Source organism: Thamnophis elegans, chromosome 7 (genome assembly GCF_009769535.1).
Source record: "Thamnophis elegans isolate rThaEle1 chromosome 7, rThaEle1.pri, whole genome shotgun sequence".
NCBI classification, from domain to species: Eukaryota; Metazoa; Chordata; class Lepidosauria; order Squamata; family Colubridae; genus Thamnophis; species Thamnophis elegans.
Window position 1 is genome coordinate 69,302,962 of NC_045547.1, and position 72,089 is coordinate 69,375,050.

Consider the following 72,089-nt stretch of genomic DNA (forward strand, 5'->3'; position numbering starts at 1 on the left):
GCTTCATTACCCTGACAACAGCAGAAACTGGACAAATGTCATGGCTAGATGGTACCATCTAGTGGTCATAATTGCTTGAGAAAGAGGAACCAGTGCAATGAAAATGCTCCTAGCAAAATGAAAATGCCATGTCGATGAATAATATGAATTGAATCAGCCTGGGTAATGTTTATCTGTCTCTCTATTGAAAAATGGTTTTCTGATGCAGTGGGTTGCAACTATAGAGCCCTGGATTTCAGCACACTGGAGCAAATTTCAACATCTTTATAGGAAATTATTATTCCTGCTTTGCCCATGAACATATTTAACCATATTAAGGTTATGTTTGTTGTTGTTTTCACTTTCATCCACCTGTATAATTATGCAGTAAATCCATTTATATCACTGTATTTTGGTAACATGATTTAAACCATTTTGTTTTGTGAAAAAAAAATGTTAACTTTGGGTCGATCTGAGCTAGATTGACCTGGCAGGTCAATTTTCAAAATGTGGTTGATTTTTCCCTGGTATTGTTAAGTTACCCATTGACTATTCTGGTTTCTATAATTCTTTACTTTATTAATGAATTAACTGATTATACTGGTAAACCTGGATAGTGAATTAAAATTTAATTTGTTAGAAAACTTACCTTTAACTTAGCAAATATTGCTCAAATTCCATTGAATCTCAGAAACATCTTCAAACTCATAATGGTATAATATGGAGAGTAGATAGAAAAGCTTCATAGCTTGGACATTAGTATTAGTATGTGTATATTTCTCTACATTCACACATATATTCAAAATTGTTATGCTTTGGTAAAAACCAGGTCATCAAACGCAATTAGAAATAACAAAACATTAACAACAATGACCAAATGAACAATAACAACAAAAATTGGGCTATACAAAGATGCACCCTTCAGCTCTATAACAATAGTCAGATCTAATTTAGTTTGAAATCTATCATGTGCCAACTGTTATGTTGCTGCCTGTCAAATTATATTTCTGACAGCTTCCACCTTTAAAAATGTACTAAAGCTCACTAGATAAAGGTTCTCCTCACACATATGTGCTAGTTGTTCCCGACTCTAGAGGGCGGTGTTCATCTCTGTTTCAAAGCTGAAGAGCCAGCACTGTCCAAAGATGTCTCCATGGTCATGTGGCCGGCATGACTACATGCCAAAGGCGCACAGAATGCTGTTACCGTCCCATCAAAGGTGGTCCCTATTTTTCTACTTGCATTTTTTACATGCTTTCAGATTGCTAGGTTGGCAAAAGCTGGGACAAGTAAGGGAAGCTCACTCCATTATGTGGCGCTAGGGATTCAAACTGCCAAACTGCCAACCTTTCTAATGGACAATCTCAGCATCTTAGCCGCTGAGCCACTGCATCCACATAAAGCTCACTAAGAACTATATGATAGCAATAACTGGCCAGCAAAGGTTTATTATCAGAAGCAGTGGTTGTTAACCAATCTTGAACAAGAGAGTGTTTTGGCAATAAGTGATGGTTCTTAAAAACTAAAAGATATATATTGATTGTGTATCACATATTCATGACATAATACTAATACCCCACTGTTGTGGAGGAAAGGCTTGTAGTGTTCTGATGAGGCTGGAAACTATGCTGTGGTGATGTATTTTTCCAGAAAGGTCATCCATGCCAAACAGCTCTTAGCAGACTAAGCATATCCATTAACCAGTTTAATATAGTGAGAAAACAGAAAAAGAATCCTATATTGGATTGGTCAACACCCAGGACCTCATCAGATGTTGCAGTTCCTGGATATCTGTAAGAGGTTCCCAATGAGACTTGAGATCTATGACCTAGCTCTGTGGGGTTACTGGAAGAAGAACAGCTACAGACAAGACAAATCTATAGTGTGATAAATCTAAGGTGACCAGATTTTCAGATTGGTAAAGAGGGACACCTTTGACCAGGGGGGGGGGGGGGCTTGATTAAAATTTTATACAGAGTAACAAAAATTTTAATACAACGCAAAAATAGTATTGTAATATCTTTTTTATTTCAACATAACTACAATTTACAAATATAAATTGTAACTGTTGCCAAACATCAAAATTTTAATCACATGACCATGAGGATGCTGCAACGGTTGCTAAGTGTGAAAATGGTTGCTAAGTGTGAAAAATGGTCATCAGTCACTTTTTTCAATGCCATTGTAACTTTGGTCACTATGCCACCTTTCTTGCCATAGTTCTTAAGTGAATAACTGCAGCTGATAAGTTCGTAACATAAGTGAATCTGGTTTCCCCATTTGACTTTGTCAAAAGGTCACAAAAGGCAATTAAAATGACCCCAGGACACTGAAACCATCATAAATACGAATCTGTTGCCAAACAACAAAATTTTGATCACGTGACCATGAGGATGCTGCAACGGTCGCTAAATGTGAAAATGGTCCCTAAGTGTGAAAAATGGTCATCAGTCACTTTTTTCAATACCATTGTAACTTTGGTCACTATACCACCTTTCTTGCCACAGTTCTTAAGTGAATAACTGCACCTGGTATTTTGTATTTTGGATAGAATCTTTTTTTAAATAGTCTAAGACAATTTAAAAAAAGAATCCACACAGAATAAATTGAAGTAAAACATTTCAAACTATTCCACACAGAATAAATTGAAGTAAAACTATTTTTAAAAATTCTATGGACAATATATTTCAAAGTATTGTGCATAGAATTTTTAAAAATGGTTTCACTTCAATTTATTTTGTATAGAATCTTTTTTAAATAGTCTAAGACAATTTAAAAAAAGAATCCACACAGAATAAAACTATTTTAAAAAATCCTATGCACAATAAATAAAATATTATTTTAAAATACATTAAAAAAATAAAAGAAAAAAACCCAGCTCACTTATCAGCAGGCACAAGTGAGCACTCCAAGTCAATCCAGAATGATGTAGATGTTAATACAAAGAACTGAGCAAATTAAAATGGTGAAATTAGTCAGGGAAATATTTTTCAAAGAAACTTTGCCACCATTTTTTCCACACAAGCCAACCTCCAACCTCCGTGCCCCTCCCCTCCAGAAAATCCAGGAAGGAACACTCTCAACTTCTCTAGCCAAGTATTTCCTGCAGCTCTATGGTACTGGGTCATCTTTTCTTATAAAATGAGGTAAAAGGGGTGTGGGGGGGTCCGTTTTCTTGCTTTAACGTTTTAATATCTTCAATGAAAGTACTGAGACAGAGAGAGGGTTTAGACAGAGTGTCTTTTGCCTTGCCCTGGTTAGGATTTCTTAAGCAAATCCACTGGGCTTTCAACATGATGCCTGAAAATCGGGACTTTTTTAAAACGCCCCGGGACATGGGACAAATTGTTATAAATCGTGATTGTCCCACCAAAATCGGGACATCTTAGATAAATCACACCATTATGGCCTGCTATTATGAATTGGAACAAAAAAAGTAGAGGTATTTATAACAAATATTTGAACATTGGAAAGGAATTTGTCCAGACTCAAATATCACTGAATGATAGTAACAGATTAACAGAGTTGGAAGGTACCTTGCAGGTCATCTAATCCAACCCCCAGCCCAAGCAGTAGCCCATACATCTGCGATGTTTGAGGCAGAATAAAACAGATTCCTTACCAAAAATAAAATATTCAGGGACGCAAAAACCTGAAGAGATTCAGAAAAAAATGTGAAAATGGAACACCCAGAAACAAGAGTAGAATAGTAGAAGTAACTGAAATAACAACAATTGCAGATAGGAAAAAAACCTGATATGAACTATAGAAATGACAGCTTTAAAAAATCAATAACAACAGAATCAATACAGGCCGGCACTGAAGCAAACTATGAACTGGTCTTTTGACAAAAGTAATTAAAAGAGAACATTATGTCATACACAGAATTACCAGCAGAAAGGAAGACTGCTAGCATCAAAGTAGTGCCTGAAAAAAGACACAGGACTTATAATGAAGGATGTGAATAAGTTGTTTGCAAAGATTAGAATAAAATCTATTGAATAGACCAATCAGCTTTCAGGGGTAATTACAGAGGAACTAGATATTGACATTAGAAAACCAAAAATAAAATCATATTCAATCCCAAAGTAGAAGGTTAGACTGGAGACCAAGATAAAAGCATTTAAGACCAACCACTTTTATTATTATTTTTTTAAAAAAGAGCAAAGCGAGAAGAATGTAAGGATCAAGACAAACCTAATAAAAATATATTGGCTTAGCACCAGAAAAATTGAATAAGTTTTGGGAATCATAATGCAGCAAATAACAACAAAAGCATGGAAAATTGAATGCTATAGAGCACAAATTGTCCAATTTAAGCAAAATCAGCTATTTCAATCAGACTAGAGGTGATTTTACCAAAGCATTTAGGGCAATAATTTCTGAAAATGGAATATGGCATAAACTGCCTATAGTGGTTCCAGCGGTTACCGGCACACTAGGTGTCATACCAATGTATGTTGAACAGCACTTAGAAAATCTGTACATTGACAAAATTTCCATTTGTCAGTTACCCATATGCCCATATATTACAACATCCTAGTTCTTGTGTAGAACGTGATGCATATGAAGTCCAATACTAGATAAAGAACCGGCAGCTGTGATTTCACATTTTTATGCATTTAATAATAACAACATGACAAAGTAGCAACGATTATGCATTGGAATATCTGCAAGAAATACCACTTGCCTGCAAGGAAGAACTGGTGAGACCAGAAAATAGACTAAGTAGTAGAAAACAAATAAGCTAAAATACTCTGGGACTTTAGAATTCAACAGACAAACATCTGCCACACAACATCTCAAACTTAACAATTGTCGGTAAGGGAGACAAAAGTCTGGATAACGGACACTCTTAATAGCCCCCACCCTCCTCAATAGCCCACAGCAGATGTCAGCACTTAAGAGATTAAAAAGATAGCTAGGTCTATTCATAGGCAAATGCCCTCATCCAAGATCCAACAAAGGTAGGATTAGCCTTCTACCCATCTAGCAACAGAGCTCACCACATGGCACCTGGAAAGATTGCATCACCCTGGGACACTGACAGCCTACAAAGTTAGGTAAGACCCCTGTCCCCTGGGAGTCTGACCACCAATCAGAGTGCATTTCTTATACAGGAACAGGAAACTCTAAGGTGGGGCACAACAGAGAGTATAAAATCTAGGCACTCTCAGCATCACTTTCCTTTCCCCCCCCCCTCTTCTTCACCCAACATCTTCAAAGCATGTGATCCCCTTTTCCCCAGGACTTCAAACCATGTGGTCCTGTCCACCATTAAAACCAACTTTCCAACAGCCACCATGTTCCCAGTGTCTTTCTCCCCACTCAGAACTGAGCCCAGATAGACATTTCTTCCAACAGAACCATTACTAAGTACACAGTCATAATGTACCACCAATCCACAATAATCTGCCTCTCTCATGTCTTTGGGAGAAATTGGGGAGATGGATAAAAAGGCCAAATCTAGTCTAAATATATTGGTGACTGTGAAACCAACCATAGTAATTCCACTATTTTAAAATAGTGAATTATGAGACTTGGTTCTCCTCTTTCTCCTCTCAATACAGTAAATTTGTAAGATGGAACACACTTCTTGAGCAATCATTGCTAAAAGCATTATCTACCATGGCTGCTGAGGCAACAGAAAGATTTTGCAAGACATTCATATTCCCCCTCAAATTACACTAAACTCTATTGTCACCTCTTGGACAGTTATCAAAAAACATAAGGGACTGCACCAGGCCGTTTTTAAAATTTTTCAAGATGTTTGCTTTTAATAAAATGGCACCAGATCAGAAATGCATGATCCAAGAAGCCAAATACAGATTCTTTCTCAACACATTGAAAATCTCAGCCATGCAGCGTGAACACATTAAGCTCCCACCGAGCTTCCATATACAGAGTGATAATGTGATGGAGGTCTATTATTTTGTTTCCGAAGTCTTTAATGCAAAAGCTTTACTGCTTCCCAAACTTTTTCTTCATTACCCAAAACCTCTTCTCAGAAAGTTATAATACAATACAATACAATACAATACAATACAATACAATACAATACAATACAATACAATACAATACAATACAATAGCAGAGTTGGAAGGGACCTTGGAGGTCATCTAGCCCAACCTCCTGACTAGGCAGGAAACCCTATACCAGCAATGGTGAACCTTTTTTGGCTCGCGTGCCATAAGTAGGGGGAGCGCAGGGGGGTCGTGTGTGGGCGTGCCGCACCCATAATGCAATGCGCAATCCCCCCAGTGCACATGCACGCACTACAGGCGCTCCCCCCATTTTTTGCATGCTTTTTTCGCCCTCCCCAGGCTCCAGAGGCTTTATAGGAGCCTGTGGAGGGCGAAATCAGCCTCCCCCACCCCCTGTAAGTCCTCCGGAGGCTTCAGGGACCTTCAGGAGGCTTCCGGTTTGCTCAGAGGGTCGTTTTGAGTGTTACGAAAGCTTCAGGGACCTTCAGGAGGCTTCCCTGAAGCCTCCGGAGCAGTCAAAGCGACCCTCCGAGCAAAGCGGAAGTCACTTCTGGTTTGGTCGGAGGGTCATTTTAAGTGCTCCGAAGGCTTCAGGGAAGCCTCCTGAAGGTCCACAACTTCAGGAAGTTGTTCCACTGATTAATTGTCCTCACTGTCAGGAAATTTCTCCTCTGTTCTAAGTTGCTTCTCCCCTTGATTAGTTTCCACTCATTGCTTCTTGTCCTACTCTCAGGTGCTTTGGAGAATAGTTTGACTCCCTCTTTTTTGTAGCAACCCCTGAGATATTGGAACACTGCTATCGTGCCTCCCCTAGTCCTTCTTTTCATTAAAGTAGATATACCCAGTTCCTGCAACCGTTCTTCATATGTTTTAGCCTCCAATCCCCTAATCATCTTTGTTGCTCTTCTCTGCACTCTTTCTAGAGTCTCCACATCTTTTGTACATCATGACGATCAAAACTGAATGCAGTATTCCAAGTGTGGCCTTACCAAAGTATAATAAAGTGGTATTAACACTTCACATGATCTTGATTCAATCCCTCTGTTTATGTAGCCTAGAACTGTGTTGGCTTTTTTGGCAGCTGCTGCACACTGCTGGCTCATATTTAAATGTCTATCCACTAGGACTCCAATATCTCTCTCTCAGTTACTACTATTGAGCAAGGTACCACCTATACTGTACCTGTACATTTCGTTTTTCTTGCCTAAATGTAGAACCTTACTCTTTTCACCACTGAATGTCATTTTATTAGAAAGTGCCCAATGTTCAAGTTTGTCAAGATCCTTCTGTATCTTAAGCCTGTCTTCTGGAGTGTTGGCTATTCCTGTCAGCTTGGTGTCATCTGCAAATTTGATGAGTTCCCCATTTATTCCCTCATCCAAATCATAGATGAAGATGTTGAAGAGTACTGGGCCTAAAACAGAGTTTTGGGGTACTCCACTATATACTTCCCTCCATGTAGATGCAGTTCCATTGAGGACTATACGTTGAGTCCGGTTGGTCAGCTAGTTACAAATCCATCTGGTGGTGATGCTGTCTAACCCACATTCTTCTACTTTATCTAGTAGTAGGTTATGGTCTACCTTATCAAATGCCTTACTGAAGTCCAAGTAAACTATATCGACGGCATTCCTCTGGTCCACTAATTTTGTCACTGTCAAAGAATGCACTAAGATTAGTCCTTATTTCAATTTCCCCTGTTCCGATTGGGTAATAAGTTTGTGTGTCTTCATCTAGAGAAAACCACTTTTACCCAATTTAGGATAATTTATCCAGGTTTTTGAAATAACCATTTTAAAGAAATGTTTTTGTTGTGTAATGAGATGTTACTGGGGGAGAATCGAAGCCTCATAGCAAGGTTCTCGTTGCCACAGGTCCAGGTATTTCTATTTTTTATTTTCCCTATAAACAAAACACTAAGTGAATATTAAAAGTATATAATTTACATCTTAGCTGATGTTTACCAGGAATCCCTGCAAATGGTTTCAACGACAGGCTTTCATAGGTTAGCTATCTAATATTTTCCCTTAAAACAAGATGGGTGACTTTTCAGATATAAGGATTACAATGAAGTTCCGCATGATGTACTTTCAGAAAGTTTCCCAAGCCTTTTCAGCTAGAAGGTATAACACAGAACACATTCATAGAATTTCATTCATATGTTATTCATGCAAAAACACAGGATGAAACGTGATACCTGTTTATATTAAACAAGTCTTATCCATCATTGTTCAACATCCTATTCTACCTACCGGTATATGACCATGTTTTCCTCTATATTGAATGTTTTAGCCTTACAGTCAGAAGATTCTTCGTTACTTTTCAATTTAAAAATTGCCTTTGCTTTCCAGGTCTTGTACTGGCCTCCAGGACTCATCCTGCTTTTAGGACACTCAAAACTTGTGCCTTCATTTAAAAAAAAATAGCCACCTAAAATTGTTCATCCAGAATGGCTGTGTTAATATACAGCATACGAGCCCAAATGTTAATGCTCTACTTTAAAGCAAAGTGAATTACTAGAAACTGGGTTTCTATAAAGGAAACAGTGTCATAAATATTAATTTCTCCCTTTTTATTTTTCTGCCATGCCCTTTTTGGTGTAATCAAACATCAAGTGAGGCTGCTGCTTTCTTGATTGTAAATATCTAGCGTCTAGCAGATGAATGTTGGCTGCCAAGGAATGTTTTTAAAACAGTGGGAATCGTATTCATACATTAGCTAGCATTTCACATAAATAGAACTTTGCAGGTCACAACCAGCACTTGCTTATTCCTTGGAAGTCCTCTAAAATACAGATTGAATAGGAGATACACTTGAGAAAAAGAAGAGCAGATTTGTTTCGAATGATGAATGACTCTGCTGACATGTTCCTCCATCATTGTTTCCTTAAACATTTGCCCATCTGTGCTGGCACATTTTGTTCTGCAGAAGGTAGTTTTTCAAAGTTTATTGAGAAGGCATTTCTCTGTTCCTACTTTTGTTTCCTTAGAAGTAACATTGGAGATGATACGGTTGATAATAAGCTTGCAGTATCATTTATATAGCAACTCTCAAACTTACTTCATAAATTAAACACATAAGAATATCTGTTTTAGTTTAGGTTTTTTTTTTTAATTTGTCTTGTATGCCGCCCACTCCCGAAGGACTCCAGGCAGCTCACAATAGTCAAGGGAAGGGGGAAGACTAGACAAAGACAACACTTTAAAAACAAAACCGCAACATTCACAATTTCCGTGGGGCTGGATGTTTCACAGCCCCCCCCCCCCGGCCTGCTGGAGCAGCCAGGACTTGGTGGCTTTGCGGAAAGCCGGGAGGGTCGTAAGGGTCCGGATCTCGACAGGGAGATCATTCCAGAGGGCTGGAGCTGCAACAGAGAAGGCTCTCCCCCGGGGGGGTCGCCAGCCGACATTGGCTGGCGGATGGAATCCGGAGGAGACCTAACCTGTGAGTTCTGATTGGTCTATGGGAGGTAATCGGCAGGAGGCGGTCTCTCAGGTACCCAGGTCCGATGCCATGTAGGGCTTTATAGGTAGCGACCAGCACCTTGAAGCGGATTCGGAGACTAATGGGTAGCCAGTGCAGCTCACGGAGGATAGGTGTAACGTGGGTGTACCTGGGTGCACCCACAATCGCTCGCGCGGCTGCGTTCTGGACTAACTGAAGTCTTCGAATACTCTTCAAGGGCAGCCCCATGTAGAGCGCATTACAATAATCCAGTCTTGAGGTCACAAGGGCGTGAGTGACTGTCTGAAGGGCCTCCCGGTCCAGGTAGGGTCGCAATTGGTGCACCAGGCGAACCTGGGCAAAGGTCCCACTGGTCACAGCCGACAAATGGTGTTCTAAAGTCAGCTGGGGATCCAGGAGGACTCCCAAATTGCGAACCCTCTCTGCTTGCATAAGCAATAGAATGTAAACGCTTCACATGATGATTACCATGTGAGCAGCCAATAGTTGTTTAATATCTAAATAGTTTTAGCTATTTTAAGTCAAATGTAGCTTGAGGGTTAAGCTATTAGGCACTTGTGAAAAATTACAAGAACAGATGCATTATAATTCATCATGGAAGATGGTTTTCATAAAGAGTCAAGCAGAACTAAATTTATATAAGAATCTAGTACCAGAATAAATAAATACCTGTAAATAAATAAATACATAAATAAACAAATATCAGTAAATAAATAAATAAATAAATAAATACCATAAATAAATAAGAGCACCCCATATATACACTTTAATGAAATCATTAATTCCTAAGGATAGAATCTATTAATTAAAAGGGTAGAAAACTATAAACAAATGTACTATGGAAAAACTAAAAAAAAAACAAAAAACACATGGGTTATTAAATGGGTATGTAACTTTGTGACTGCTTCATTTTGTGACTGAATTGCTGGTCTCAAACCAGTATTAACTCTACTGTCAGTGCAAGGATATGCAGAATCCGATCACATTAGGATACAGAGTCAATTTCACATTTAAAAATGGGACAAAATGAGAAATAATCATACCAATATCTTTTCTTCCTACTTTAGCATAGGTTTTTCTAAATTAGTCCATTCTATTCTATTCTATTCTATAGTTAATTCTTAAAATACATTGTACAATTAATGTTGCTTCCGTATAAAATTGAGTGACATTGTATAATTGTATGGCTTCTCTCGTTGGAAGCTTCTGGAAGATATCAGAAAAGCATACATAATTTTTAATGTTGCGGCCAAGTGCCATCTGTTTGTTTTTGAAGACCGTTAACATTTCTCCTGCAATCTACTTTCTTAAATTTTTCTGCAGACCCTCAGTTTCAGAAGGCTATGGCTGCTGGCTCCTTCTTCTATATTTTTGGTTTGCAGGTAAGACAGACTTTCCCAGGAAAGTGAATAACTTTCAAATAAAAGACTCAGAGTATATGGTTCAGATGATTTGCATTGGTGAAAATGTTGGCATGTAGTTTCACTGATAATATAACCTCCATTAATTGTTTCAGCTATTCTTTTCTGAATCGTGATTGGTCTACAGTTGCTTTAATCGAGAAATTTAACCATGGCTCTCCTAAAACAAAAACATTTAGCAAATACATATCCATGTATTAAATTCCTGCTTGCTGCCAACGTTATTTATTAAGTCAAAATCTTTCCTTACTGAGCAGGACAATAGGGACAATGGACAGCCAAATAACCATTTGCTGGTTGAAAATAGAAAGTGTATCATAACTTAAGATATCACAGCATTGGGATGCAATGCAGTTTCAGCTTTCTACTTAATTTTACATTAATGTTTAAAAAATGATTTAAAAGTTACATTAGTTAAAACAATAAAAATTAATTTAGAATTAATTCTAAACAGTTTTTTTTAAAAAAAAAAACAACAACTCTGTATGCTTTGATGAAGTTCTCAATCATCCAGCTAATGTTTCTGGAAGTTGAGTCATGCATCTGGATCTATTTTCTTGTTGGTTTGAAATGTTTTGCTGCTTATTCAAGTAGCTGCTTCAGTCTGAACAAGTTGGTTAAAGGGAATCTAAGTAGCCGGAGGGTCGTTGGAATGTACCAACTCCTAAAATTCTTAGGGATCATTAAGTGTAATCTCTCATGGTGAACCTGTGAAGTGGCCTTAATCTTCCTGGGGACTGATGAGAGAGGAGCATAAAAAATGGGTGTCAGGGTTCCAAGTAAGACCCAAAACGAAAGAAAACTCTGAGTTTCCTCAAAGTTCCATTTTATTAGCGGCGTCATATTGGCACATCTGGGAAAACCTGAATCTGAAAGCTTCCGTGTTTTCCTCACACAAACAAAAGTTCGAGTCCCTGCCCAGCACCCACATGTCTGTCACATGGTCCAATCAAGCACTCTCCAACTGGAGATGTCTCCCAGTCATGCCACTCCAGGGGCAGGGCAGAATGTCCTTGACTCGCAGAGAAAGAAATGCTATTTTGACCAAATCTACCTCACTCTATACAATTCCCCCTCCCAGTTTCCCACAGCAATAAATGTGGCTTGAAGGCCCAATGCAAAAGATGACTTCCAGGCCTGACAATGGGGGCTATTCAAACTGCTCAAGCTATGACTCAAATTCCAGACAACTCTATGTTGTTGTTAAAACACTGTTTCATGTGGGAAAGCTGGATGTCAAGGGGATAATTTTCATGCTTAATCCCTGGGGCACTAATCCAAGTTGGTCCATCTAAAGCTATGAACATGATCTCATTTTTTTCTTCTTCTTTTACCTAACTGAATTTGTAGATGGATCTTTCTTTGATGGAAATGATGTGAAAGAATAGTCTACAAAATCTGACTAAGTGAGAATCACAGTCAAGTGAAACAGAGGTGGGTTTAGCAATAGCAATAGCAGTTAGACTTATATACCGCTTCATAGGGCTTTCAGCCCTCTCTAAGCGGTTTACAGAGTCAGCATATTGCCCCCACAATCTTGGTCCTCATTTCACCCACCTCGGAAGGATGGAAGGCTGAGTCAACCCTGAGCCGGTGAGATTTGAACCGCCGAACTGTAGAACTAGCAGTCAGCTGAAGTGGCTCCAGTACTGCACCCTAACCACTGTGCCACCTCGGCTCCTCTGCACCACCTCGGTTTCTGCTGGTTCACCCTGGATTGGGCGAACCGGTAGTGGCAGCGGTGGGAGCCTCCGCCCACCCACCCAGGCACTTCTGTGCATGTGCAGAAGTGTCACACAAGCGCGCACGTGAGCAAACCGGTAGTAAAATAAAGTGAAACGCACCACTGAAGTGATATGATAGCTCTGTTGTACAGCAGCTGATCTGCTTCCATGAAGCCACTGTCTTACTTCAGCTAATGATACAGTATATAGTTGTGTTTGTGTGTGTGTGCGTACATTTCGGTGTTTTTGGGTTGTCTCCAGGTGACTACCTGAACTAGTCGCTATGATTTTCTTGGCAAGATTTTTCAGAAGAGGTTTGCTAGTGCTTCTTCCTAGGGCCAAGAGAAAGTAACTGGCCCAAAGTCAATCAGCTGCCTTTGTGCCTATGATGGAACTAGAACTCATAATCTCCTGGTTTTTAGCCTGATGCTATAACCACTACACCTCTCATTGTTCAATTAACTACAATAAACTTCATACAGTAATAAACTGAAATGTATAAAAACCACGTAATATTAATAACAGAAGCAGCAAAGCCAAATCAGTTGTAAAATTGTGTATTTTAACTTGAGAACTGATTGAGCCAATGAAAATAGTTTCCAGGAAACCAGGAAAAAGTACTTGAAATTCTATTGTTTAAATAGATTGCAATCAATCAAATGACTAATTTACCTCTTCAAAATGCCAGTTACAAATGACAAAAAATTGCCTAATATTGTGCAATTTATCTTCTCATTGAGAGCAGAAACATTTTTGAAAAACCAAATTCTGATGAAGGTAAAGTGTTTTCAGTACAATATAATTAGTACTCCAATCTAGAGTAGCTTTTGTTTAAAATAACTGTAAACTTGTCTTTCAAGGACACATCAAATCACACTTTTCCAAACTTTCTGATCAACTGAATTAATCATACTAAGAAAATGTTTCCTGATTAATAATGTGCATTCTTAAATATTGCCATAGATGGAATTAATATTGAGAATTAAGAAAACAAACCCACAGTCATTCTGGTCAGTTTGCATGTATTTATAATTGAATTGAACTGAACTGAACTGAATATTTTATTTGGCCAAGTAAAATTAAACACCCAAGGAATTTGTCTCTGGTGCAGAAGCTATCAGTCTACATGCAAAACAACAGAATAATAGCAATAGCAGTTAGACTTATATACCGCTTCATAGGGCTTTCAGCCCTCTCTAAGCGGTTTACAGAGTCAGCATATCGCCCCCACAGTCTGGGTCCTCATTTTACCCACCTCGGAAGGATGGAAGGCTGAGTCAACCTTGAGCCGGTGAGATTTGAACCGCCGAACTGCAGATAACAGTCAGCAGAAGTGGCTGCAGTACAGCACTCTAACCACTGTGCCACCTAGGCTCAGAATAATGATAATCATCATAATAATACTAGTAAGAGATAGGAGTAATGAATATAATAAGAAGGATTAATAATATTATAGCCATACATGAATAAATACACAGACAGCACTGTGAGAATTAGGTGTTCAGCAGAGTGATGGTCACTAGGAGAAAAAACTGCTCGTGTCTAGTTATTTAGGCATGCAATGCCCTAAAGCGACATCCTGAGGGGAGGAATTATAACAGTTTATGTCCAGGATGTGTAGGGTTTACAGAGATCTTATCAGCCCTCCTTTTGACTCACACAATATGCAGGACTTCTTTGTGTTGGAATGTATTTTGTATTGTAACAACTACAAAATTAATTCAGCCAATAGATGGCAATGTTTAGTATGCATCTATGGGTGTGTAATGTCCTGCAGTTATCTACGCATTAATAATGATCTAGTAATATTTCCTTATACATTTTAGGGACCTTTCCTTTCATAATTGGTATTTTCTTTCATACTTTTGGATTTCTAATTTCTGTTTCAGTTAGTTGGCAATTGCTAAAACCAATCCCACATGAAAAAGTATTCAAAACCTTCTTGATTTTAATTGTCAATTTATTTATTCCTGCACATTGTAATATTTATTCATTTACATATCTCTGTTTTTCCACTGTTGTGCAAACACAATTCCAGCAGCTGCTAACATGTGTAAAATTAAATATATATTATAATCCCTTTCAAATAGCCAACAAAATATTTCTGGTTTTAATTCCATATCTTGCTTTACGATTGCTTCTAACCACTAACTTCTGAATAGCTACTTGGACCGACCTAAGTACTAATTCATAATTTCATGTCCGGTCACATGGGCGGCAAGCCACTCCCATCCGGTCACATGGGTGGCAAGCCACTCTCACAAAGGAGGCCACACCCACAGAGTAGGTTCCAACAATTTTTGAAACCCACCACTGGTTATAATCTATGGTTCCTTTACTTCTGAGCAGAGTTTCTTGTGATAGTCAAAACCATTAAGCAGCAAGCTACCAATCTGTATGGCTATATAATACTTCTCTGCTACCATTTCTATATAATAAAACAGAATTTCTAACAGGTTAACGGGCCTAGGATCAACCATGGTAAACCAAAGATAAAACCAGTATAAATCCAGATTAGAGCAGAAATGCAAAGTTCAGCACAGAACAGAGCAAACCAATCAGCCAGCTACAGCCAACAAGTGAAGAGCCGAGGTGGCACAGTGGTTAGGGTGCAGTACTGCAGGCCACTTCAGCTGACTGTTATCTGCAGTTCAGCAGTTCTAATCTCACCGGCTCAAGGTTGACTCAGCCTTCCATCCTTCCAAGGTGGGTGAAATGAGGACCCAGACTGTGGGGGTGATATGCTGACTCTGTAAACCGCTTAGAGAGGGCTGAAAGCCCTATGAAGCGGTATATGTCTAACTGCTATTGCTATTGCTAAGTGGAAGATGCAGCAACAGAATAAAAGAAAATGGCTGAAAAAAGAAAAAAGCTGAAAGAAAGATTTCAGCTTCAAACACCACAACTACCAGTCTTGGAAATGCAAGATAAAAATGCTGCGGATAAGAGAAAGTAGGCGGAAATGTATAAATGAAACTAGGCTAGAACACCCTTCAGATGAGTAGATAGATAGAAATCAGAAAGCTCAGAGCACAATCTCTCTTAGCACAGGAGATGATCAAATCATACATATATGTAAATGTGACATCGCTAAAGAAATGTGGGAAGGATTACAAAAGGTGCATGAAAGAGATAATCTAAGCAATTAACTATATGTAATTAGCCAGGCTATGCAGGGATTATATAAGGCAAACCTTGGAAATGGTTGAACACCTGAGAGGCATAGGAGAAGAAATAAAAGATTTTCATGTTGCAGCATTACTATTTACCAGAAAATTATGAAATGCTTATCACAGTACTTGATGCATGTCCAGATGAGAAGTTAACATAGGAATATATTAAGGGAAAGCTTATAGATGAATATAAGCATAAAACAGAAAGCATTAACAGTGACAGTGCTTCTATCGGCCAATCTGTTTTAAAAATGAAAAATAAGAATAAAAACAGTTACATGAAGCAAGAAACATGAATGCTTTGGTGTGCAAGAAAAGGGGTCATTTAAAAGCAGATTGCAGAATCTGGAAAACTAGAATGCAAAACTAAATTAGTAATAAACATTAATAATTAATAGTAAACGTATTTTTGAATATTGCTAAAATATATTCAAGCATGTGTCATTGCTTCATTATTATTGTTCAGCATCACTGGGTTGACCAATAATGTGAAGTTATCAAAATCTCTCTTGGCTTAGATTTTCTTTTTCTTCCAGCCAACTCTACACATTAATCAGGCTATGATGCTATGTGTCCAATTACTTTTTATTATTATTATTATTCAGTGCTAACATCAGTAAGAACCAAGCAATCTGAGACAAAGCATAGGAATATTACTAGGGACCAAGTAAGATTAAAAGATTTATAAGTAAGGACAATTCATACATCATCTGTGCAATTAAAAACAACAAAAACACAATCCACAAAGTTTAGGGCAATACTTCCTACCTGTGTAAATATCTGCCTTTTACACTTTAACTTTAACTTTAATAAAATTTGTATGCCGCCCACTCCCATTGGGACTCTGGGCAGCTCACAGCAAAATAAAAGCATTTAAAAAATTTAAGAAAAGATACAATATTTAAAATTAATACATCATCCATTCAATCAAGTGGGGCTGGATATTAATCAACAGCCCCAGTCCTGCCGGAAAAGCCAGGTCTTGGGTCGCTTTACGGAAGGCCGGGAGAGTGGTGAGGGTCCGGATCTCCACGGGTAGATCGTTCCACAAGGCAGCTACAGAGAAGGCCCTCCCTCGGGGAATCGCCAGCCGGCATTGTCCGGTCAACGGCACCCAGAGGAGGCCCAACCTGTGCGATCTTATTGGTCATTGGGAGGTGAATGGCAGGAGGTGATCTCTCAGGTAGCCAGGTCCAATACCATGTAGGGCTTTAAAAGTAATGACTAGCACCTTGAAGCGGGTCCGGAGACCAATGGGGAGCCAGTGCAGCTCGCGGAGGCTAGGTGTAACATGGGTGTATCTAGGTACACCCATTATCGCTCGCGCGGCTGCATTCTGGACCAACTGTAGTCTTCGAACACTCTTCAGGGGCAGCCCCATGTAGAGCGCATTACAGTAATCCAGTTTTGAAGTGACGAGCGCATGAGTGACCATTTGAAGTGCCTCCCAATATGATTTTCAACTATGCTGCTTAGCAAGCTGTAATTTCTTAGCATTCTGCTTTGAGCAGTAGGCTAAATTTCAGAATTAAGAGTAAAATCATGCTAAATTGAGTGTTTGATGTAGATGAAATAGAATTAATGTTCAGGTTGCTGCCATGATTCACTTTTGATTTTTCTGTATAACTGGCAATATAAGACAAAAAATTTTTTTCCCTTAATAGCTAGTCAAATACAAACAGCTTATATGTTTTAACTTTTAAAGGACTGTTCTACAGAATGAATGTACATCTTTCTTGGCATTTACAGAAATGTTATGCTCCAAAGTTAGTAAAAAAATACAGGCAAACTAATCTCTCGTATATGTCAACATATCTGAATTAGAGATGAAAGAAGTAGTTGCACTCCTTTTGAGTATATTAAATGCAGTATTAGGAATCTTCACTGGGCTGTGATAAGTTTTCTAATTAATCAGGATATATACACATTTACATATATACATGTTTACCCACGTACAGAGAGACACATACTTTAAAATTCCCTCAAGTCTTCCAATTAAGGAAGGAAGCATCCTTTTGGTTACTTTACTAAAGGCATATATTGAACTATTAAATACACACCATGAAGGAAATCCCACATTTTCAAACCTATAAGGTAAGACAGGCAAGCTGACTCTCCTCCTTGTATATTTCAGAATGCATTATACATTGCCACCACTCATTTATGGTGCAGTGGAAAATACAATGCACTTATAGGTTTTGTTTTTTTTTCCAAAATACATTCTGTGTGATTCCAAAATAGTTTAATGGGGTTTTATGAGAAACTAAGGGCAAAAGAAAAATATTTAGCATTAGGTTTGAGAAAACTCAAGTGTAGGCAGTTTTGTATGAGTCTTAAGGCAGAGTTAACAGGTTCCATGGCCAGAAAAATTTGAAAACCTATGGAACTCTTCCTTGGATTTGAATCGGTTCAAATTGACCTTTAGTCTTGGAAGTTCTCTGGATTACTTTATACAATACTAACCAGTCTCACACCAATGCAACCAGAGGTGGTATTCAGCAGGTTCTGACCAGTACTGGATAACCAATAGCGGAAATTTTGAGTAGTTTGGAGAACCAGTAAATACCACCTCTGACTGGCCCTGCTCCCATCTATTGTCTGCCTCCCAAGTTCCAGCTGATCAGGAGGAAAGGGGGATTCTGCAGTAACCTTCCCCCGGAGTGGGCTGAGAATGGAGATTTTACAGTATCCTTCCCCTGCCATGCCCACCAAGCCAACCTACCAAGCTGAAATATAAAACAGCTAAACAGAATTTGCATGAACTTGATCTAACAGAAGGATATGCCCCTTTTCCCTAAGTTTTTCTTTATTCCCATTTAAAATCCAAATACCCACCATTTTGCGCTCCAGGATTGCAATAAGGATATTTCAACTTTTTTCAAGACTTTCTTTTTTCAACGCCCTATCGTATTTTCTTTCTTTTTTTCCCTGGAATATAAAGAGGGAAGTGAAAGTAGATGAAAAGAAGTAACACTGCCACTTAGAGGCTTGGAGGCTTGGAAATATTGTTTTTTGTTTTCTTTGTTTGAGCATTTGATAATTGTGTGCAAAGTAAGACATTTCAAGGACTCTGAGCTTGTTTATTGAAAATGATGGTGGGATGAGCACTGATCGTTTATACAGGTGCTGCTTTGGGTACTATCAGTAGCTGGACTGGAGTGAAAAGCTTGGAGTTGGAAGAATGTCATGAACTTGGAAAGAGAACTGTTAACTTTGTTTGGGAAAGAGCCTTGGATTCTTTATAGTGGCAATGTTCATGACCCGTCAAAACCGCGGTCCACAAAAGCGCGATCGACGAAAGCGTGCATTTGATGTCATCACAGCGCGACGAAAAAAATTAAAAATTGAAATAAAAATAAAATTAAAGCAAGCCGATTCACATAAAGGTAAGGGTTAGGGTTAGGGTTAGGGTTAGGGTTAGGGTTAGGGTTAGGGTTAGGGTTAGGGTTAGAGTGTTAGGGTTACGTTTAGCGTTAGGTTAAGGGTTAGCGTTAGGTTTAGCGTTAGGTTAAGGGTTAGGTTTAGGGTTAGATTTAGGCTTAGGTTAAGGGTTAGGTTTAGGGTTAGGGTTAGGGTTAGGTTTGGGGGGGTTAGGGTAAGGTTTTCGCTTTATTTTTACATTTTTTGATCACAGCGCGATGTTTTCATCGTGCTGTGATGACGTCAAATGCGTGCTTTCATCGACTGCAATTTTGTCGTCCGCGGTTTTGTGGTGGAACCGGCAGTGTTTATTATCTGAAGGAAAAGATCAATACAGATGATGTTGCAACAGGAAAAAGAAAAGGAAGTAACATTGCAGATGATTATGCAAGAAATTCAAAAAATACAAGTAAGAACAGACAACATTGAAAAGGGATTAGAAAATATTACGAGGATGAAACATGAGGACAGATTTCAAAAAAATTGAAGGAAAAGATTAACTAAGAGATAAGAAAAGGAAAAGGAAATTTTCATCCTGTCTTTTTTTTGGGGGGGGGGGGTGCACAACAGAGACAAACTGCAGCAAGCTGATTAACAACAGCATATGTGCCTTTTGCCAGCATGTATCAAGTGACAAAATCAGTGAGCGCTTTCTTTCCAAATAGCCCCATGAGCATATAAATGCATAGTTTCTGTGTAGACATTAACCATCTTCCCTTTTGCTGACTGGAGGGCTCTTCCTCTGTCTGGGTGTGGGATTCTAACTACCGATCCCTCCTCGTACAATTCTTCCAGCAGTTTCCTTGGCCTCCCACTCTTCCTGTCTAAGGACCTCAGTGAGAAGAATTGCATTTCTTCTTGCCCTTTGCAGTTCCTTCTTCTCTGAGATTTGAGCCCAATTAATGTACGCTTTGTACGCTAATTGCACAAGTTCAGAGATGCCTTTCCTGGGGACCACCTTGTCTTCTGTAATTTTTGCCCTAATGTCATCTGCAGACTGACCAATGGAGGTCATACTGACCATTCTCTTATTTTATTCAACCTCTGGATCTAATTTGGTATATTGTCTAAAGGTTTGATAAATGCATTCTAGGAATTCCCTAAGTTCTTAACTTTTGCTTAAGACTTAACAAAACCAAGGTAAAAGCAAGTTTTGCAGCCGAATGGACTGAGGTTCCCAATCTGGTTCCACCAGTAAACATGTCTAGTCCAAATCTGTTGCATGATCCTTCTGCAAAGTCTTATCCATGGTTCCCTTCACCAGCCTTCTTTCCTCTGCAGTTAATAAAATTTCCATCAGGCTTTGTATGTCTGCCCAAGTAGGCTGGTGAGTTCAGAAAATGGATGCAAAAAGGACATGCATCTGATCTGGATTTTCTCTATAATTAGGAGTTTGATTTTTTCAATTATATAAATCAGCCATTGAGAATGGAGCATACTCCCACACCTTACATAGCTCCCCCTCAGCTTCCTGGCAATACAATTTCCCTTAGGGGCAATTGGAGTTCTGTCTCAACTACTCCCTTGGACTGGGTTTGTGGTCCAGTTGATCTGTCCTTTCGGGAACCTTTTTGGTTTCCTTTCTTCTGGCCCCACATAATGGGACCATTGTTCTTTCTAACCAATATCTGATTCCACCTTTTGTCTCCCTGGGTCTCCTACCCCTTCAGTGTCAACCACTTCATGTCAAGGATACACAGATGGAGGGCACTGATGTCAGAGACTCTCTCTATCTCTTTTTAAACACTTAAACACATCAACAAAGACAAACATTCAAGTTAAAACAACACAGGAACTAAACGTTCCATTGAGACTCTCCTTTTCTTTTTCTTTCTTTTTCTCTTTTTTCCCTTTTTCTTTTTTTCCTCCTGGAGGCTTGTTACCCATCCTGGTAACTGACTATATCTCGGGGTTTTCCTAAGAGTGTTGTATTCTGTCCACCCAGGACTACATACCTCAAACTCTTTTTTTCCTGTCCTCCTTAAGCACTAGATTATTAATACCTGTCTCTGCTCTGGGATGTTTAGTGTTTTCTCTTTTCTAGTTTGGATCTCCCAGCAAATGCTGGCATATTTTTAAAGATCCAAACTTTTCTATATCTATCTTTAAATATCCCAGCAAGTGCTGGCATATTTTTAAAGATCAAGATGTATAGAGACGTTTGTTGACACATTGTTTGCATTTGACCAGGTTTCTAGCTTGGATCTCCCATTCAGACAGGCTTTACCTTTTTATTACCTGCTCTTAAGTATTTGGTAATATGGTCTTTAATTGTTTGTGCAATGGGGCGAGGATAACTTCTCTGCTGGAGACAAATAGGCACTGCCAGAGGCTTTACTTGAATGACTAATAGTGTATGGTGACCTGAATGTCCTGGAGGATTATCTTCAGCCCATAATTGCTGCACTTCAAACCCCTGCCAGGTATAGAGGACTCAAACCTCTTGAGCCACCATTTTCACAGTATTTCTTTAAGTCTTCTGGATTGGCCTTATGATCTCCATAATTTCCACTAAAACCTTTCTTAAAATTTCTCAATATGCACTGAAGAGGCATCCGAGGAACACTTCCTCCACCACACATGTTCTAAGACAATGCCACTGACCTGCGGTGCCGGAGATTCCAACGGTCACCAACAAGAACTGCAATGGCTTAACCATCCACACAACTCTTGGGTCACATTAGGATGTACCGATACTGGACATAGGGGGGTGATCAGGCCCCCTCTTCCACTCTCAAATGAGCGGGGCTACAATTCTCATAATACCACAATACTTGCCTGCAGTTATCTTCTTTTCAGCCGGCGTTGTTCAGTGACTTATTTTGATTCTGTTCGAGTTCTTGAATCGGTCAGTTTGTCCACCGAGTACCCCAGGGGGCCATCTGCCTCCTTCCAGTGAAACTCTCTGTGGCGCCTGAAGGTTGGGCAAGACAGCCTCGATTGGGCACCGGTCGGTCTGTACCATCCTCAGCGAAATATTGCTCCAAGTCCCATCTGGAATGCCATAACTATGGCTGAAAAAGACAAGAGTGGAATATTGGAAGGGGACATCGACAGACTAGAATTTTACCTCAGATTCCAGATTATAGAAGAAGAAAAGGGAGAAAATTTGGCAGAAGTAATGATAGAAATTCTGGCAGAAGCATTGGTGATAACCAAAGGGAAGATGATGGAAGGAAAAGATGAGGGGTTTTGAGCCTTTACAAGATATGCAGGGAAATACAGGTTGCCAAGAGATGTCCATACAAGACTTAGCAAAAAGCAGTTAGAATACAACTACCACTAATGGCAAGAGATAAAAGATTGTACTACTGTTGGATGGATGCAGGATGATGTAATGAAATGTTATAATAAAAAATAATTTGAATTTATTTACATTTATAATATTTTGCATAAAATGAATAATAGTTATAGTCAAATGATTAACAGTGATAATAATGTATACATATATACTAGGTTGATAATATGAGATTTTATATAATTTGTAAGTGGATTATGGAGAGGATGTACAAAAGTTATGTAACCAAAGATAAACAATCTTATAAAATATGGAATTTATCTTATCAATGGCTAGACAAAAATATGGAAGTGAAACATGCTAGAGAATTATATAAAGATGTATTACTACTGTTTCTACTGTTACTATAAGAGCCAAGGTGGCGCAGTGGTTAAATGCAGCACTGCAGGCTACTGCTAGATCAGCAGTTCAGCGGTTCAAATCTCACCGGCTCAGGGTTGACTCAGCCTTCCATCCTTCCGAGGTGGGTAAAATGAGGACCCAGATTGTTGGGGGCAATATGCTGACTCTCTGTAAACCGCTTAGAGAGGCCTGAAAGGCCTATGAAGCGGTATATAAGTCTACTGCTATTGCTATTGCTATTGCTATTGCTATTGCTACTGGATGGATTTAGGATGATGTAAAGAAATGCCATAATATAAATTTATTCAAAATTTAGAATATCTTACATAAAATGAAGTAATAATAGTTATAGTCAAATAAATGTTTAACAATGATAATAATTGTATATTAGATTGATAATATGAGATTCTATATAAATTGTAAGTGAAGACTATGGTGAGGATGCACAAAAGTTTTGTAACCAATCGACAGAAAGATGGTTTTATGTTTTATATTTGCCTGTACTTGTTTGTTTAAAAATAATAATTATATATATGTGTATGTGTGTGTGTGTGTATACACATACATAGATACATACATACATACACATACATATGCGCATATGCGCATATGCAGGTTTCGGTGTATTCGGGTCTTTTCCCATGTAAAATTGAGAGTATCTTGGGGATGTTTCGACGAGGTCCCAGCTGGAGCATCACAGGAGGTAAGGACGCATGTGCGTGTGTGCTGCACGTGTTTATGTGGTGACCGTACCAGTTGCAAAGGGAACCCAACACTGACCCAGTCCAACATTTCTGCATGCCACCAGTGTCAGGCCATTGCCTTTGGGGAGTTTTCCCCTTAAAATCACAAAAACAGCCTATTTTCCATCTTATTGGAAAGAAGGACTAATTGTTGGGTGTAGAAATGTGGAAGTTAATGTGGAAGTTCCACTAGGCTTGCTGCTTTAGCAAGCTTCATTCAGTGCTACAGTCTTCTCCCCACTATTAGCATGTCTCTTGGAAGCACAATGTCTGTAAGTGTCCCTACATCCGTGTCCCTTGGATGAGCTGGTGCCATTTTTTTCTGCTTAGGTGAAGACACCCTTCTTGTTCATCTACCACAGCATTAATTGCTTAACCTCACAAATCATTTTCTCTACAGCACTCTTTGGCCTACTTATGTTTTTTCAGAACCTTAGGCAAACTGCCATCTAAGTTTACCAATGTGAATTTAAGATCTCTGGCAAAGAATTGGGAGATTTCCCAAAAGGCTTCCAGGGAAGAAGAGAAAGGGATTCAGAAAAGGTTTGACCTCTCTGTCTTTGGGCCAAAGAGAGCATTTGGGCAAAAAGAGAAGTTCCCTCTGTGAAGGGACATTCCTTCCCAACATTTTCCCTTTCATTTCCACCATCCCAGGGCAAAGAGTTTTCTCACCACAAAGCTTTTGGAGCCCAATATCAATTATTTTCTTCTCATTTGTTGTTGATATTACTTATATCCTGCACTAATTGTGTTGCTCCCTCTGAGGAACTTTGAACATCAACTTATAGAGATCTTGTACAGCCAGTCCCCCTCCTCTCACCTTCCCTCCTCCAATAGAAAAAAAAACCATTAAGAAAGTTCCTAGAACAGAGAGGAACAAGAGTAAAGCAAGGACTCAGACATTGAATGGTTCCAAATAATTGACACTGAGATTACCCTAACAACGTCCCTGTGGTGCAGAAGACACCAAAGAGGAAAAAGTGTGGTTCCACATTGGATTGATCTGTACACTTTAACCTTCTTTTCCTTTTGGATGATTCACAGTCTTCCACTCTGAAGAATAAACAAACGGCCCTTATTTATTCTTTAACTTTTCTTCAAAGTTCAAGAAAATATAGCTAATTCAAGAAACAAGTTAAAGGGAGTGTGTGATCCCAGTTGATTAAATTAGGAAGAGAAGGATGGAGCACATCTTCCCCCTGCTTCCCCTTCCCAAGAAGAGGCGAAATCAACCCCTCTGATAGGTTGTCTACTAAAAGAGGGACAGTACCCCGGATTCTAGCAGACCTTTTGAAGATCTACTTACATCGTGGAGCACATCTTCCCTCTGATAATTGACCACTGATAGATAGTAACAATTCAGCTAGGATGGATGAAATCACAAAGCCATTAGAATTCCCAAGGAGTTGACAGGTCTCACTTGGACTCCTATCAAAGATCACCTGCTCTATCTTTTCTACAGACACCTATGCCAACCAAATGTCTCTAGGGGCCTACTAGCAAATCACTAAAGCTGCCTATTTCTCATCTTTTTAGAAGACTTAGCTCTTCAGATGTAAACTGTGTCTTTATATAGAAGCTCCAAATGATTTTCAACATCAAGGTGCATTCTCCAACATGCTAAAACCTAAACTCAGATTGGTAAAAAAGACCCCACTTTTATAGACTATATTCTGCCCACTTTAAAAAAAAACAACATTTGGTGGTGTTAGAATTAGTGTCAGGGTAACGACAATTTAATAGCTGACCAGCTGCTGTAAGGTTGTAAACCGAGATGATGTCATGAGGAAGAGTCAGCAGGGTTACTGCCATTTGAAGAAGCTGTATATATAAGGGGGGGCATATGAGGGCATATCTCTCTCCTCGTGGTCTATCTCCATTGTGGTTCCCCATGTAGAGTTGAAGATTGATTGCTTGCCTGGTATTTGCCTAACCTATGTATGTATGTATATACAAGTCTTGTATATAAACCATTGTTTGAAAGACAAAACCTCTGTGTACTGTATTTTGCTCCTGGGTTGTCTCAAAATAGTAGTTGCGCTGTGTGCACTCTGACAATGAGGAATTAATTCATGTGATTACATGAATTAATCTTGAGGTACTATAAGGCTGGCTCTTAGGGACGTTCTCAATTGGGATGTGAGGGTGTGCCTTGCATTTTGGGGAACAGAGGTTCTTTGGTGGTTTTTATGTTTTTTTTTAACTTGTGTTACTGTTTTCACTATTGTCTGTGAGTTGTCCACTGCCTTAATGTCAATGAAGAGGAAACAGCCACAGTTAAAGTCGTTAAACTAATCACTGCAGTTGCAAAGTGAATCATGTAGTTCTATACAAGCAGGAACGGCTACCTTATTTACAGTGAATTGTACAGCAAGGCACATTTAAACATTTGGGATATGGTTTTTAAGGAGACAAAGTTAGTAAATCAATCAAAAGCAAAAAAAAATATGAAATGACTTGCAGTTAGCAGTAACCTCCAATGTGTAATTCAAAGGACAGTACAGATATTTAACTAATGAATAGTGGTTGGGAAAATAAATACAAGGGAAAAGAAGAATATATTATCAAATGTGTTTTTTTTCTCTATAGCTCTATGTCTACATTTATATTTTTTATGTTTTTTCCTTTTGTTTTACTAGCAGTTGTTTATCTTCTGCTTTGTTTCTTGTATCTTTATTCTAATGAGAGCTATGTTTAAATAATAAATGCAGTAAGGAAGAAGTCTAAAACAGTTCTTGATTGAGAGATAAAACAGTGCATGCAGAACAATTTATTTGTGTTTTTTTTTTACAACAGATATGTAATTTCTATGTATCATTTTCATTTGCCGAGATCCTCTTTGATTTTAACTGCAAATTCTTCTCAAACTTCTTTAATGCATAAGACACATTAACTAGCACTTCAAACATCAGAAGCTGCTTGTAATCCAAGTACTTAAACAAATTAATGAGCTGCAGCTACAATGAATGATTAGGTCATTTAGGATATAGTGTACATTAATGCATTTGACAAAGGCAAAGATGGGAGATCATTAAACTAGGTCTTTATGGCCCTGAGGGCGAACAGCAGTGGATCTAATCAAGATGGAAAAACACAAATGTTCTGACAATAAATGATTAAATATGACTTAACCATGACAAAAATCTAATACTTGGCAATAGTTTCATCCCTATAATATCAAGCCATGGTAAATTTAGTAGGAAGACTATTGTGGGATCACTACCAGAGTATATCCCCCTTCCTCCAAATATTCACATATAATTGCTTAGTTCCTTAAGCCTCCAAGTCAAAGTAATTATTATTTATGAGACTAAAGTAGGAGGTTTCTCAGATATATTGTTAATTTTGTGAAATATATCTCTGTTAATGATTGTAGGGAGCAATATGCTGATTCTGTCAACTGCTGTAAAGCACTGTGAAGCGGTATATAAGTCTTAAGTGCTATTGCTATTATATTGAAGAAGATAGACTAAGAATCCAGTAACAGCTTAAAAACTAATCGTTTTATACTGGCACCGGCTTCTCTGAATTATATCCCCTTCCTTTGGTATATGTGGTATGCAAACTCTACTGGTTATAATACAGATATTTTTAGCTACACAGTTTTTTGGAGTGGGGGACACAACAAATCTAAAGAATAACAATAATAACAACATTGAGTCCTAGTAATGAATATTTTGATGAACTATAACTCATATCTTTATCTTGAATAACTCTTTCAAGTATGTTTGTTCAAGTTTCTTTGAACAAAATAAGTCTCCCTCAAGTTCAGTGTTAGGGAAAACTCAAACTAAAACTCAATGTTTTAAGATCAGTGCTCTTTCTAATACCAGTTTCTTCTTCTTCATTTCCTTTGATATATAGGCTAGTCAGTATGTCCTGTCTGCATAAAGAAATGTTATTCAAACTTGGCAACTTTAAGATGCATAGACTATCTCCAGAATTCCCTGGACAGCATGTTTTATTCTGGACCAGCTGTAGCTTCTTCGTGGTCTTCAAGAACAGACAACTGTTATTGTGAAACATTTCACAACATCAGTAAATGTGAGGAGGGTCAATTGTTTGTGAAGTTGTTATTGGTCATAGCTACTACCTACTCTTTGACCAGGAGCCGAGAGTCTAAGACAACCCCCCCCATTACACAATAGTCCCAAGCAGGGGAATGCAAGACCAATCATATCAAAGATGAAGTGTTGAAAACAACCAAACACTCACTATTATTCAGTTTTAGTAGAGTTGAGCTTAAGACTATATTTTTCCCAGCTAGACTTTTACAGCCTAAAAGTACAGGGTAAAGACTTTGACATAATCAATTGGTCAGCTTGGGATCAAGAGATACAACTGAGTACCCAACCCAGATTAATGGATGACCAGACATTGAATGGGAGAGGAGATAAATTGTTTCTCATCAGTCCAGTTGCAGATCGGTAGACTTCTGCTATCTATAATACAGCAGGCTTGAATGCAGGAGTAAGTATAGTGTTGTACCCAAAGAGATGTCAATTAACCTGAAAAACCCTGTCTCTTTCCAATTGTACTCTCTAATACCCTATTAATGTTTTATTATATATTAGTAGGTGTGTGTGTGTATGTTATTCTTGTAGGTTATTTTACTTCGCTAATCTTTCTCATAGTAAGGAATTCATCCATATTGAGATGATTACTGAAGTTCAAATGCAACTTGGCTAGGACATCCTGTCCATAAAACTGCATAATAAAAACATCAGAGGAGAAAGCAGGATGAGAAAGCTTTATTCCAATTCAGTCATGAAAATGTTGGTTCATATGCGGTCATATAAATACCAATGGCAGCACCACTGACTCATATGATCTTCCTAAACTCAATTGCGTATGCTATAATGCCACCACGAGGGACGTGGTGGCTCAGTGGCTAAAATGCTGAGCTTGTTGATCAGAAAGGTCAGCAGTTTGGAGGTTTGAATCCCTATTGCCATGTAATAGAGTGAGCTCCCATTACTTGTCCCAGCTTCTGCCAACCTAGCAGTCCAATACCATGTAAAAATGCAAGTAGAAGAATAGGAACCACCTTTGGTGGGAAGGTAACAGCGCTCTGTGCACCTTTGGCATTTAGTCATGCCAACCACATGACCACGGAGACGTCTTCGAAAAGCAGTGGCTCTTCAGCTTTGAAACGGAGATGAGGACCACCCCCTAGAGTTAGGAATGAGTAGCACATATGTGTGAGCGGAACCTTTACCTTTTTACCTATGATACCATCAAAGATAATATTTCTGATATTTTGTGATCTCCTTTTATCCCAATATCCATGGCATGTTTTCTTGGAGACTCAAATACTGTTGACCATTCAAAAAAATCTCCTGCATTTTGTATAGGACACAATTTTGGCAGCATATGTTCAGGTTCTGACAGTAGACTTTATGTCCCCAATCACTCCAACTCTATTTGTAGCAATAAAATATAGCTATAGGGAATCTAGAATTTTCACCACAATATAAATCTTATAGACCTAGTAATATCAAACCATTCCGCTTGTATTTGCTATCCTGAATTCACAAGTCTGAAACACCAGGGGTGTCTGGAGCAACAATCTCTGGTTTCAAAGGAGCATGCTCAGTCAAGTGAAATCCAGCCCCTTTTTACAAATATGCAATGCATATTTAAAAAAGAGTAGGATAGGCAGCAGGATAGAGGGATGCAGTGGCTCAGTGGCTAAGATGCTAAGCTTGTCGATCAAAAGTTCAGCGGCTTGAATCCCTAGCACTGTGTAACAGAGTGAGCTCCCGTTACTTGTCCCAGCTTCTGCCAACCTAGCAGTTCAAAAGCATGTAAAAATGCAAGTAGAAAATTAGGGACCATCTTTGGTGGGAAGGTAAAAGCGTTCCATGTGCCTTCAGCATTTAGTCATGCCGGCCACATGACCACAGAGACTTCTTTGGACAATGCTGGCTCTTCGGCTTTGAAACTGAGATGAACACTGCCCTCTAGAGTCAGGAATGACTAGCACGTTTGTGTGAGGGGAACCTTTATCTATACCTTTTATGCTCAGTCAAGTGAAATGTAGCCCCTTTTTACAAATATGCAATGCATATTTTAAAAAGAGTAGGGTAGACAGACAGATAGACAGTCAGTGATATAGGAATATTATATTTCCCTTTGTAAGATCTTACATGGTGATCAAGATAGTTACCATCCTTAGGGAACAAAAGGTAGAACCTAAACAGCTTTGTTGTTTATTCATATCACTTGAATACAAATTAGAGTGTCAAAAAACTCTTGACATATTTACATCTAGAGCCTGAACAATTTTTAGGTCAATGACCATCTTGATGAAAGTGCTTTATTATCATCCTTACAGCTGCCAATCATCTAGGTCAACTCAGAAAGAGTTAATTGGTGCTCTAGACAGTATTCCATCTCAATTAATTTTAAAAAAGCTCTATAATTTTATCCAATTTGCTCTGCTGAATATTAAATTATCAGGAAAGCAGCAAGCCTCTCATCTTTATCATATACATCGGATGCAAGAGTTATCGAACATGAAATCCGTGATATCCTTCTCTTCTGTGGCACCTTCCGGATATGTTGGATTACAGTTCCCAGAGGACATTTCTCACTTGTCAGATGTTAGTACGTTCATGTTTAAATCAGTGCATAATGTAAGTGAAAAACTCATTAGCGTTGCTGATAGCTACAAACCTGACTCACGTCACTAAAGCCTGTATTCAAATATCTCTTTGATATAAAACACATTGGAAAAATCTTCTCCATTTCCCATCCCTATGCCATACTTGCTAGGAGAATCCAACAAGATAAAAAAATGCTACTCATTGCTTCTTATATGGGCATGTATAAAATTGTGGAAACCTAAGGAAAGTGGTTGGAATGTGTTGTCCAGGATATTCCAAAACTTACTATATTCGAAATGGTTATTTTCTCTTGTAAAGGTAAAGGTTCCCCTCGCATATACTGTATGTGCTAGTCGTTCCCGACTATAGGGGCGGTTCATCTTAATTTCAAAGCTGAAGAGCCAGAGCTGTCCAAAGGCGTCTCCGTGGTCATGTGGCTGGCATGACTAAATGCCGAAGGTGCATGGAACGCTCTTACCTTCCCATCAAAGTGGTCCCTATTTTTCTTCTTCAATTTTTATGTGTTTTCGAACTGCTAGGTTGGCAGAAACTGGGACAAATAACGGGAGCTCACTCTGTTACATAGCACTAGGGATTCAAACTGCTGAACTGCCGACCTTTCTGATTGACAAGCTCAGCGTCTTAGCTACTGAGCTACCATGTCCCTTGTTTTCTCTTCTGCATGTCATGTAAAATAGCCTGAGTGATAAATTGCAGGAAGATGAGGAGTCTTCCTCCGGGCCAATCCTGATTTATTTTTATTTATTTCTACTAAAACAGATGTGTACTACCAATGCCCCCAGGGTTCCATGTGGCCTTTCAAAGCCTTGGCCATCAGATGCATCAGTGTGAGAAAAGTGGGGGGAGATGGAGAATTAATTAATTGCATGGGAATTAATCATAACAACTTGCTGAACTCAATGCAAAATGACCATCAGATATGCATCTGGGTGTGAGAAAAGGGAGGAGGATTAATTAATTGCATGGGAATTAATCATAACAACTTAATGAACTGCACTGAATTGAACTGAATCCAAATGGAATCCAATCCAAAACTACTTTGAGAAATATTGTCCACTTGTGCCACTCAAAAGTTAGCTGTGGTCATTGGTTCAAAAGATGATTGCATGTTCCTTGTCTGAAAAGTCTTAGATTGACTCCAATTTCCCTTTTCTATTGTATGGAGAAAAATTGTGGAGACCATTTTACTACACTGTCCAAGGGTCTGGAGAAAATTTCCAACAACTGTATGAGAACAGATTTCACTTTCCTTTCTTCTTCCCATAAATGAGGCCATGCTAATTTTGTATGCTGAATTAAGCATAATTTTGTGGGGAGCGGTATTTGTGTTGGGAAATATATTTAAGAACATGAGGATAATTCTATTTCTTAAAAAGGGTGTGTGTGGCAAGGAGCATTTACAGCAGTGCAAATGAGGAGAACAAATCCATATATTACAAGGTGGTGCATTAAAAAGAGAAGAATGAATTTGCAGGTTATTATGAATATAAGTAGGAAAATCCTCCAAAGTGGACAGTAAAGATTTCTAGCCATGTACATATTCTACTCGAAAAAGAGATGTCTAAATTATCCATTGTCTAAGACCCAAATGACTGATCAACCCTAACTGCTCTTTAGAAGGCCAGATCCTGAAGATGAAAATCAAATACTTTGGCCACCTAATGAGAAGGAAGAACTCACTTGAGGAGAGCCTAATGCTGAGAAAGATTGAGGGCAAAAGAAGAAAGGGACAACAGAGAATGAGGTGGCTGGAGGGACTCACTGAAGCAGTAGGCGTGAGCTTGAATGGACTCCAGAGATGATGGAGGAAAAGAAGGCCTGGAGGAACATTGTCCATAGGGTTGCGATGGGTCGAATACAACTTCGCAACTAACAACAAAATAGCAATAGCAATAGCAGTAGACTTATATACCGCTTCATAGGGCTTTCAGCCCTCTCTAAGCGGTTTACAGAGAGTCAGCATATTGCCCCCAACAATCTGGGTCCTCATTTTACCCACCTCGGAAGGATGGAAGGCTGAGTCAACCCTGAGCCGGTGGGATTTGAACCGCTGAACTGCAGTAGCCTGCAGTGCTGCATTTAACCACTGCGCCACCCAAATGCATGTTAATGTGAGAAATTTAGCCAAATTTTTATTATTGTTATTGTTGTATTTCTTGATTTACTTGGAAACCTAACAGTTTAACATTCCCAACAAGTTAAAAAAATAATTTGAATAATGTATGCGGCATTTGGAATAGAGAATTCTAGTTTTCTATATCATAAAAGTAATAATTTTATATCTTGATGGAATGTTTGTTTACTATAGTAAAGCAAGTTCCTGGAAGAAATATAAAATTTAAGGAGATTTATATGCTATTAAGTTGAGAAAAGTTTGGGTGTATATTGTTTAAATATCTGCAAAAAAAAATTATAATGAACTCCTGGAAGTCCACCTGCCTAGAGATATACAGGTTTGCTCATCAGAATTTATCACCTTCAGCCTTTGTATTGGCTTTTTGTCACAGAAAAAAAATGGATTGGACAATATTATCCCAAATATGCTTTTTCAAGAGGCAACTGGACTTTCTGGGTTTTTTTAAAAAGACATTTCACTTCTCATCCAAGAAACTTCTTCAGCGCTACTTGTATGAGGGGCAAAACATCTTCAAAGAAAAACCAGAAAGTTCAGTTGCCTCTTGAAAAAGCACCTTGAGATAACCATGATCTGGATGACTGAGAATCCCATAGACCTTGCACAATATTATTAAATGCAATGCAGGCTTAAATTTTGAAACACCGAATTGCAGATTTTTAATAAAGATTTAATATTTACATATTATAAAGTGCAGTTCTGAAATCTGTCCTTTTTCTGTCCTTTCATGTTTTTTTATTACTCAGTTTTATTAGGTTATCTATGCTTTGCTTTATCTGATTTGTGTTTAAATGTTTTGGGTTTCTTATTATTAATTGTGAGAAAAGTAACAAAATTAATTTGAAAAGATAGGCTAAACATAAACTTTTTCAACCTAAGTGTATAAAACAGCAGATAATGCATATGTATCCAAGTCCAAACTCAACAGAGTAAAATGTTTGCCAATGCTTTTAGATTCTTTCTCTGGATAGCCAATATACAGATAGGCACTGATAAATTTTTAAAAAAGCAAGAAAGTCAGGGGTGGGTTTCAACCAGTTCGCGGCGGTCCCTGCGAACCGTTTGGTTGGTGAACCCGGAAATAAGTAACTTCTGGGAACGGCGAAGGGCCCACCAGCCCGCCCGCGCTCCTTACCGGTCTTTGAAGGCTTCTGTGCTTCCACGAAGGTGCATGGCACATACAGCGCCTGCGCGATTCTCTGTGAGCAGCTGGATGGCAGACACAGCACCTGCGTGATTCTCCACGAGCAGCTGGAGCATCACGCAGGCGCTAAGACGCATGTGTGAACTGCGCGCGTGCACGAGGACACCACCAGCCCCGTTCCAACCGAACCGGTTGGAACGGGATAAGCAACCCACCACTGAAGCAAGTATAATATCAACAGTTGTAAGGATATTAACTTTTTGTAGTGTTTTAACACTGAATAGGGATGCATATTGATTTCATGGAATGAACTGGACTTGTAACTTGTGGTCAAGGAGCAGGTAGCAATCATAGCTCAGGGGTTGGGGCCTTTGTTGAATTTTGAGTTGTGCCCCAGTTACACACCTTCCTGCATCAGGAGGCCCTTCTCTAAATTACTCTTGTCCAATTCATCTTTCATGTAGACTACAGAAATGTACACTTCATGGGGCTACCCTTGAAGAGGATCTGGAAACTGCACCTGCTGCAGAATGAGGCCATGAAAGCAGTTCTGGATACCCCCAAGGTAGTGGTGGGATTCAAAAAATTTTACTACCGGTTTTGTGGGTGAAGCTTGGTGGGCGTGGTGTGACTTGGTGGGCGTGGCTTGGTGAGCATGGCAGGGGAAGGATACTGTAAAATCTCCATTCCCTTCCCATTCCAGGGGAAGGTTACTGCAAAATCTCCATTCCCTTGGGAGGCAGAGAATAGATGGGGGCGGGCAGTCAGAGGTGGTATTTACTGGTTCTCTGTGTAATGTCCTCAACCTGCGACAGGTCTTAAGTCCTTGACTTATGACCGGCCGCAAGTCCTCAACATACAACTGACAGCCCGGCAACCAAAGGATCGCGCCTATTGGCTGTGATGCGCCGGGCTGGAAGCGGGCTTTTTACACTGCTGCCATTGGCTGCTCTGCTTGACAGCTCCTGTATAAATAGCTGTCAAGCACCGCAGAGTGCTGAATTGTACATAGTTCTCTTTGAGTACTGTTCTGTTGAAATAAAAGCTGTTCAATTCACTTCAGTAGTGTTACATCCTCCCGCCACAGCCGGCAGCCACAGCTAGAGCCTGAAGCTGTTGATTGGCTCTGATGCGGCTGCTGGCCAGCGGGAGAAATACGCACCACTGATTGGTTACCTGCCTGACAGCTGTCAAGTATAAATAGCTGTCAGGTGGGGCCGGTTCCCCGTTCGTGTTCTGTTCAAATGCTGTTGTTCCTTCAATAAAGTTCTGTTGCAGTTACCTCAGGCTTCGAGTATTTAAAAAGTAGTCTGTCATCTCTTCATTCGATCTAGACTTCTACATACCAAACTACTCAAAATTTCTGCTACTGGTTCTCCAGAACTGGTCAAAACCTGCTGAATACCACCTCTGCCCCAAGGACTGCATATGTAACACCTCTGCTATATGAACTGCATTGGATGCCAGTTTGTTTCCAAATCCAATTCAGGCTGTTGGTTATCACGCTCCAAGCCCTCCATAGAAGGGGACCAAGTTATCTGAGAAACTGTCTTGTTTCAATTATATCAGCCCATCCCAGCTGGTCTGTATGAGATTGCATGTTATGTTAAAGAATTCCAACTGACAGCATCCAGGAAGAGAGCTTTCTCTGCCATTGTCCTTGCCCTATGGAACATTTTATCTCCAGAGATGAGGTTGATCCTCAATAGCCTGGCCTTCTGGAAGACCATTAAAACCTGGTTCTGCCACCTTGTGTGGGTATCAAAGAGCTATAAGCACTTATGGGGGTAGCCTGAAAGAGCTCCCCCAATCATTTATCATTTTTCTTTGCTTTTAATCTCTTTGTAGGGTTGTCGATCAGAAAGGTCAGCAGTTCAGAGGTTTGAATCCTTAGCGCTGGATAAGGGAGTGAGCTCCTGTTACTTGTCCCTAGCATTCTGAAAGCATGTAAAAATGCAAATAGAAAAATAGGAACCACTTTTGGTGGGAAGGTAACAGCTGTGCACCTTCGGTGTTTAGTTATGCCAGCCACATGACCATGGAGACATCTTCGAACAGCGCTGGCTCTTTGGCTTTGAAACAGAGATCAGCACCACCCCCTAGAGTCAGGAATGACTAGCACATATGTTTGAGGGGAACCTTTACCTTTACCAAATCTGTTTGTCGGTAAGCTTTAGTTCTCTTTTAATTGTATCTTTTGTATGATTTTATGATCCCCGAGGTTTCTTCCAACTCTGTTATCGTGTTAATTCTACTATCTGTAAACTGCCCAGAATCACTCAGTAAATATGATATAAATAAATAAACGAACAAATAAATAAAATCAGAGGCATTTAATTAGGCTTATACAGTTATAACAAAATCAGGTAAAATTCATACATAATGTGCTTATTACTGTCCAATCTCTTTTGGAGCCAATCTTAAATATCTTAACAGCATTGATAACAAATAGATCACAGCAAGTGTTACCATGCATTATTGAAAAATGATCACCATTTATAAAAACTAGGCAAGCAGCAGACAATATTAGGTTAGTTGTACATTTAACAGACTTAATTGAAATTGAAGATTTGTTATCTTAGCTTTAGACACCACAAAAATACTTTTGACAAAATAGAGTACATGCTTGTCGTGACCCGACAAATGCGCGAACGACAAAAGCGTGTCGACAAAACCGCGGCGCTAAAACTGCAATGTCAAAAGCGCGCCGACAACAGCGCGCCGACAAAAGCGCGCCGACAGAAGCGTGATTTAAGTTAAGGTAAGGTTTAGGGTTAGGGTTAGGGTTAGGGTTAGGGTTAGGGTTAGGTTTAGGGTTAGGTTTAGGGTTAGGGTTACAGTGCGCTTCTGTCGGTGTGCTGTTGTCGGCGCGCTTCAGCGCTCATTCGTTGGCGCGGTTTTGTCAGCGCGGTTTTGTCACCGCGGTTTAGTCAGGCGTGCTTTTGTCATTCGCGCATTTGTGGTGGAACCCATGCTTGTATTAAATATCTTTAGATTTCCTTTGAAATTCACAAAACAGATCAAGGTATAATAAGTCACCTACAACTAAAGGAAAGATTAATAGTATATTTTCTGCTACAGGAGTTAGACAAGGATGTCCACTGTTCCTTTCTTCTTTGATATTTGTGCAGAATGCTTGGCTTATACTATTAGATAACTAAAGGAGTGGCACATACTTCAGTTGAATATTAAAGTACACGTTAAAGAGTGCAGATGTAATTTTCTTTCATCCAAAGGCATTCAATTATTCCCTTAAAACGCAAGAGTTTGTATCTAAATCACTGGCATTTGGGGAACAAATCTATATCAATGTCCATTTGCAAACATGAAAAGATATTTTGGACATGATGTCTATAGGACAGAAGCTTAAAACAGACAGGGGCATATTTTGCAGCAGTTTCCCTGAACAAATTCAAAAGCAACCATGTTGTCAATGCTGCTATGTAATGGATAATGACAGGCTTGTCACACAGCACATGAAAAACTGCACATAAACAGATTAGATGTGAAGACCTACTAAAATTGCAATATTGATGAACAGCACATGTTCTCAAAACTGCTACACTTGTTGGTTTAGCTAGTAGTTGAACCCAAGACCAAATCCTACAAAAAAGTTTTGTTAAGAAAAAAAAAAGCTAAGGGATGTTTTCTACATATGAATGAAATGTTGAATATTTTCTTTGATTATGCTTTATAGTGGTACCTCCTGCCAAGCAGATACCTCAAAGTGGCATACAAGTAGATAATATTGTATGCTGACATAAGGGAAATACTCAAACTCTAAATTGATCAATTGCATCGTCAAACTCTTTAACTACTCTGTCCTACTGGCTAACAAAATATTAAAAGACTGGTTGAGTTGCTTTTACTTTTTGGGTTTTCCAATGATTGCCTTTTGTGCAGAAGGAATTCTGCTTTGCATAAGTGATTACAAGTATTAAAAAAAAGATTGTATTTCATCCTTAAATAACACACAGCCTAACACGATTATGCTAGACATTTTAAGAGCACTGATCGTGTCGTAGGAAATATTTATGCATATGCTTAAATTGTCAATAAAATCTGTGAAATATGAAAGCACTTATCATTGCCTCAATTTGAGTGCCAAGCACTCTTTAGAAAATGTACAGACCATTTAATCAGCAAAGCTATAAGCTATATTCCAAATGCTATTTAGAATAATGCATAAATATTACCTAATCAACAATTAATTACAGCCAAAGTAAAACAAGTAATTAAAAGTATATAATTAAAAACAAAGTCACTGAACTCTGAGATGCTAACATATAAAGTAGCTCTTCTCTAGCAAAATTGGTCTTTCCCCCCCCCCACCCCGATACCTCCACAAAAGAGGTGTTGTACACATTTTCTTCCCAAGAATACAGAACCCAAGAGAATCAGTCAGCAGAGGCGTCTATTTGTTCAAGAATCGAAATCAACTCTTACAAATGAAAGCTGGAAAGACAACGATCTTATCAAATGTTAATTATTTTGCATTACTCTTTACTCTTTGTTCTGTGCCATCTCATTAAGAATGCAGTTCACCCCAATCACTTTACTGAGCATGCTCATTATCTGGTCATGTGAGCTTCAGGCAAACCGAACATCCTGGGCCCAACGTTTGGGAAGCCAGGTTCTGGCTGTCAAAAGCCAGGACAAAGGGTGAGTGATGGAGGAGTAACACCTCCTTAAAAAACCTTGGCCCAGCTGGCTCAGCTGGTAGCACCTCGTAAGGGCCCCTTTCCAGGGTTACAGGAAAAGACGGTCAACAGTTTTGAAGGTGGAAGAGGGCTCTATGCTCCAATGGCAGATAAAGCAGTAGAACCATCTTGTAGGAGAAGGGAAACTCTGATTACAAACCTCCACTGCCTTGTGGCTATATCCATTACTGGAAAAGGATTCAGGAGTCAACCTTGAGGCAAAATCCAGAGCTGGAGTCCCAGAAGCAGTTCGTGACTGTGTACAACCATGTTCTGGTAACTCCTGTGACACAGCTGGGACCAATCATATCGGCTCTGCCATTCCATTGGACTATTTCAGCATGAAGAGGAGGGATCTGCTGCTTGGGTAACAGTCTATCCTCCATATTAATCTACCCAGGCCTCATGCTGGAGAGGACAATCCAGCTTTGACCTCTTTCCAGAGCATGATATCATAGTCTTATAAGACTGAAGGATGCCAATGCAGGTGTGTGTGTGTGTGTGTGTGTGTGTGTGTGTGTGTGTATGTATGTATGTATGTATGTATGTATGTATGTATAAAACATTTGGGATTCAGTGGCAGAGGTGAGTTGATCAGTTCAGAACAGAACAGAATAACAGAGTTGGAAGGGATCTTTGAGGTCTTCCAGTCCAAGCAAGAGAATTTATACCATTTAAGTTGTACCTATGTTGCCCATGCAATACAGTAAGTTTGTTTTAATAATCAGGACAAAAGTTTTACACAAATGGGAAACAGGGCTGCTGCCTCTAACCTTTGGCATTGTGTGGTAAATGATATCATATGGATGGATGGATGGATGGATGGATGGATGGATGGATGGATGGATGGATGGATGGTGCTATCTACAGCTTGCCACAACAGATGTCAAGATATATCAGCTTTCTTCTCTGTAATGGATCATTGAGGTTAAGAAGCTCCAAGTGGAAGTGAGTTGTGTGTTCTTGTTCATATAGGGAAAACCCTATCTTGTCAGTGAGCCATGAAGTGTAAAATACAAACTAATTGAAATATGATATGAAAGGAGATTTTTGACTATCAGTTGTTGATAGGAAAGAGCATAACTTTTTACATAGTTCCCAACTTCCAAATATATACAACAGGTAGCTAAATACAATGAAAATCATATCTTTGCATCCCAGGATTAACAACATAAAAGTTCAGGATTCTACATATATACTTTTTCCTACTCCAGTTGTAACTGCATCTGACATCACACCACTACTCTTTCTCATCCACTAATTTCTGTATGAAGTGAAGCGTCTTTTCTCTGACAAATAGATTTCAGCCAAGAATGTCTTCTGAAAGTGACACAGATCTTTGTAGCAGAAATAATTTGACTCCAAATTGTCAAAAAGACAGGAGAGGCAGGATTTAGATTTCAATTGATTGAAAATGAGTTCCGTATTAACTTACTATCCTACTGTCCCACATTCAGATGGTCTTATTGTACTATTTGATCTTGCAGGTGTCTATCAAGCATAACAATAGACCTATGATGAACTGGGAATATTTCTGTATGCTTTGTAGACAGTTATTGATTTGACTCTGCTTGACGGGAAGGCTAAAATGGCCAGAGATATTTCATATTCCTTAGCACCAAATATTCAATTTTCTTTTTCTTTTCCAGTGAGGAATGCCATGATGGGATAAGTAGCATGCTCAATGGTCTAACATCTTTCTCAATATACTCCTTATAGATAGGGGGTATGAATATTTTAAACAGGTCAATGGGAGCTTTTAGATGTCTAGAAATACAACCAAATTCAGCTGAAATGATGATGGCATGTGAAGTGGAAAAAAAAGTATCTCAGCTAAACGTATCATTTATCGCTCTTGTTCATTTTAGCAATACAAACATGGATTTTTCCGTTATTATAATGTTTTAGTTCTTTCTAAGAGCTAAAGTGTGCTAATCCTGCTAAAGTGCATAAATTGAAAATCAAGCACTGCCTTCTTCCTATTCATTTTCACAGTGGCATATGGGTGTATGGAGAGCTGGATCAACAGACAGCCTAAGTAGAAGATTTAGCAGGTCAAAATTGGCACTTTTCTCGCAACACCTGCAGAATGGAAATGAATAATTCTAACTTTTAGCCTATATTACTTTTCTCCATTTCTGTCAAAATGACATACGTTATATGGTACCCTCCATTTTATCTTCATAACAACCTTGTGAAACATGGGCGATGGTGACTGGCCCGCGTTCACCCACTGAGATTTGTGTTTGAATGGGAACTGGAAACTGGATCACGAGCAGAAACTGGAACTTCTTGATCTGACGTGCTCAATGCTCCCCCACTTTGATTCACTTAACACAATGTCATACTTTCTGGTATAATGTGTGTAAAGCCCCCTGGATACTTGCAATGTATGATTTCAATGCTATTTCTGAAAATTGTAGCTGTTTTGTTTATTTTGTAGTGTGAAGACCAGGCAAGATCATTTATTGAAAGGTTCTAATCTTCCATAATTTAAAAACAGGCAATGATATATTTTATTTATTTATTTATTTATTTATTTATTTATTTATTTATTTATTTAGTTATTTAGTTAGTTAGTTAGTTAGTTAGTTAGTTAGTTAGTTAGTTAGTTAGTTAGTTAGTTACCATATTTTTTGGAGTATAAGACACACCTTTTTCCCTCAAAAAAGAGGCTGAAAATCTGGGTGCTTTTATACACTGAATACAGCATTTTTTGCCTCCCGAACCGCCCCTCACCAAAATGGCTGTGCAGAGCCTCTAGGAAGCGTTTAGAGAGCTCCTGGGAGCTGGGGAGGACAGAAATGAGCAATTTGTTGCTCAATTTCTCCCTCCCCAGCCCCCAGAAGCACTCTATAAGCTTCCTAAAGGCTATCCATGCTCTTTTTTAAAAAATAAAAACAGGCCCGTTTTTGCAAAAAAAAAAAAAAAAAAAAAAAAAAGGGCCGCTTTTTGCTCATTTTTGCAAGCTCCCTAAAGGCTATTCATGCCTTTTTGGGAGGGAAAACGGGCCTGTTTTTATGAAAAATGGGCCATTTTTGGGAGGTTTGCAGAGTTGAAAAACTTTTTTTAATTTATTTTCCTCTTCAAAACCTTCCTGCGTCTTATACTCCGGTGTGTCTTATACAGAGGTGGGTTCCTACTAGTTTGCACCTATTCGGTAGAACCGGTTCATCAAATCTACCAAACCGGTTAGAAGAGGTTCCACCAGTGGACCCGGAAAGCAGGCCACACCTACAGAAGAGGTTCCAACATTTTTTGAAACCCACCACTGGTCCTTGGATATGATTATTCTACACTATCATGCTCATATTTATAAAACTCAGTGCCTCTGTGAAAGGTAAGGATGACTACTATGTTTGTGGTGTAATCAGAACATTGCGTGTGTTGAAGTTGTTTTAACGCAAACCAAAGATGCCTTTTAAAAAACAAGTTTACCTCATATTCTTATGCATGCCAGTGAGGTAATTTAAGGTGGTTCTGACAAGTGTCGTCGGCATCTTCACATCCGGTCACATGGGTGGCAAGCCACTCCCACAAAGGAGGCCACACCCACAGAGTAGGTTCAAACAATTTTTGAAACCCACCACTGGTCTTATACTCTGAAAAATATGGTAGTTAGTTTGTCATTCATGTACAAGATAACAGGAATAAGAATAAACATGAATAAGAACATAGGACATGGGGCAAGTTAATGGGGACAGTAGGAAATGGACGTTAGGCACACTGGCAGGCTTATGCATGCCCCTACTGACCAATAGATGCATTATTTAAACCTGCATCTCAAGGCCAATATGGCTAGATTCCTAGAATTTACTATAAGAGAAAAAAAGTTGAAGGGCCCATTAAATACAACCCCTTGCTCAGTATAGGGAATATAGCCGCCCCATCAGATAGCGCTTCGGACCACCAGAATTAGTGAAAAATCACCCACCACCTCTGCAGGTAACTGATTTCACTTAATGTTATGATCCCCCCCCCCCCCTATATTTACTCAGATTTTGCCTTTTGTGTAAAAAGAGTCCATTCTTCTTTGTCATATACTCTGGAATTATTTAGGGCATTCATATGATAGAACCAAAATAGATTCTAAGGTGGTTCACAAACTATAAAAGCAATTATTCCTTGAAACAGCACTATACATTACAATGAGTGAAAGGGATAGTCTGACAAATTCAGTTTCTAGGCAAAAAAAAAAATTTAAATCATGGTACATGCCTAAAAGTTAACAGAATAGATTCCAGGAAAATTATAAGGAAAGAAGTGTCATTAAATACATATTATCTTTATTCATCTGAAGGACCCACATGGAAGTGACAATCTATTCATTAAATCCTGTAATTTATTAAATTTATGGAATAACTTTTTTTTTCCCAGACAGGAATGGTTGGCATATTTGATCCTTGACTCTCTTGCATTCACTTGGCTCATGGCTGGCAAAATTCATATATATATAGGTCTCACTCGCCATCTTCAGGCTGGGTTTTGGGCTTAAAGCGTGGTCGGAGCTGCCGTCTTTCTATAAATCTTGGTGAGGGGTGTGTGGACGTCCAGAAAGGGAAGTTAGTTGTTTGCTTCTATTTCCATAGTGAATTGTATTTTGGGGTGTAGGCTGTTGAGATGTGTAAGGAAGTTATCCAGTTTTTCTTTCCCGTGTGGCCAAATCACACGGGAAATCATTTTGAAACTAATGCCTTAGATAAATCTGAACACAAACACAAACTCTGGCTTAGATATGTTGATGAGACTTTCGTGATTTGGCCACACGGGAAAGAAAAACTGGACAACTTCATCACACATCTCAACAGCCTACACCCCAAAATACAATTCACCATGGAAATAGAAGCAAACAACCAATTACCCTTTCTGGACGTCCTAATCTACAAAAAACCCAATGGCTCCCTAGGACACACCATCTACTGGAAAAAAAAACACACACACCAATCGCTACTTAAACACACAATCCCATCACCACCCTGCACAGATCAACTCTGTAGCCAAGACCCTCATCTCCAGAACTAAATGCCTAGCCGACTGGCCCCGCCTCCCTCTATTCTCTGCCTCCCGAGTCCCAGCTGATCGTGAGGATATGGGGATTTTGCAGTATCCTTCCCCTGGAGTGGGGAGGGAATGGGGATTTTACAGTATTCTTCCCCTGCCACACCTACCAAACATGCCACGCCCACCAAGCCACGCCCACAGAACCAGTAGTAAAAAAAAAATGAATCCCACCACTGCCACAGATGCCTCTAAAATCCATCAAACAAACAGCCCAGTGGGTTAGAAAAATAAAGGGATGGAAGGAAGAATATTGCTGATTTTAGAGCCATGTCTAAAGTGCTCCTGAGAAGAGAGTTAGTGTCACAGGCAACTAAGGGAAGGAGGTCAAAAACCTCAAGATGATGGCAGTTAAAATCCAGCCTCTTTTATGTACATCATAAACATTGTTATTGATTTAAAATTCATGTGCCACTGTATCACGCAAGATGTCTTAAGATTCCTGTCCTCACTGTAAAACAATTTAACAAAGTGAAGAAATATTAACAAGAGTTCATAATGAAGAATATTATGTTTGGGGGAAAAAATCTAAGCACATAAGGGATTTTTCCAGATTTCTAGGGAAGACCATTTGTGCATTGTACATTCACCATGCAACATACTGTTGTTCGTGATATGAGCAGATGTTCAGCCTACTCACACAAGGATTGACGAAGAGATGGAAAATTGACGAAGCCATATCTAGTTTCTCTATAGATTTCTTTACCATTAGTACTAAGGTCTTGTTGGAAGAAACGTCCATCTGGGTTTCCCCACCTAACCCCACTGAACCCAGATGGACATTTCTTCCAACAACACCTTAGTGGGGGAAAAGACACTGGAAACATGGAGGCTGTTTGGAAAGATGGTTTAATGGTGGACAGGACTACATGATTTGAGGTCCTGAACAGAAAAGGTGAACACATACTTCAAGATGTTGGGTGAAGAAGAAATGAGGGGGGGAGGGGCTTGCTGAGAATGCCTGAGTTTTTTATACTCTCTGTTTGGCCCCACCTCTCTTTTTCCTGTTCCTGTGTAAGAAATGTATTCTAATTGGTTTCAGACTTCCAAGGGGGAGGGTCTTAGCTAACTTTGTAGGTTGTGTGTCTTTTGAGTCCCAAGCTTGGTTGATTTCCCATATGCCATGTGGTGAGTTTCTGTTGCAGGCTAATCCTGACTTTGTTGTGTAGAGTAGACTAGCTCAGGCTTTTTAATGTTTCCTGTCTTAAAGCATGTTTCTCCATTTCTTATCAAGGGAAATATAATATTCTGCCTTTTCGATATTTCTCAGGATATTTCATTTTTCTAGGTGGGGTGGGTGCTAGCTTCCTACAGGGTATTACATTCTGCTGAATGTGCTTGCAAACCTTTCCTCCAGAATTTAATGATAAAATCAAGATCTTTAGATACCTTAAAAGCATTTTTCATAAATTTGGATTTAAAAGCTTGCTTCCCAAATACCAAACCAGCCCGTATATTAAGAGAGGCTGTGGGGAATTCTATTTATGGTCTTATTGGGTTGCTTTGCTCACAAACTAGTGACCAGAAATAGGACATTTTCATTGACAGTCCAATTATAGAAGTCTTGCCCAAGGGAAGAATGCTTGGTTTCACATTATCTCGCTTATTATCACCAATCTTTGTAGGAACTATCTTTTTATTACCTTTAGAGCTCTTTTTAAAATGAAGCTCTTTTTAATATTTGCTGTGACTATTTTTAAGGGTTGAGGTTTTTATTACTGACGATGGATTTACATAAAATTGTTTTTATTGCACTTTTGTAAACTTTTCCAGAAGGATAAATTATATTCAAATGATAGTAACAGTGCTTCTTTAGAAGTGTGCTTATACTTAGATTTTATTGTTACAGCAAGCATACAGATCACAGTACAATATAAGCCTACAAAATCAAATAGAGAAAAAAAGATGTGTGAGAGTTAGTTGTTTATGCTCTCACACCTGTGCAGAATTTTCAACGTATAAGATCTTATACTTTCCATCATACCAAAAACTAAATATGGATATGGGAAAACAAACTCTTTCCTTATTTCCCAGCAAACAATAATCATATGGTTTCTTTGAAGCTCTGGTAGTGATACAGAGTAAATTTTATCTCGAATAAAATTACTGGCCCTGATGGAGGAGCAAAGAAAGCTGATATATACATACATACATACATACATACATACATACATACATACATACATACATACATATATATACACATACACACACACACATATACATACATATATATATATACATACATACATACATATATATGTATACACATATACATACATACATACATACATACATACATACATACATCAGGGACGTGCAGTCACTAGAGGCAAGGGAGGCGTGGCCTCACCAGTCATGAGGAAAAGAAAAAGAATTTAAATTTTTTTAAAAAAATAATTAAAGCCAAGGTAGTTGCTGCCAGATTCACAGTGACTTGGAACAGTGCTTTGTGTTAACCATAGGAGGAGGCCAGAGAACTAGGGGCCTCTTTTGCATAAGGAATTTTTCGCCTTTTAAGAGTTAAGCAAGAGTTAACAAGAAAAAATTCCTTATGCAAATGAGGCACATATTCTCTCGCCTCCTGTAAAGGGCATTTTTAGAGGCTTTTTAGAGTTCTCTGGGAGCAACTAGCTCAGTCTGACAGAGCTCTGGCCTTTCAAGAGGGGAGGGCAGGGCAGGGCAGGGAGAAGCAGAGTTGAAATCGTCTCTGAAACAGCTGGAAAAGGTTGTGTGGGGAGGGGGGAGGAATTCAAAAAGTTTGATCGGAAGGAAGCAGGGGAAGGGGGGGTATGGCAGAGGAGCTGCTTTCAAGCCTTTGGAAAATATATCCAATCCAACTTCTTTTTCTGTTTCAAATGTTTTATTCATTTTCATTTTTCAATTTTGTACATTCACTTATATACTGAATATTTGCAATAATAATAATATAATAATAATAAAAAAAACCCAACCTAAACACAACTCATCATAAACCCAACCTGTCACTTTCATACACCCCTTCTTCTCCCCCTCCAACTTTCCTTTCTCCCTCCAACAATCACCCCTCCTACTTCCCTTTCCCCTCCTATCTTCCTTTCTCGCCTTCCTCACCCTCCTTCCCCTCTCATCCTCCTTACATTCCCCTCTTCCTCCCTCCTTACTTCTCCCTCTTCTTTTCCTCTACTTCTCACTTTGGTGCATTTCTCTATTCATTAATCTATTCAATTACTAAAAATTGCGCTAAAAAGAAAAGAGAAGGAAAAAAAATAAAAAGAAAAAGAAAAAAAAGAGAAAAATAAAAAGAAAAGATAAGGAACAACAGTATACAAGTGTATTCTTCTTATTCTATATATTGAGACTATATCTCCACCCACCCACCCACCCCCAATGAACCCCCCTCCCTAATCCCCTCCGACTTCCCAGGTCCCACACCCAGCACAGTTCAGTACCATTCACCTTCTAGAATATCTTATTAACAATAATAATGAAAATAAAATAAAAAGAACACTCCGAAAAAGAAAAAAAAAACGAAAAAAAAAACAAAAAAAAAATAAAAATCTTTTGCATTATGCTCAGCCTCCCATCATTCTTAAAATTTAAACAGTATAGATCATTCCATTTATATTTTATCTTCGTCCCTTGCTTCTTTGATATTTACCCCCATCTTCCTGTAGACTCTCCAGATAGCCTTTCTTAACCTTATATTCAAATAATAGTTTATACAAAAATCAATTTACCTTCAAATACAGAGCAGTCTAATCATACTTTCGCTACTCCTCTTCCTACCCCTCGTTTCTCATCTCCATTCCTCCCAAGCCCAAATTCTATAAGATTAGGATCTCGCTCTTCACTTTAAAATCCTGAGCTTTTTATGTTATACTTCAAGCATGTAAATCCGTAAAATGTGTGCCGAAAATCCATACCACTTCATTCAGTCCCAGGATCGCTTCATCGATGTCCCGCTCCACCTTCCCTTCTGCCCCACTCCTCCCAACTCCATTCATCCCAAACCGCAATTCAAATAAATCTTGGTCCCCGCTTTCCTCACACCAGAAAACAATTCATGCGCAGTTTGGATTAAAATTCAAATAAGTCTTATAAAGATCCCATACAATATCTGTCCAAAATAAGCAATGCTTCTTTCCATTCCTCATCGGTACACAGCTTTACCATTTCGTACCAAACAGGAATCCTAAAATTTTAATCAGTCCAAGAGCTTAAAAAGTATTTTAAAGACATCGCTGGATCTTTATTCTTTACTCTTCTGCCCTTCCGGAAAGAGAAGGCAACCCTCTGCCTTATAACCACGTGTCCCGCTGCTTTGAAAATATGGCTAAATCCTCAGTTTCCGCTCTTCTGCCTCTCCGGTAGGGGGAGAACAACTCCCTCCATCTTGTAACCAAGTGAATTGCTGCTTGTCTTTCCTTTACCTTGTCTTTCCGCATTTCCGAGTGAGTCAAGAAGCCCCGCCTTCAGAGTTTTATAATAAAAGTCCCGAGCTTCCGAAACAGAATTGAGACGAAATCTTTGATTCTTGAGTGTAACTGTGATTCCAACTGGAGCTTCCCATTTATACTGTATTTGACGATTTTTAAGCTCTTGGGTTAAAAAAGTATAGTCTCTCCTTGCTTGCAGCATCTGGAGTGGTATTTCTTTAAAGACAAACAAATCTTGCCCATCGATTCGGAGCCTGTTGTTGTAAAGCTTATGGATGATCGCATTTCTGGATTCTCTTGTGAAAAAGTATATAATTATGTCTCTTGGAAGCGGTCGCTGTTCTGCTACACACGAATTCTGGCGATAGATTTTTCGAATATTCCAATCAAAATTGAATCCCGGACTTCCCACCGCTTGACTGAAAGCCTCTACAAACGTCTGTTTTAAGTTCTCTCCTTTCTTTTCGGGCAGTCCTCTGACTCTTATTGCAAACGCCTTTCTGTTATAATTTATCATTATAAGTTGTGTTTGAGTATCTCTAATCTCTTGTTGTAATGCTTGGATGTTGGAAGTCAAATTAGAATTAGCCTCCTCCAAAGTTTCCAGTTTAGTCTCCATTTCTTCGATATAATCTGTCAAAGTAGACATAGCTTCAAACATATCCACCTTTATTAGGGCAATCTTAGTCTGTATTTTGTCGCATAAATCCAGCACAAATTCTTTGATTTCTTGTTTAAAATCATTGAGTATTTGAAAAAGAAGCTCCTGTGTTAAGGAATCTCCAGTAGGGGGTGTAGGAGGCAAGGGCAGCGATTTACTAACAAGTTCTTTAAGCACATGCGGGGGGGAGCGTTTTGCCTGCTTAGACCTGGGAGGCATTATAGATAAAAGCTGAGAATAAACAGATAAACAGTGTCTTCACCTGCTCAGTTCTCAATAAGTTATTTGTAGATTTTGCTTGTTAATGAGTAGCAGTCTCCGGGGAGATAAAGCCGGTTAATTACGTCATCAATCACCAACATAGTAAAAACGCCATTTTGCAGCACGATTGAACAAAGAAGTTTCGAAGGAAAACAAGGCTGGTGTTTAGATAGTTATAAAAAAGGAACATCACAGGAGTAAAACCCGCTCGTGTTGGTCTTAAGTTGCTTTAAGCAGTTTATCATTGTCCTGAGGGGGGGGATCGCCTGTCTAGGGCTGCAAAAAAAAAGCAGCTGAGAAGAACTGGCTGGAGATAAGAGCTCAGTTACGCTGGATCTTTTCTCCGTTCGCAGAAAAAAGAAAAAAGAAAAGGGGCTGTGAACTACGAATAAATCCTAGCACCTGAGCTTCTGCCTGCCCCTTTCTGCCAAAAAGGGGTGATATCTATTGATCTTAATTAGATATACAGACCAGAACTCTGAGAGGAGCTCCGTTGAGCTCCTTCGGCGACAGGCTCCGCCCCCAGGAAGCCCCGGAAAATATATCCAATCCAACTTCTGTGTTTGTGTTTGAGAGTGAGTGAATGAGAGAGGGATCGAAGTTCTCTGTGTGCGTGTGTCTGTTTGAGAGAGGGGGGAGGGAGGGAGAGAGGGAGGAAGGAGGGGGAGGGAGAAGAAAAAGAATGGGAAAACTTATTTTGCAAGAGGGGGAAATGCTGTCGCTTTAAATCGGAACTGAGCATGCCTGGCTGTGGAATTCTGGGAGTTGAAGTCCACAAGTCTAAAAAGTGCCTCACCAGGCCTAAAGCTGACCACACGTCACTGACATACATACATACATACATACATACATACATACATACATGTTCTGTCCCCCCCTTCATGGCTCGTTAACAAACGCAGGCAGGCAAACTTTAAAGGACTTTTCTTTATCAGTTCACAGTTCAAACTGGCTTCGAGCCCAGAAATACAGTCTTTCACCAGATAACATAATGAAAACAAATCTTTCTTACGGCAACTCAATTAGAACAAAACGAAAGCAAAACACTTCTTCCCAAAGTCTCTATGAATCAGGGTTGAATTGGATCTCTTTAGGTATCTCTTTAGGTGGCTACCATGTTTCCTTCCGCCCTTCCCGGCGTCGACATCTCGTCCAGGGTCATCCACCCTCCACAAGGCCAACCCACCAACCCCCCTACCGTCGGAGGTTGATGGCAGCTCTACCGACTGTGGTCGAGCCTTCACTCCCTGTCTAGGGTCCTCCACCCTCTTCAAGGCCGACCCACCAACCCCCTTTCCGTCGGAGGTTGACGGCAACTTCTGTTCCACTGGTTAACTTCCTAATTTAGGAAGTTTCTCCTTAATTCCAGCTTTGTCTCTCTCCTCGATTCGTTTCCATTCATTGTTTCTTCTGGTGCTTTGGAAAGTAAGTTGACCCCCTTCTTGTATTCAGATCATTTGTTGAGGATAACTCAAGTAAATCTACTGTTAGAAAATAGCCTATTTTTCTGCCCAATTTCTAGTTAAAAGAAATAATAATCTAATACAGTACCCTGAAGAAGAAAATTGAGGTAGTTAAATGTTGCAGCCACATCCAGGATATACAGTCCATCGGTAGCAGGAGTGGGATTCTACCAGTTCGGACCAGTTCGGGTGAGCATGTAGCTCCGACTATTAGCTGGGAGTGATCCAGTTCGCTCTGACTTTCAGCTGGCCACACCCATCCATCCCTGTGCTATACTCTGCGCTATACCCCTGTGCCATACCTTTTCTGAAGCCCATTCTGAAATGCGTGGCGAAGTGGATTGTCGCACCTCCGCTGTTTTCCTCCCCTGCAGTAATGTGGAAGCTGACTTCTCTGTTAATTGTGCATGCATGCAGAGCGCGCATCAGGCATGCATGCACAAAGCACTTGCTCAGTGAACCGGTTGTTAAACTGGTAGGATCTCACCCCTGATTGGTAGGATGGAAGAGTATCGCTATTAAAAGTGCTCAACATTAAGGAGAGGGGGGGGAGAGATTTAAAGAACCAAGTGAGAGGGGTTTGAAACTGACCTTTTTGACTTTAATATAAAAAAAATTAAAAAGAGAAAAAAATATTTCTAAAGGTTTAATAAGCTAGGCATTGTAATGGTTGTATTATTCTGCCCAGAGGAAATTAATGATGTGTAATTTCTTCCAACTAAGTAAAATGGAATTTTAAACTAAATTATAAATCCAACAATTACATCTCACTCCTATTATATTCTTGTGTTTAGGAATGCAGCATAGTGATCTAGGATATTACCGTTCAATTGTAATGCTGCAGCTGGGATTTAAATACTGTGCTTATATCATGTCCCCTCCTTTTTTTTATTTAAATCAAGTTCTTTGTATTTGCAATGGCATTATGTTAAAATAGACTGTGGCAAATATATCGTGGGCCAATTTGCAGACTTTTTTTTTTAATGATAAGACTTTGGTGTCCGCACTTTCATAGTCCACTTTTGAGTCAATAAAATTGGAGCGTCAGAATCAGGGACCACCAAAATCTATTGACTGTCTGCTTCAAATGGATGCTTTATCTACTTACTTACATTGACTACAGAAAAAAATATGAGGCTTTAGAAAATTCAGAATTTGCTTCCCTGGGGGAAGAAGCCTGTGGTTTCTATTTTCCCATATAGGCAGAAATATATTGCTTGCTGCGCAGCACGTTCATTTCAGCGTTGGGAATTAAGAATACAATTCACAGCCTGCTGAGTTAAAAAAAGCAAAACCATTTCTGCTTTACAATGGCTATTGAGATGCCATGTTTGCTTTTACGTTCATGCTGCACAATTGTGTGACACCATCAGACTAAAGGAAGAATTTGTTAGGTGTTACGTTCTCTTCAATTCATATAGGGCAGTGATGGCTCACGTTTTTGTGATCGTGGGCAGAAAGCATGCATGCGCACGACAGTGTGCACCCATAATGCAATGTGTGCATGACCACCTCCCCACCTCCCCCACCACCCGTGCATGCACACAGAACTCCCGTACCCCCCCACATACACCCAGTGCATGTGCATGCAACCCTGTATATCTACGCTTGACACCCCCCCTGCCGCCGCCCTTCCACATGCACGGCAGACAACCAAAAACCAGCTGGCTGGCAGGAGGTATGTGTGCATGTGTGGTGGAGGTAAGCTGGGGTGATGGCTCTACATGCCACCTGTGGCATACGTGCCATGGGTTCGCCATCACGGATATAGAGGCTCCTTTTCATCTACACTTGAAAACAAGTGTATTTTAAGATTCATGTTAAACCTTAATTGCCCTAATCCTTATTTACTGAAATTAAAATGCCTTGCCCCTGTTTGCCATAGAGCACGGGTGTCAAACTTGCGAAGTGACCTTGTCGTCACGTGACATATCATGACTTTTTCCCCTTTTGATAAAGTGGAGGTAGGCGTGGGCAGCATCTGGCCCATGGGCAGCGTGTTTGACACTCCTGCCATAAAGCAACCATATCAGAGGTGGTATATTCCCGGTTTGCCCCAGTTCGAGCGAACCAGTAGTGGCAGCAGTGGGAGGCTCCGCCCACCTTCCCAGATGTCATCCCGGATGCTCTGCGCATTGCAAGGTTTGGTGCATGCGAAGAAGTGCCGTGCGCAAGTGAAGCAAGCGTGCCCGCACACGCTCCTTGTTTTCAACCAGTAGTAAGAGGATTTCATGTCTGAAACATACCTCTCTGGCAAAAATCCAGAGGACTAGCAGGGAATGGCACATAAGTTAAGCTATCCTGGTGCGACCCTCTAGAATTGATCTGAATTTTTGCTACTCAAGGATGGTAGCTCTACTTATACCAGAATATTGTGTTATCAGTCTGGGAACATCCTTCTGCAGAGATAGAGGAAAGGTTACGTAGCGGCCGTGTGCAACACACTGCCGCCCCTCAGTAACTGTTTACCTCAAATATCTATGAGCTTACCTAATTAGTACCACCAGGCAGTACCAGGAACCATCCAGATATGTGAGATTCTACCCTGGTTGGGATGTTCTTAGAGACTGACAAGGAGAATATGCTAATAACAATGCTGTTGCTATATATCCTTTTTGCTGCTTGTTAAAATTGTATAAAAAGCGATAAACTCTGCAAAGGCAGACAGATATTTTGGATACTCTGCTATGACTGGTTTCTGAATCCACCACCCTTCTTTACCTCATCAAACTGGTAGAGAATACTAGTAAACTTTTTCACACTCTTGTAAATTCTTTTTTTATATATCTATAATTTTTTTTTTAAAAAAATCACTATATAAAGAAAGAGCAACAGTTTCAATGTCAATATGAACAGTTTGTTGTCTGGTTACAATTAATTTGAGCAATAGCCATTATCATAATAATAATAATGTTCATTAGTAGTGATCATATAATAACAGTATTTTCTCAACATAATATTAATACTTGATTGTTAAACTACTAAATCATATTAATAATAAACATATCATACTATATACCCTCATAGTAAAATTAATCCTTCTCTCATAATTTTAAATGTTCTAACTTCTGTTTCTGTTAGTTAACCATTCATAAAACGATTCATGTTTCAAAATATTCCGTATCTTCCTTCTCTTTAATTTCAAGTGTTAATCTATTCATTTTCTGCACATTCTAGTATTTTTATTATTATTACCTTATCTTCTGCAGCAATCTCCATACCTCCCCAGTGTTGTGCAAATACAATTCTGGCCCCTGTTAACGCATGTAGTGTTAGATACATATTCCCTTTATTACATTTTTCTGGTAGGATACCAAACAGAAATATTTTTAGTTTTAAATCTATATGTTCCTCTGTCATTTTTTTCTAACTCTTATAAATTCTGAGGGTGAAGAGGAAAACCTAATAAATTCTCAGCCCATAGTTCACTAGGCAATCCGTTTTCAGCGTGACCCAACAAATGTGTGCCCGACAACAGCGGGCCAACAAAACTGTGGCGCATAAAACCGCGACATCGACAGCGCACCTACAAAGGCACGCCAACAAAAGAGCGCCGATAGAAGAGCGATTAGAGTTTAGGGTTAGGATTAGGGTTAGGGTTAGGGTTAGGTTCAGAGTTAGGTTTAGGGTTAGGTTTAGGGTTAGGTTTAGGGTTAGGTTTAGAGCGCGCTTCTGTCGGCATGCTGTTGTCGGCGCATTTCTGCGTTCATTCGTCGGTGCAATTTCGAACTCACAGTTTTCTCCCCGCGGTTTCGTCGGCGCGCTTTTGTCGAGCACGCATTGTTGGTGAACCCATTTTCAGCTACTTGTAAGTGATGGGTGAGACTTGGTGTAGATGGCTGCTGACGTGGATAATAAGAGTCTCAGATTCTTATCCTGGAAGTCTAATATGTGGATCAAACTAGAGTGAACTGAGCAGCAGAGTTGAAGATTACTCCTTAGGACAGTGATGGCTAACCTTTTTGTCATGTGCCGACATCAGCTCTTCTAATTAGGTAAAGCCACGACCTCTGACCCTCTACACCAGACTTCTTGTCCTGTTGAACCAATCTTTCTCTTTCCTGGCCAATATTCCTGTGATATCCTGTTACTTGTAAGGATGAGCTATTGAAGATTTTCTCTCTGCACCCACAATTTGTTCTCAGATCACCTGGGTTTCATGTCTGCAGTATCATAAGCCAGCAACTGTATATTGACAGAATATTGACCTATACCTTAAGGGCATAGAATGAATTGCACTCACCATTCAGATCCCTTTGACTTGATTTTTTTAAATAGGAATGGCTGCATAGGATGGGCTTTATTTAGATTCTGAATTCTTTTTGGGAAAAAAAGCCTTTATGTGTAACTGTTGATTCAGTGATATCCATTCAAATGGATGTTCTGATTGGTTTCAGAAAGTAAGCCAATTCACCACGTTCAGGCGAATCATCTCCTAATCAAACCTCTGAATGGAGTATTGGCACAGTCTACTGTTAAAAACAGAAGCAACACTTGCCTGAGAGCTGCAGGCAATTACAAAATTGCAACACTTCCTTTCCAAAAAAAACCCCACAACCCTCCAAAAATCTCTTTCTTTTCCCATAGGGAACTCACAACTGATTACATGAAATCTTCCACCCACACACCGATACCTCATTCAATTCTTAATAGCCAGTCTTTCAGTTCTTATTATTCAGTCAGTGTCCATTCATGAGAAGGCAATTGTAAAGGAGTCAATCAGGTTTTTAGAAGTGAGGAAGCTAGAAATGTTTAGTATAATCATAAACATTGTTTTAGCTATATGGATTGAGATGCCTGCCACTTTCGAAATGGCAAGCTAAGTCCTCAGTATAAATGAAAATCCAGAGAAGAGAAAAGAAAGGAAAGAAGGAAGGAAGGAAGAGGAAGGAAGGAAAGAAAGAGGAAGGAAGGAAGGAAGGAAGGAAGGAAGGAAGGAAGGAAAAGAAAGAAAAGAAAGAAAGAAAGAAAAGAAAGAAAGAAAGAAAGAAAGAAAGAAAGAGAATCTCCTTGGTACAGAAGAATACAGATAACTATACTTTGAATTCTGTGGAAACTATACAAAATCTTTTATTTTATTTCTAGGATTAGTTTTTAACTGACCTCTACAGTAAATATATGTATTTGCAGAGAGAGTGGGGGGGGGAGGGAGGGAGGGAGAGAGAGAGAGAGAGAGAGAGAGAGAGAGATAAAGAAATATTTTCCTCTAAAGTTCTTTCACTTCCTTCCTTCAGTTATATTTTTCCATTTAAAACGCTTTATAAGTACATTAAGCACAGCTGGGTGTTCAATAATAGGGCAATAATCCATCCTTTGTGCATTTTACAACACTGTATACAGTTTGCACACATAACAATGCACAAAGCATAAATTAGTACTCTATAACCTGTACTCACTTATTCCTCCCCCCATGACTTCGGACTCATGCTGAAGTTTGAGAAAAGGTGAAGTGTGTCAATTATTTTCCTGTAGTTCAACTCACCCAAGAGATATTTTGTTGTGTTTTTCATCACGATAACAGATTAATAATAAAGAAGAGGTGCATTAGGAAAACAGATGCTGTAAGACAAGCGATGGACAAGTGGGAGAAGGGGTTTAAAAAAGTCACAATGCTGACTGTGATGTCTCTGTTTTGTACATGTTGTTCTGACCTAGACGTCACAAAATCGCGAAGCAGACTCCTTGTCTCAATAAACCCCCTTTTTATTAAGCTAATGTGAATTCCTCTCATTCACATCCAGCAAAGTCCCGGCAAACAGTCTTTCAAGGTTGAATTTACAACCACAGAACTTATCAGGCTTGGAGAGCTGCCAGACCAATATCTTCCAAATGCAATGCCGGACAAGAAAATACTTGGCAAGGAGTCTCTGAGAGTCATGAACAAATCTTCATGCTAATTAAGCGAACTAATTGTCTCCTGCAAACTCCTTTCGCTCCCTCTTTATTCCGTAAGGGGGGAGGCATTCACTGTCCCACCTGTGCCCTTACTCCCGAGTCAGCCCTTCTTCCTTAACTGTTCCCTTCTCCTGGCAGCTCTGTGCATGCGCACATTGGGAACAGACACCAACTGTTCTTCTGCCCCACTGATCTTCAATTCCGAAAGCAGCTGATAACTGTCAGATGGCCTTGGCCCCCACCCTGCCTCCAACACAGAGCCCTCCATCAGAGCCTTCCCAGACACCAGGGACTGGCCCATTTTCCTCTCCAACCTCCTCACTTTCTGAATCTGCCACCAGCTCTGCTGGCCACTGGCGGTCCACAACATATTTATCGACACTGCACAAGGGGATGGGGGGTGGGGTGACTTGCATAGTTTCAACTACAGGTAGTCCTTGCTTACAACCAAAATTGAGCCCAGAATTTGTTTTGCTAAAAGTGAAAGAAAAAAATTGTTGAGTTGTATCCCATTTACAATCTTTCCTGCCACATTTGTTAAGTTAATCTCTGCAGTGGTTAAATTAGTAACCCGGCTGTTAAATGAATCTGGCTTCCCCGTTGACTTTGCTTGTCAGAAGGTCGCAAAAGATGATCACATGACCCCAGGACAGTACAACCGTCATAAGTATGAACCAGTTGTCAAGCATCTGAATGTAATCAAGTGACCACAGGGATGCTGCAATGGTCATAACTGTGAAAAATGGTTGTAAGTTATTTTTTTCAGTGCCACTGTAACTTTGAATGGACACTAAATGACATTGTAAATTGAGGACTACCCCATCTGAAACCTCATCCCCGTACGCTTGCCCAGTGGGCTTCATGGTTAAAATTGATCTAAACATGATACTCACGCATGACAAAAATTACTGCTAAGAGATCATTCACATTTAAGGTAAACGTAAAGGTAAAGTTTCCCCTCCGTAGAAACCACTCCAGATCCTGGTTGAAACCACTCCGGTGCAACAGGACCGGCATCCACCACATGCACATGCGCAGGATGCATGCAGTGTGCACATGCGTATTTACTTCCCACAATGCTCAAGCTGCTTGGTGGAGGGTCGCACAGGGTGCCATACATTCAGTGCGCATAAGTCCCGATTGGTAGGAGGTAAGGAGGGCAGGTGGGCCCTCCCGAGCACCGTACTGAAACGGTACCTGGTGCTCCCAGCAGGCACCAGTACACCCATACCAGGACGTACTGGTCATATCCCACCACTGAAGGCAAATTATCTCAAAACTGTGCACACGCCATCACAGAACCAGTTGTTAAACCAGTAGGATCCCACCACTGCATATAAGTGTGCATACATATGGGCAAGCAGTAAAGTCTGTTCCTATTCATGCAGACAAAATGTTTCTCCCAGGCATTGGGACAGAAAAATTAGAGTCAGAAATTGTAAAGATGAGTGAGTATAGTTATAGATTGGGCATATGTTTTTTTTTCCTGTTTGCATTGCACAGGTAAATATTGTTGCTTATGTTTTTATTATTGTTAGCTGCCAGAATTTTGGCCACAAGATGGGCAACCATAGAAATCTTTTAAATAAATAATTTAAGTGACACGACATACATTGTTGACATCACGATATCAATTCGACCCTTTCGTCTTGATGTCAAGTGCAAGTACAGAAGGAGCTGTGTTTGTGTCTCGAGATAACAAGGCATCTTCATCACCCCCTTCCCTTCGGCCAATCTGCATTCACATCAATGGATGTACAATGCATGTGAATATTCCTTTTCTTCTTCACATAGCTCATCCTCCTTTAATTCTTAAAACAAAGGGGGAAATGGTGCCTCTATTATGAATATGTCCATGCTGAGCATTCGTGATCAATCTGATTTGAGGAGAACCTGGTTCAACTTCAGTACATAATTTGAGAATCAAGAGCAAACAAAAACAAAAGTAACTTTGATTTTTTTAAAAAAACTTTTGTCCTTATGTCATAATGGGAAGCATCAATTCACCCGCAGCCATTTAGTTTTCAAAAATGGAATAAAAATAGAAGAGACAGTAGGTTAAGGAAGATTCATCTGAGTATCTCCAAGGGATTCACAGCAAATTTTGATGAAATAGTCCTCCTGCAACTTTTGTTAGGCAACAGTTCCAGGAACAAGGAAAAGGCAGCAGAATAACCCTCAATTTATTCAGAAAAAAATCCTAAAATTGTGTTGAGCCAATTCAACAAGGATGTATCCAAAGTTTAAAATTAATATCAGATTTTTAAAATAAGCTCTAGCCTTACAACTTCCTTTTATGGATTGACTATTCACTCCCGAGGCCCAGCTGATTGGGAGGAAATGGGGATTTTGCAGTAACCTTCCCCTGGAGTGGGGAGGGAATGAAGATTTTACAGCTATCCTTCCCCTGCCATGCCCACCAAGCCACACCCACTAAACCATGCTATACCACCAAGCTATGCCCACAGAACCAGTAGTAAAAAAACATGAATCCCACCACTGGTGTGGAGGATTGGCATGGCCAATTGGCAAACTTGGCCTGATATAGTTCTGCTCTGATTCTTTCCAAAGAACTGGTTATATAATGGAGGTCTTTTATTGTTCATAATAAGGAGGGGGAAACCACAGAAGGCTCCAGGCTACACTTCTGGAAAACAATGTAGGTTCTCATCTTCCTAGCAAAGAGAACTAACAAGAGAACCAATGACTGGGCAATGAATCAGCATTGCAAGATGGTAGAGTAGGGAGCTGTTTTTATGTGATTATTTTATGCCCTTGTTGGAGCAGTGTCATTAAAATATATAAAATTTACTTGTCAACCTTGTAGTCCAAAGATAATCCAAACAAGATAATGACGAAATTGCCCAGAAGAGGAAATTCTAGTATATTATAATTGAAAGATATAGTAAGTTTACATTAACAGAATCTTCCGAATCTAAAAGTTACATTTCTCCTTTACTACCTTTACAGCCCAAGAAAATTAAGGAGATCATCTGCATGCTTCTCTTCATGATGAATGTGATTGGTGAGCTAATTATGAATCCATCCAGTGATGGTATTTATTCTCTATTTCACATTATTTTAGTTTATAAGGGACTAGGCTAAATGCCTTTCTGAAAGCTAAGTAAACTATGTCAATAACATTTTCCTGGTTCACTAATTTACCGTATTTTATGGAGTATAAGAACCACCAGAGTATAAGACGCACCAAGATTTTGAAGAGGTAAAATTTTTTTAAAAAGTTTTTGCACTCTGCAGACCTCCCAAACCCTCTGCATGCCTCATTTTTGGTGAAAAACAGGGCATGCAAAGAGTTTGAGAGGCCTGCAAAGTGCTCCGGGGGGCTGGGGAGGCAAAAAAAGCCTGTTTTTCATGAAAACAAGCCCAGTTTTTGTGGAAAAAAGGGTATGCATAGCCTTTAGTAGGCTTGTAGAATGCTCCTGGCAGCTGGGGGGGGGATGAGCAATAAAACAGCCTGTTTTTCACTTATTTATGCCCTCCCCAGCCTCCAGGAGCACTTTGCTGACCTCCCAAAGCCTATGCATGTCTATTTTTGTGAAGGGGGTGGGGTTTCGGGAGGCCAAAAATGCTATATTCAGTGTATAAGATGCACCCAGATTTTTACCCTATTTTGTGGGGGGATGCGTTTTATACTCTGAAAAATATGGTAGTCACTTTTTCAAAGAATGCAAAAAGGTTTGTCTGCCATGATCTGATTTTAATAAAACCATGCTGCCTTCTAGAAATTGCCTTATTTGTTTCTAGTTGGTCACAAATCTGTTTCTTGGTTATCTTTTCCAGGATTTTCCCACTATTAATGTCCATCTGATTGGTCTGTAGTTTCCTGAATCCTCTTTTTTACCCTCTTCAAAGAGGGTCTGGAACCACATCAGCTCTTTTCCAGTCCTTTGGTAGTTCCCCAATTTTCCAGGATCTTTGAAAGATATGATTCAGTGGTTCTGAGATCACGTCTGCCAGGTCCTTCAGAACTCTGAGATGTAATACATCTGGTCCTTCTGATTTGAATAGATGTCTCATTTGTTTCCTATTTTGACTTACATTTCTGCTCTGTCTTATATGGTGCTGCTTTTGATAGATTGGAGTATTTTTTCTTCCTTTTGCATTATACAAACACAAAATGAATACAGCAGTCTTGCTTTCTCCCTGCTACCCATCATTTCCTTGCCATCTTCTGCCATTAGTGGACCAATTGTTTTCTTGATGTTTTCTTGTTCTTTACATGTTGAAAGAAACTTTATTATTATTTTTGGCATATGTTGCAAGTTTTAATTCATTCTAAGCCTTAGCTTTCCTGATGCCATCATTGCAGATTCAGGCTACTTACTGTTATTAGGGTCTATGACTAACTTGCATAACCAACTTGTACACTATAACTTATTAAATGAAATAATAAATGTATAAGAATGATAAATGTAAAGAAGAATACTAATTAGGTGAATGTATACTTAAAATGGTATATAAGAAAATAAATAAAAATAAATAAAAATTATAAAAAAAAACTAGCTAAGGTATGCAGGAAGCACACTACAATAGTAATGGGGGAAACATTAACTACCATGACATCTACTGGAACAAAAACTTACAGTAAGTGGAAGATTTCTCACATCTTTGACCTCCAAAAGATAGGAGGTAAAGGGTCAGCTATTCCAAGCATAATTTGTATTAATAGAGAGGAAATAATAAAGGGTATTGAAGTTGTGAAAACTTTGGGGGAGAGTGACCATGTCTTAGGGGAATTTAACATAATGCAGGCAGGAGTGGGTTCCTCCCAGCATTATTGCGGGTTCGGTGCATGCAAAAATTCTAACTCCATGCACATGCGCATTTGCACGAAAATAGGTCTGTGCATGTGCAAAACATTAAAAAAGGAAAAAAAATAAATTTGTGCAAATACAATTGTTCTGTGCATGCACAGAACTGAGAATCAAGATGGTGGCCCCATAGGAGAACTGTTTCGGGATTGCGGCAGGCCTGGCTCACTGCCAATTCCAGTGACTCAGGCCGCCAAATCACAAACTAGTTCAAAACAGTAGAAACCCACTCTGAATGCAGGCACCTAATCAAACAAAATCAAGCTAGTGTAGATTTTAAGAGAGCTATATATGTTTAATATTAAGAGAAAATATTAAACATTTAAGTATATTCAAGAGCGAGATATAAAGGGAGGGAAACATAGCTAGGGTAGATTAGTAAAGGTAAGGGAATAAGAAATAATACTAAATTATATCCGGGTTGGTGGAAATACCATCCCAAGGAAACATAAACTGAGTTTTGAAATATATACCAAGAATAATAGAAAAGAAAGGGTGAGAGGAGGAGAGAAAGAAAGGGAGAAGGGGGAAAGAAGAAAGAGGTAAGGAGATGAGGATGGGAGAAAGAAAGAGAGAGGGTAGTAAGGGGAAGAGGAAGAGTAGGAGTAGGAGAAAGGCAAGGGAAGAAGGGAGGGGAGAAGTGGAGGAAGGAAGGAAGTAGGGAAGAGAGGGAGGGAGGGAGAAAAGAAAGGGAAAACAAGGAGGTGTTACAAAAGGAGGAAGGGATGGTAAATAAAGCAACCCAAATTGTACACACCTTAGTTAGTTGATTTGCAAAAAAAAAAAAAAAAGCATTTATTTGTTCTGTTTGTTTGATTGTTTGGCCCTGAGAGCACATGCGCCAAAGACAAATTCCTTGTGTGTCCAATTATACTTGGCCAATAAAGAATTCTATTCTATTCTATTCTATCTATTCTATTCTATTCTATGGCAATGTCATTCTTGTTTCCTTTATATTAATCTAAATGAACCCAAATGCATTCAAGAAGGACAGACAGACAGACAGACAGACAGAGAGAGAGACAGACAGACAGACAGACAGACAGACAGACAGACAGACAGACAGACAGATAGCTAATGTTTGGAGTATCCCTGAAGGGTCTAAGTGCAATTTACTTCAACCTGCTCTGCCTCCAAATGTATGGATTTCAACTCCAGACAATTTAAAATGATAAAATGCAGATGCCTCATGCTGGCCTCCCTTTTCTAACTGAGAAGGAATTCAATATTCCTTTTGCAAAGGCAAATGGGATAAATGCTGGACAAAGAAAAGATGCCCTGGAAACCTTCAAGACTTTGTAACTGCTGCTTGGTTGGAAATGTTATCCCTTCCTGTTAAGGAGAATAGCATTCAAGCTTGCTCTGCTTTGCAGTTAAATTCAGGACGCTTAGAAAATGGCAAGCCCATGAACCTCAGTAGGAAATTTCCACTTAAGGCTGTATCCTGGAAGAAAATTATAGTCAGCTGAGGGAAGCCTACTGACTAAATCAATTAGACAAGAAAAGGAGTAGCAGGAAAAGAAAAGTGTATTTTCCTTAATCTCACTGCATATAAGCTCACTGATCCCCATAGTCAAGAACAGCACCTCTTAGAGGAGAAGATGGTACATTGCAAGATCCTTCTATGACATGATAAATAGAGAATCTCCACAGACACGTTAATTAGAAATATCTCAGGAAACCCCTTACTCTGTGCTATCTGCAGTCATTTCAGGAACAGTCGCTGCAAACGTTTCATAGATTACACCCAAATTCAAAATATTAATTTCCAGAAGCAGAACAATATGAGCATGCACAAATTCACACACTCGCCTTTTGAACAAGATGTTGGGCCTTTCTCCACCTGCATCAACCACAGCACGAACATGGCAACCTTCTGCTATATCACAGGTGTCAGCTCCGGTCAGCCCAGAGGCCCGGAGTTGCCATTCAGGAGAGAAAACCGGGCCAGCTTCCAAGACTCACCAGATTTCCCTCTTCCACAAGCAGTCCAGCTAAGTAATCTGCAAAGCTCTTGATAACTGACTGAAAACAATCCATGATTAATTGGGTGGTTTTCGTTCTGGGTCACGAGGGGATGGGTGTGCGCTCATGCGGGGTGCAGATTATCCTAATTACCAAGTAACTATAAAAGGTGGCGGGGAGCACCAGGTGGCAGCTCTGTCAAGTTTATTCCTTGCCTTAGTGCTTTGTTGCTCAGTTCATGCTATTGGAAGTTAAATTGCATTTTCAAACCATTTCTGTGTTTGGCTGTTTTCATTAACCCTTTGGAACCTGACAACGGGTATCAAACTCGATCGCGTCACATGACGTATCACAATGTTTTTTGCCTTTGCGGAGCCAGAGTGGGGGTGTGGCCTGTGCGTGACGGATCCAGCCCATCGGCCACCAGTTTGATACTCTATGCTATGTCAACATGACATAGTTTTCATCTTATTTCCCAATCTACACCTGAGACACCTTAAATTCATGTGTAACTTTAATCCCATGTTAAAGTAACTACTCCCTTAATTTCAATAGATTTCTAAGATCATTCTGCTTTTGGCATCTGGAAGATCCAATTCTCCAAAACTAGTTTATCTCCTTATATTTCCCAAGTTCCTGAGCTATCCCCTCATTCAGAGACCTCAATCAGTCCAGTGGTAGGATTCAATTTTTTTTACTACTGGTTCTGTGGGTGTGGCTTGATAGGTGTGGCTTGGTTTGGCTCGGTGGGCATGGCAGCAGAAGGTTGCTGCAAAATCAACATTCCCTCCCCACTCCTGGGGAAGGATCCTGTATAATCTCCATTTCCACTCTGTTGTGATCCACCAGTGGCCTGCGGAGCTGGCAGCAGAGTTGGACAGCAAGGAGGTTGGGGAGGAACATGGTCTAACCCTGGAGTCTGGGAAAGGCTTGGACGAGGGCTCTGTGTCAGAGGCAGAGAGGGGGCCAGAGCCATCTGGGAGTTATAAGCTGCCTCCAGAGCCTCCACAGTCAGACAGCAGCGAGACAGAGGAACAGGCCCCTGTTTCCAGTGCATCCATGCACAGAGCTGCCGGAAGGCAAGAACAGTTAAAAGATGACTTGGAAATAAGGTTTGGAGGTGATTGGCCCCTCCCATAGGACATAAAAGAGGAGCAAAGGCACATGAGCCTCTGCAAGAAGCAACTTGGTTCATGCTGGTAAGTTTACTTTTTGAAAATATGTTTGGACTCTTTGCTCCATGTGGCCTTCCCAAGCTAATTGCCAGTTAAGCCTTTGGCAGCGTTTTCAAAGAAGATAAAGGGGTGCTTATCAGCTTTATCCCGAAGGAATTTGGCAGCCTACTGTAGAACTTTTTACTACTATTTGGAACTCATTATGGGCTGTGAAGGAATATAATTCACAGCCTTTGAAAAAAAGATGGTTTTTGGACTTAATTGTATGTTTTACTGTATCAGGAAATCTAGGTTAGAACACATGCAACTCCAGAGCAAGGATACTGTAAAATCCTCATTCCCTCCCCACCCCAGTAACCTACTTTCCAGCTCCGTTCTCCTGTGCAGGGCAACAGCCAATCAACTGGGACTCAGGAGACAGAGAACAGATGGGGCAGGACCAGTCAGAGGTGGTATTTGCCATTTCTCCAAACTACTCAAAATTCCTGCTACCTGTTCACCAGAACTGGCCAAAACTGGCTATACTTATTAGATTACAACTATCTATTTATTATGCCATCAATGAAGTGGTGGGATTCAAATAATTTAACGACCGGTTCTCTGCCCTAATGACCAGCTGGGTAGGCGTGGCTCAGTGATCATGTGACCATGTGGGCGTGGCCAACTCAACGTCACTCAGGTTGATGGGCGCATCACCTTAGCCGTTACAATGTTATAAGGATTAACCAGAGAGGCTGTAGGCAGGGCAATAAAGATTAGGCTAGAAACAACACCAGAATGTTTCCTTCCTGCCTTCCTTACAGGATTAGCCCTGTAAAGTGGAAAAAATAAAAGGAGATTTCTTCCAACAACCGGTTCCCCGACTGCTTAGAAAGTTAACAGCCAGTTCTCCTGAAGAGATGTGAACTGGCTAAATCCCACCACTGCATCAATGCCTAATAAAATAACAATTTCCAGATGTTCCAGACAAATGTCACAAATCCTGTCTCTCAAATGGGCAATTCCATGGTAGCTATCGTGACCTTAAACTACATTCTTATTAAAAGTGTGTATCAAATGGTTCTGTAGACATAAAACAATTTTAAAGGTGTTATGCATTAATATCCTCACAGAATAAAGTCAAAGAAGCTCTTCAAAGCAGTCTAAAATAATGGAAAATGATATTCGAATAAAATCCATCGAGGGCCATAGGAAACAATACAACGCAGAGATGAATTTCATCAGTCAATCTGATTACATAATAAGCTTGGGACTACGCTTGCATATCCAATATTCAGAGTTGATTGGAAAAAGAAGCCTACCGGCACACATATCCGGACAAATATAGCAGTTGCCTGCAAGTGGTTAAAAGAACCATGATGCTTGACATACTTCCACATGTTCTCACATGTGGGACAAACCTGAAAAAAAAAATGTGTCCCTTTTATAATGTGTTTATCACAAAATCTGTTGCGTACAAAGAAAACCAATACAAAATGTTTTGCCGCTGGCATTTAGCCTCCTCAGACTAGCAAAAATATATCCAAACTTAAATCCAAACTGTTAGAAATGTAAACAGATTCTTCTTTCATACATGATGGTTATGCCCGAAAGCAAAAAGAAATGCAAAATGGTTACAGTAAATTACAAACACCCAATAGAGCACAAAGCAGAATTGTTCCTTCTGGGGATTATTAAGGGAAAGTATAGGAAAAGGATGAAATATTTAATTTTGCACATAATTACAGCAGCGAGAATAGCACTCACAATGTTGGAAAAGTGATACCATGCCGACAGATTGTTTGCTAATCCAAAAGATTCTTGATTGCACAGAAATTGAAACTCACCTTGGAGTTAAGGGACAAGAAAGACTCAGAATATTATACTGTTTGGAAAAACTGGTATCAATGGATAAATAATAGGAACATAGATATAGGAATAATTAGAAATGTATAAAAATGTATTTAGATAGTGAATGTTTACGTTAGTACTGTTAAAAGGATTGTTACTCATACAAAACTATTTTTAAAGGTATTTGTATTTAATGTTTTAAATTCTCAATAAAGTTCATGTGTGGTGTGTGTGTGTGTATGTATTGTGTGTGTGTGTGTGTGTGTGTGTGTGTGTATATATATATATATATATATATATATATATATATATATGTTGTATTTGTGCTGATAAATAAATAAAGGGAGACAAATACAACAAATGTAACAAAAAGGCACAGTAAAAATATTGGGTTTTCTGTCTGGATGGTCTCTTGTGACGAGCCGAAGGACAGAGAATGGAAGTAGTGATCTTCCTCCCATATTTGGGCATACGGGGGTTGTAAAAATCATATATCACTACCTACTGAGGCTAGACTTCCGGAGGCCAAACCTCCACCGTAGGGAGGAGGAACCGACCAGCTGGTTCCGCCCCAAGCGACTGATGGATCCTGTTAGGTTCCAGACGGAGCTTGGGGTTATTCCTGATACCCTTGCCCACAGTTCGGCGGAGACTCTCGTCCCTGCCTGGCACTCGGCAGCTTCGGAGTCTCTCGACCGGATTGCGCCGCTACGGCCCCTCCGGGTCAGCGGCCCCCGGAGGCCTCCTTGGTTTACTGAGGAGCTCCGGGAGGTAAAGCGCCGGAGGAGACGCCTAGAGCACTCGTGGAGGTCCGATAGGTCCGAGTCGAAATGGGCACTTTTGACAGCATGCACCAAGGAGTATATTCGGACCCTAAGAACAACAAAAAGAACATACATTGCCTCCTTGGTAGCGTCCGCCGAGTCCCGCCCAGCCGCCCTGTTTAGGATAACCCGCCCTCCTAAATAGGAGGGAGACGGGGGACTCCTTACAGGGTAAGGCTGAGGAATATGTCCAGTTCTTGGCGGACAAAGTTGCCCGGTTTCGAGCGGACCTGGACTCCACCCCAGTAGATCCAGCCGAGACACAAGGAGAAAACTTGGCAAACCATCTCTGGGTTGAGTTTCAGGAAGTTGCCTCTGGGGATGTGGACAAGGCTATGCGAGCTGTGAGTGCCTCCACCTGCATACTGGACCTCCTGGCTGGTTGCCAACAGCAGTGAGGTGACACGAGGCTGGATCCAGGCGGTTGTTACCGCTTCTCTTCGGGGGGGTACTTTCCCACCGCGCTTAAGACAGCGGTGGTGAGACCCCTCCTGAAGAAGCCGTCTCTGGATCCAGCTATTCTTAATAACTATCGTCCAGTCTCCAACCTTCCCTTTGTAGGGAAGGTTGTTGAGAAGGTGGTGGCTCTCCAGCTTCAGCGTACCTTGGAGGAAGCTAACTATCTTGACCCCTTCCAGTCTGGCTTCAGACCCGGTTACAGCACAGAAACCGCTTTGGTCGCATTGACTGATGATCTCTGGAGAGCTAGGGATGGAGGCCATGCTTCCATCCTAGTTCTCCTGGACCTCTCAGCGGCTTTCGATACCATCGACCATGGTATCCTTCTGCGACGACTGCGGGAGATAGGGGTGGGCGGCACTGTCTTGCAGTGGTTCTCCTCCTATCTCTCGGACAGGTCGCAGTCGGTGTTAGTGGGGGGGCAGAGATCGTCCCTGAGGCCCCTAACCTATGGGGTGCCGCAGGGGTCGGTCCTATCCCCCCTACTATTTAACATTTACATGAAACCGCTGGGCGAGATCATCCGAAGGCACGGGATAAAATATCACCAATATGCGGACGATACACAGTTGTATCTGTCCGCCCCGTGCCAACTCAATGAAGCGGTGGACGTGATGAACCGGGGACTGGAAGCCGTTAAAGACTGGATGAGAGCGAACAAGCTGATACTCAACCCAGACAAGACCGAGTGGCTGTTGTGTTTCCCTCCCAAAAATTTGACCAATATTCCATCACTCAGGCTGGGGGGACAAAATTTAAACCCCTCAGAAAGGGCCCGCAACTTGGGAGTCCTCCTGGATTCACAGCTAACTTTTGACCACCATCTCTCAGCTGTGACCAGGGGGGCATTTGCCCAGGTTCGCCTGGTGCGCCAGTTGCGACCCTACCTGAATCGGGAGGCCCTCACAACAGTCACTCGAGCCCTTGTGATCTCTAGGCTGGAATACTGTAATGTGCTCTACATGGGGCTGCCCTTGAAGAGCATCTGAAGACTTCAGCTAGTCCAGAATGCGGCCGCGCGAGTGATCGTGGGCGCACCACGGTTCGCCCACATAACACCGATCCTCCGTGAGCTGCACTGGCTACCTGTTGGTCCCCGGGTGCACTTCAAGGTCTTACTCACCACCTATAAAGCGCTCCATGGTAGTGGATCTGGCTATTTGAGAGACCGCCTTCTGCCAATTACCTCCCTGCGTCCCATCCGATCGCATAGAGTTGGCCTCCTCCGTATTCCATCCGCCAGTCAGTGCCGACTGGACTACTCGGAGGAGAGCCTTCTCTGTTGCGGCTCCGACACTATGGAACAATCTCCCCGTGGAGATTCGTACCCTCACCACCGTCCAGGCCTTCCGTACAGCCCTCAAGAACTGGCTAACCCGTCAGGCCTGGGGATAATCTTATTTCGCCCCTCCCGAATGCTGAGTGAATGTTGAGTTTTATTGTCTAATTTACTTTGTGCACATTTCTTTTTTTGTATTGTCCTACACTCCCCTTCCTTTTTTGATTGTAAGCCGCCCTGAGTCCCCTCAGGGAAAAGGGCGGCCTATAAATAAACTACAAACTACAAACTACTACATATATATATATATTATATAATATATATATAATATAATATATTATATATGTGTGTGTGTGTGTGTGTGTGTGTGTGTGTGTGTGTGTGTGTGTGTGTGTGTGTATGTATATGTATATGTATATGTATATGTATATGTATATGTATATGTATATAGTCACAACCCCTGGTATGCCCCAATTATGGGAAGAAGCTAACTGATTCTCTGTCCATCGGCTCGTCACAAGGGAATTTATTTATTTCTCAGCACAAATACTACACACACACCACACACACACAAACACACAAACACACACACACACATATATGTGTGTGTGTGTGTATAATGTGTTTATCAAAGAATTCCCTCAATTCCACAAAATAGGGAAGCTTAGAGTTTAGAAGAAAACATCTATTAGGGAACCTGTGGCGAGCACATAAAGAATAATTTTGCAGGGTTTGAAAAGCAACTTTAATGATAGCCTTTTTAAAAAAAAATAAAGAGATGGCTTCAAAAGTGTACCCTATTTGCAGACATAAAGAAAACTATTTTTAGTGAGATCATTAGATGGCTTAGCAAACCATTATGTGTATTATCACTCCTTTTGTAAAGAAGTCATTTCCTTTGGCGGGAGGCAGAAAATTAAAATCTTTGCTTTTAATTGCCAGGCTATTCAATCTTTCTTCATATGGGATTTAATGAGAGTTTAAGATTCTTTGGGACTTCGAATTACAAAGTTTTCTTCATTTCAAACTCTGCCATTCCCACAGGTCAATTCTTGGGAGATGTCATGAGAGAGATAGTAGCTGTTCTGACCTAGGCTTGCCCAGCAGCATGAAGCCGAGTCCTCATTCCAATAAACCCTTTTAATTTAATTTACAGTGAATTCCTCTCCAGCAAAGTCTTTCCTCTCCCACAGTCTTTCAAGATAGTTCACAATTACCAACCTTTATCAAGCCGATATCTCTCAGATGCTGCAATACTTGGCAAGAATGAAAGAACAAACTAATTGTCTTCTGCCTCCCCTTTTGCTGCTCTTTTATTCCCTAGGGGAGGGGCCATTCACCATCCACCTGTGGCCTTACTCCCAAGTTGACCCTTGTTCCTTAGCTCTTCCCTTCATCCGGCAATTCTGTCCATGTGCACACTGGGAAAAGGCTCCAACTGATCATCTGCCTCACTGATGTTTGACTCTGAAGGCAGCTGATAACTGTCAGATGGCCTTGGCCCCATCTCTGCATCCCATGTGGAGCATTCGTCAGAGGCTTCCCCAGACTCCAGGACTGGCCCATGTTCCTCCCCAACTTCCTCAGTGTCCAAATCTGCTGCCAGCTCTGCTGACCATTGGTGGGCCACAACAGTAGCAATGGTAAGCAAAACCTATCAAGTGTAGTAGGCAGTGTCAGCATTTTAGACATATATAATGTTGTTTTCATCTTGCCCCCCTGACCCATCATACTCCTGAAAGAGTATGATTTTAGCCCACAGATGCAGACATCCCTGATTAGAAACAATACTTCTGCTTTAAAGTTCTTGGTATTTTAAAATACCATAATCTTTCACAAATTGGTTGCCAACTTTTAAGAAAACTGAATGGTTGCATTTGTTATTCTAGAACAGTGCATCTCAATCTCAGCAATTTTTGTCGACTTCAATACCTCAAAATTCTCCACCAACCTGAGAAATTCTGGTCCTTGAAATTGACGCACATATATAGCTATCTGTGTGTATGTTCCAATATAACTCCGGAACGCCTCAAGCAATTTCAAACAAACTTGGTACACAGATGAGTTACTCTCTGGAAAAAAAATACTCTCTGGGGGTAAAACACCCCTAATACTCTCAGGATGTGTGTTTTGTTAAGATACAGCCTGTTGTGCCTTAAAATGGTTTCTACTGTACTGCCATAAAATGGCTTGTACTGTACAGAGCAGTGAAGTTGCCATGGCAACAGCTTCACATGGGGGCCCTCTGGTATGAAGGGAAATCCAACATTAGAAATTACATTTGGTCTGGACATTTTCCCCCTATAAATAAATACCTGGGCCAAGCATCAAAAAATGGGACGGAGGTGGCCGGAGCCTCCCACAGCCACCACTACCAGTTCTCCTGAACCGGATAGAACCGGCTGAATTGTACCACTGCTCAAGGCTCAATAGTGAGCCATACCCCAGGAGTTGGGGATCCCTGATCTATAGGAAATGATAATGAGAAATACATATGCAGAGAAATTAAAAATCTGGTATTGCCAGATACTGAACTCGATAGTGATGCAAGTGTGCATCAAACATGATATTATTTTTTGGCAGGAGTCTTAGCAACAGGAGTTCAGAGAAACCTACGTCCCATCCAAATATGCAGCATATAAGCAGCCCTGAGCTTGGCTCTTTTATTACAGCTCCAATAGGTACCTTTACTATTCATTTAACAAATAAATTGACATTAAAATGCAGATTCAACATAACAGATAGGATTTGGTTCCCAACATTTTCTTTCATTTTTAAACCAGTCTGGGCAAATTGGAGGCCAATTTGTTGTTGTTGTTGTTGTTTGTTTCTTTGTTTGTTTGTTTCAAATTAGCTGGGATGCCCACTTGGGGAAGCATTGAAATCTACACCCACCAATGCAGAGCAATTTCCAGTTCCAAGAATATACAATAAAGACTCAGCAAGTAATGGCAAGGGAATTTTTACTTCCCTGTCTCCATGGTTCCCAGGCCACAATTGTGACTAACCAAACACAACTACCTCAAAAAAATCTTGGACTGAACAGGGCAGTAAAGCTACTCATTGGTTTTTTGTCCTAGCAATGCCCATTCAAGTCACAGTCCACCTTGTATATCCTGAAGCAACAGGATCAATTAATGTTGTTCAGCAAAATCATAATTAAAAAATGTGGCTTTATGCAAAAGCACATTGTTCTTCCTCCCAGCTCTCATTGCATCAAAGTTTCACACAGTGTTTTCTTACAATGATCATGCAAATTACAGTTGTTTTGCTTTTTCCTGTTTTAAAGTTATTTATTTTTGTAATGCATTATCCAACCTCGCCGCTAGATGGGGATATTCTTTCTTTAGTTGCTCTTCCACACAGCCTGGACTGGGCCAGTCTGATAGGAAATTGCAAAAGTGCACATCAATAGCAATAGCACTTAGACTTATATACTGCTTCATACCCTGTTTCTTCAAAATAAGACCTCCCCAGATAATAACCTCAATCAGGCTTTTGAGTGCATGCAGTAAAAAGCCCTCCCCTGAAAATAAGCCCTCCTCAAAAATATTGCAACACAGCAGCAGCCATGAGGTGACCATACTTGCCAACTCCTGCACCTCAAAAATAATAAGACCTCCTCAAAATAAGGTCAAGCACTTATTCAAAACAAAATAAGACCCTTATGTTTATTTCTCCAAAAATAAGACCCTGTCTTATTTTTGGGAAAACATGGTAGTGCTTTTACAGCTATCTCTAAGTGGTTTACAGAGTGAGCATATTGCCCCCAACAATCTGGGTCCTCATTTTACCCACCTCGGAAGGATGGAA